The sequence below is a fragment of the Cinclus cinclus genome, chromosome 7, assembly GCF_963662255.1.
Source record: "Cinclus cinclus chromosome 7, bCinCin1.1, whole genome shotgun sequence".
Classification (NCBI taxonomy): Eukaryota; Metazoa; Chordata; class Aves; order Passeriformes; family Cinclidae; genus Cinclus; species Cinclus cinclus.
Window position 1 is genome coordinate 3,877,756 of NC_085052.1, and position 72,089 is coordinate 3,949,844.

Sequence of the window (72,089 nt, forward strand, 5' to 3'; positions counted from 1 at the left end):
AGTTGGATGCTGATTTAATGTCCCACAGATTACAAATAATGCAGGAGACAGCAATTTTAGGACCTCTAATGTAAAAATCAGACGGCATAACATGTTTGAGAAATCATCTTGATTCATTTTTTGTGGACAGAACTGCCACTGATCAGTTACTCACAAGCTGGAAAGCATTAATTTACGGTTTTAGGCAAACAGACAGGGATTTCAGCTGTTGAGGGAATAAGAAAACAGAATTTATACTTCAGGAAACTCAATCTGCTTTAAGAAACACGAACAAAAAAACGACAGGATGTGAGGCTACTTCTAGGCTGTTTCTGGGCTACTTCTGGGCTGTTTCAGCACCAGCATTAGCTCCTTCCTCCTCACACCTTGCATGCCTCATTGAAAGGATTATTAAAGACGATCAAACTGTACACTTTGCATTCAGACTGTACATTTTGCTCTAGCCAAGAGGCAAAATCTTGGTGGTTTGCTGTTAATGCCTTTAATTAATAAGGAATGGTGGTGGCAAGTGGCCCATTCAGCAGGATGAGGATGGGTAAGTGCTGTCCCTGCCTCATCACAAGGACTTCTGGAAAATGCTGGCTGCTCCACTGCTTGTCAGGGAGCATGAAGGAAGATGTGGAAAATAAAAGAAAGAAAGGTGCAAAAAGCCTTGGAGAAGGATCAAATATTTGAGAAGCAGAATTTGCACACATCCTGATGCTCCCCTGAGAGAGAGACCTCTCTGCATGCTTAGAGCATGGTTATTTTTCAGATCCTTGTTTTTGAGGGCAGTTTCCACAGCCCCACTTGGACCTATGCAGACAAAAAATAGAAACGGCGAATTTCTGGATCACTTCCCTTTGGGTGCCTCAAAGATTGTTTTGGATCCTTGATTAGAGCAACAAACAGAGCTGAGAGGTCTGTGTCTCATGCAGGAGCTGAACTCGGGCTGGCCCGGCTGCTGGAATCCTCCTCTTGAAGGGGAAGCCCTGCACCCTCACCCATGAGGACGATGGAGCTGATGTTGCAAAGCCATCTGAAGATGGAGGTCAGCAGTGAATCTGGACAGACAACGTGGATTTTATTACTCTTGTGGCTGCATGTTGCTGCTGCTGAGTTCAGTCCAGGCCTCTGAGTTGTGTGTCAGCTCTCCAGGTCTGGCCTGGGCGCACAGCAGGCGCTGAGAACAGAGGCCACACTCTTTATCCCAGGATTTTTATCATTTTATCAAGGTCCTATTTATTTTCAAGCATCTGTTCAACCTTTCATGCAAGATGAAAACAATAGCTTCAGCTGCTTTCTACCTGAGCACTGGAGGAGTTCAAGCTGATACTCACATCAAAGCTCTCGGCATATTTATCATTCCTGATTCCGTAATAAGCAGCGGCGTCTGACAGATGCACAAAAGCACCACAGTTTCCACTTGGACCTGACAATGGCAGCAATGACTTCAAACTAGGATTAAAGACTCGCTCAGGAAATGCTGAGCATTTTCCTTGCTGAATAATTACCATCTCCTCACAACTTGGATTGCTGGCAGTGCCACGCTGCACCCGGAGCTTTGGGAGCTGCTGCTGCTGCTGCAGAGCCCAGGTTGGTTTTAGTGGGAACAGGAGCACGCCCATAATTCATCTCCAGCACTTTATCAAGTGACACATAATCAGTTTGGTTTAGAATTTTTCAGACGTGATAAAGATGTATTTCCTTGCGGGCCTGCCCCAGTCTTATTCTAAGGAATAAGTCACTTTTTTCATTTACCAGAAAGCAAATCTTGCTCTTCAGTTAAAGCTTATGCTTAAGAGGAAAAAACATACCATAAATAAAGCAAAAAAAAATTCTGAATTCATCTATGGGGGTGCAATTCCTCTGTAGTTTGTCTCAGGAATAACTTGTATCAGTGACAGCCCCAAAAGTAAGGAAGTGAGAATATGGAGCAACCTGACATTATTTAATACATGGAAAAAGCTGTTAGAAGAAAATTACTCAGCTTGCTGAGAGAGACACCTAATCACCCTTACAAGTGTGTCAGACACCATTATTTTTTTTTCTTACCATTTTTGAACCATCACATAAATTTTTAATTGAAAGTACTGCCTTATGCTATGAGAGAAATCAAGAGCATTGGCCATAAAGCTCCAAACACAGCCAGTAACAAGAAAATTCAATGCTTACTCAGAAATTGCAATTCCATTATGGAAGATTTGCATGTAGACAAAGACATTACATGTTCTACTCAGAGTATAGTCACATACTGATTTTAAAAGACAGTTAAAACCACTTTAATTAGCATTAAGTGAGATTTTTTTTGGTGGTTTTAGTAAGCAATAATCTCATTTCTCATGGGTTGTCAGATTTAGGGAGAGATGCTTCATAAAGAAACTGGTTCACTTAAAATATGTTTTTGACTTCATGATGGGAATTGGCTAGAATGAAATACTTGGCAAAATTTAAAATATCTTTATTAGTGAGCAATAATCTCTCCACCAGCATGGAGTAGATGCTTGCTTTGGATTGTAGTTTGCAAGCATCTACAGATCAGTAAAATGATAGAATAAAGTCTCTAAATTGATCCTTTTAAGCCATAATTTCCATTATGGGCTCATGCCTGGCAAAATTTCCCTCAAACTATAGCATATCAGTATTAGCATGCTCAATTATAGATCTTCCTACAACACCACAGCTACTATGAGTCCCCAAGGGCTAAAATGGTTCTTTTTCCAGAAAGCTGTATATTTTTATGTTTAAATAATCCATAAAGACTGTCCCTGTTGAGAAGTTCAAAAAGCCTGTTCTGAATGAAGCCCTGCTTCATTGCAGGGCTTGGGGCTGTAGGATAGAATACAAATCCTGGCAGTAGGTCCCTGTTTCAGCTCTGGGCGACTTTTTTTGGGCTTCACTTTGACTGTCAGGATGTGGCTCTGATTTACCTGTCATTTTATAACATAGCCTTGAGTCCCTTAGTGCAGCTTTAGCAAAGGACTCGAGCCATGCTCAGGGAAAACCAGAGATCCAAGGGTGGTGTGCTGGTGGCAGAGCTGGGACAAGCAGTGGCACCTCCAGCAGAGACCAGCTCACATTGCAGTGAGGATTTAGTGAGTTACTGGTGATGCTCTGCCCTGTGAAAGATGGGATATTAATAAAAACAGTGCCCTGGTTTGGGGCAGGAATGTGACACATGGACAGCACCTGCACGTGGACATCAGTTTCCCCACAGAAATGCTCCTGCGTATGTGCTTAAAATTAAAGCACGTGCATGCAAAAATCATAGAATTACAGGGTGGTTTGGGCTGGAAGGGACCTTAAATTCATATAGTTCCACTCTTGCCATGGGCAGGGACACCTTCCACTCTTCCAGAGTGCTCCAAGCTCTGTTCACCCTGGCTTTGGACACTTCCAGGGATCCAGGGGCAGCCCCAGCTTCTCTGGGCGCCCTGTGCCAGGGCCTTTCCCCACTCACAGGAAGGATTTCTTCCTGATATCCCATCCATCTGTCTTATCTAACACTCTCATCTATCTGTATCCAATTCCCCGGCAGTGGAAGCCATTCCCTGTGTGCTGTCCCTCCATCCCTTGTCCCCAGTCCCTCTCCAGCTCTCCTGGAGCCTCTTTAGGTCCTGGAAGGGGCTCTGAGTTCTCTGCAGAGCCTTCTCTTCTCCAGGTGAACACCTCCAGCTCTCCCAGCCCGGCTCCAGAGCAGAGGGGCTCTGGCTCTGGGAGCATCTTCATGGTCTCCTCTGGACCACTCCAACAGGTCCACACCCTTCTGATGTTGGAAGACAAGAGATAGACACAGCAGAGCAGAAGGGGAGAATCCCCTCCTTTGACCTGACAGTCCCACTGCTCCCGATACAGCCCAGGACATGGAACAAAACTTCAATACATACATTATAAAACTACCGTGGAGCAACCTGTGCCCATGTGCTTACAATTAAGCACAAACTGAAGTTTTTGCTGGCATTAGGCATCCTGAGTTGCTCAAGGTTAGAGAAAAATTGGACCCCAGGATTCCATAGGATCAGCAGCAGTCCCCATTCCCATGGCCACCCTTTGCCTCCAACATGAGGCAACTGGAAGCAGATCTGCTGCATTTGGTAAATATTCTCTTCAGGTTTGGGGTTTTCTTGATAGGCTTAAACAGCAGCAGAAGAGCTCATCCTGATAGATGCTCTTTGTTTTCTTTTCTATAAGTTCTTCCTAACTTGCCTAAATTTGCAATTCTAAACAATTCTCTATCATGCTTCCAAATTCCAACCCGATATTAAATTATTAAGGAGGTATTTTTGAAATATCTTATCTTGACATGTATCTCCTGAGCCAAATGACCTCAGGCACTGTTCCTAATTAATTTCTTAAAGGAAAAAAAAATCAAAAAGAAAATCTGGCAAGAGGTACAGGCAGTGACCCTTCCCAAAGTCCTCCAGACTGTGCTGCTGGGCTGCTCCCTGCTTGGGGCTGGAGAAGAGGGAGAATAGATCTGACATTTCCCCATGGCTTCATCTCTTGCCACCACTCACTGTGCCAGTGGCAGAGCACGGACACTTCACCCTTCTGATGCCAGGAGCAAAGGCAGCACTCCCAAATACCCACTGGGGCAATAACCAAACATGAAATTAAAAGCTCCTTTTTTTAACATTAAAAGCCATTGAAACAAAAGTCTTTTTTTTTTTTTTTTTTAAACAATATATTCTGAGAGAATGAGAGATTAAGTTTGAGGAGTCACTTCCAATCAGAAAGCCACCATTTAATTACAACACACAGGAAATTACAGAGTGAATGGCCGGGACAGTGATAAGAGACTGACACCAGAGGATGACAGGTACTGAAATCCGACCACTTCATCACAAAGCTACTTATCACAGGAGCCTGTCTGGAAGGCTGACAATCTGATTGTACTGTCAACTCAATTCATAATTAATATATTTATCAAATTAATTACTGAAAAAATCTCACTGGTGCTCGTCATAAAACAGTGGCTAAATTCATTGCCTGTTGGCTTCGTTTACTGCTAATAACTGTGCTGTCAGTTTAATGAGGGCAGTGAGTGGGCCCTGTTTTAGCTGCATGACAGACAAATTGCCCTCTTATATAGAATGATACAGAGAATTTAAGAGAAGAAAAGAAATATGTCATTGTTTGGTGACAGCCACAATCGGAGCCTTGTCTCGGAAACTTAGCATCAGCTCAAACATACATGAAAGGGAGGTTGGGAATTCCTTTGTCAGCTAAATAAATACTTTATGAAATCCTGACTGATCCCTTCATCTGAAATGACCTCGCGGCACCGCGTGGAGCTCTCAATAATTCCCTGTTGATTCCAAAGACCTGACAGGAGTTTGTTGTTCGACAGGAGGCAGGAATTCTGGTGCACGCCTGAGCCATGTGAACACAACGTTGATTCCCGGCTGGCTGGGCAAGCAGGAGATCCCAGGAACGGCAGGGATGGAGCTGGGGTCTTGTACAGGCTGGGTGATGCATGGAAGGGGCACAACCCAACACTCATGGACACCACACTGCCAGAAATGAGACAGAGAACCTGTTGTGCTTAATTAACTGCACATGAGCTAATTGAGGTACCCAGCTCCAGTGAACAGCTGAGTTGCTCCATCCCATTGCCAAACAGGACTTTAATGACAACAAAGTGGTCCATGCCTCCTGAAAGATGCTGCTTCCTTGGCTAAGAGGTGTTGGGGATCAGCAGTGAAATTTCCAGTTGTTAAATCAGGATTTAACACTGGTTATAATGGGATTTCACGCACATCACTGCAATTTGTTCAGCTTAGCTGTGCTGCAGTGTAGCAGGGCAAATCCAGCAAGAAATGAATATTTAATCACAAAAGTCAGAAGAAAGTTGGGGACATTTTTCTCTAATGGCTATTAAATCATGCTGTCAGTTCTGCAAGGTCAGAAAACACAGCTTAATCTGGGATGATCCTCTCTACAGGGTGAAAAAAGGCACCACCATTTACTCCCTACATCAAAATCCTGAAATCCCTGAAAAGCATTTTGTTGACCCAGCAGCTTGATAAAAGTTGAGGTTTTTTTTTTTGTTTGTTTGTTTTTTTTTGGTTTAGTTTTGTTTTTTTATTACAGCATATAAGAACTACCGAACTAAAGACCAGATAATTTAGGCAGCATTTAGTTGGGTTTTAAAGGCCTCGTGTTTCTTGTTTAATGGATAAAATGTGGACAAATGGTAACTCAGTATGATTCTACTGCACAGAGGCTAAGTGATAAAGTTAATGCTGTGAAAAATTTCAGGAGCAAGAATTGACATTAAAATCTATTATGTGCTATAGAGAATATCAACAGAAGTGATCACTGGGGGCAAAAGGTTTGAGGATGGTGATACCCTCATACCCAATACTGGGTATTTTCAAATCTGTTCATTTGATACTTGCAAAAGAATTAATATTCTTAAAACTGAAGAGAAGAAGATGAGATGATTGAAGGGTTATTTTGTAAGGGGGAGGGGGGATTTTAATATTATTTCCTAACAGTACCCTAATTCTGTGGGATTGCCCCAAATATAGCAATAAATCAGTGAAAATAGTTGGCAATGAGACCTAAAAAAAATAAACATTCAGCATTGCAAGCATGCTTGCATTGTCTGTGTGCATGGATTGATACGTATATAAATACATTTTGTCCTCAAGTTGTTTTCATGAGTCATCTGCCTATTCTGCAGCACTCTCCTTGCTGTTGCCACCAGCATTTTATGTTTTCTACCTGGCTCCTGCCTGCCTTTGACTCCAGAGATTCCACGGAGGACCCTGCAATGAACACACAACAGCAAAACCGCTCGGTTTGAGCCACACTGTGACAAATATTATAATATAAAACTCAGACCTGCTATTTTTCTTTCATCTGGGCCGTTCCTAGATCCCAGACTGAGATTACCCCTGCTGGCTGCTGGCTGGCCCCCTTCCCACTGCTCTGGTTTTTAATCCCAGCTCTCCATCTCCAGTGTCTCTTCCCCCCACCCTGGACATCACCTTGCCCGGCTGCTTCAATGCTCTCCCTTGTGCAGCAGCAGCAGGGCACAAACACAGCCAGTAATTACACAGATACTCTCTGCTCTGCTTGACAGAAGGAGGATTCCATGCCCCAGCTCCAGGAGATGATGGCACTGATGGCTGGGAGCGTGGGGAGCTCCAGCTCTGGTGGCACGACCCCAGCCCCTTGTCCCTGGCCACATCTGTCACCTCCAGGATGAGCCTCACTTTGTTGTGCCCACAGAATGAAAATTTCTCAGTCCGGGAGCTGATGCTCTGTGTCTTGCAAAATTAATGTTTGCAAAGCTGTGGGAAGTGCTGCCTGATGTGCAGGAATGGACACTTTCCATTTCATTTCTGCCCCTGATTTATCGGGGTAACTGCCCACCCTCTGAATTAATAGAGATAAAAGTGCAATTGTATCAGCACCGGGCAATGCTTGAAAAATAAAAGGAAAAGCTCAGTTTGCAGCATTCATCCCTGAGGGATAAGAGTCTGTCTGCAGCGAATGAACTCGGCTAGAAAGGCTGTCCACAAATAATAAAAATGATCAACTCCTTAGAGTTATCTTATCCAGTCATCTCCTGTGAAACATTTGGATCAGATATCCCTTACCTGAGTTATTTTATTTGGCATATAGCACTTTAGGCAAGATTTTCAGGAGGCAAATAGGAAATGAGAGTTGGAAAACATTAATTAAATGTGAATACAACAGCTTAATGGGTTTTATCTTCAGATGAACTGGAGATGACTCTTTGCCATTCACTTCTTAAAACTGCAAGCACAGATAAAGGAAATGTAGCAAGAAAAGGCTACCAGGGAAAAGATGAAAGATTTGGTAGATTGACAAGACCAAAGTAATTTGATTTGTATTCAGCTTGGGCCATTTCACAAATTTCACATATTGCTGCCGTATGGCTGCATATCAAAGGAAAGTAAAAGGATACTTGGTTTTTGCAACAGGCACTTTTAAAATTAAAATTATTCTGTTGAAATGCTCTTTTAGAAATAGTTTTTACACTTAGTTATATGGAGTCCTCTCTTCATACACAAGGTTTCTTCATGTCCCATTGAAATCATCATCTTTGGATTATACTAATGCTAGTTTGGAGTAATTTATTCTGAAACTTTCCAGATATTGCTAGAAGGCAAAGAGAGCTTTTCTGAAAAGTTCTAATTGGCTAGAAGTAAAGGTCACGTATTTTTTCGGTACAAGATCATTCAAAATACATAGCATTTAATTTTTTTTTTTGCTTATTTCTCGTTATAGTTCAAGCTGTTCCTGCCACTCCCAACCAACTTTTCTAGAACTCAGTGTCCTGGGGTAAATCTTTTACTTGCCAATACTCACAGAAAATATTTCCACTTTATACAAGCAAACACTGATTTTAAGCCATAATGTGTTTTTAAAATGGCAAATAATAATTTTTACCTGGGTGTATGTGTATGCACAAATACTCAATGGTTTTTTGTGGATTTAACTATATTCCTTCCTTTTTCTTTTCATTATTTTCATGGAACAGCTTATAACATTGGTACAGTTATTTCTGCCTGAGGATTACACCTGCAGATCATCTGACACCCAGTGATCCTACCTGTTCAGCTTTTTGCTCTCTAAACTGGCCAAGGCTCAGAAATGCCGTGGATTTTTTTTGTTTTTGTTTCCTTTTAGTTCTTTTTCTTCACATTGTCTGCACAAGAAGAGAACGCAAACAAATGGAAAGGAATATCGGAGCATGTTTGCAGGTTATTTGAAATTTAAAGAAAAAAAAATAATAATAATAAAATCATTTCAGCCATTTCCATGTTTAAGCTGCCGCTTTTATACAGTGAATTAGCATTATTGGCACAAGATGTGTTCCCAGGAGGGCACAGCACATCTCCCCCTCCCCCTGACACCCCAGCCCAGTCCTCCCCAGCTGACACAGGGATGTGCAGTTGGGGACAGTTATCTATAGATGGCAATCTTCTTCTGGGCACAGAGCTGAGGTGGAACCAGCTCTTCTTCCAGAACAAAAATAAAACAAATCCCTATGCACATATTTACAACTACTGAAAAGAAGTTGTTTTGGTTTTGTTTTTTTTTTTTATCCTGGGATCATACTGGATGATTTGAAAAAAAGGCTTCAGGCTTGATTTTGGCCCAGAGGGACTGTTTTACTAGTAACTAATCTTATATAACAACAGGAAATTGTTAATGTCAGCCAAACTGCTCAGTTATAGCACCTTGTCAAAAGTTGGACTGAATTGGGCAAGACACTTTTCCACAGTGTGTGGCCACGTGAATCACAGCAGAGTGTTGGGCCTCACACTAAACACATTTTTAAAATATTGCAGCATTTTTCCTATTTTCTTATTGGTTTTACTGGAGAAAAAAAAAAAGTGGCACCATTCCTCTGGAAGATGTGTGAGGAATTAAAGGCATTCATTCTAATGCACTCAAGTTAAAGCTCTCCGACCGAGGATGGAGGGAAGTTCACAGAACTTGCCCTTCCCAAAAAGAGGAGAGGATTTACACTTGTCTGTGGAGGAGAACACCATGGGTTGGATGCTGAGCATCCCTCACCTTCCCCAGAGACTTGAGAAAAGTCTCTGAACACAGGAACCTCTCTACATAAGAGAATTAAGTGTCTGTTAATAATGAGAGTGGGGTTCACAGTGGAAAACGTGGTTGCCTCTAAATCCCAAGCATCTTTCCACAGATGGCTCTCTGAGAAGTCACAGAGCCAGCCACTCCAGGTGTCCAAAGGCTGGTTTTTCATACTGAAATTAATTTTTTTCAAAGAGCATGGTGCTAATGTGCTTAATAGACACATCATACACACCTCAAAGAGACTTTGATGCATGTTTCAGGTTGTTACGGCCTTCATTTAGCTCCGGACCTGGGCTAATCCTGATGGGTATGAAATAACCAGCACAAACAGGAGCACTAAGTTATTTCTGGAAGTGCTCTTAAATGAACCCCCTTCAGCTGGTGGGGTGGGGATACAAGACACTGATACATGAATTACCCAAAAATTGGGTAACTAAATGCAGAAAATTATCATTGCACATATGAAGTCCTCACACAACTGGAAGAGGTTAAAGCTGATGGTGGTAATATTCTCCAAGAACAACAACAAAAAAGCACCTTTGAAATGACCCCGCAGAGAATTTTAGACTCATTTAACAGAGACTAAGGAGCTGCTGTGCTGTCTGTTTTGAAACAAGCCCCAGAGTAGCCCATTTATTTAGAATTCACGAGCTAACAATTTCAGAGCCCACTTCTGATAACTTGCAAAATCTAAAACTCCTCATTAAATGCCAGATAAATTGACTGGCCTGAGGGCAGGATGGGTGAATGGGATATGTGAGCATGAGTCCAGTTTCCTGTAATTAATGGGATCTGAATAAGCAGAACCAATCCAGCCTGAGCGAGAAGAAAATTACTTCACCTGGCAAAGTTCAAATGAGAAATATGGGAACTTTGAAGTAGCTGAACACAAATCAAGATGTTGAGTTTTTTATAAAAACCTTTATGAGCTCCAAAATCTGATGTAAAATATGTCTCTTTTTTTTTTTTTTTCCTGTGAACTGGCAATTTCATATTAAGAGGATTCTTTCAGGGGCCCCAATTCAGAAGGGTTTTTGAAATGCTTCCTTTTAGTTCCATAAATACTATGACAGTGAAATCGCTGTTCAGCAGATACTTAAACACAAACTCTTGCCCCACTCGATTCAACTAGATGGAAGAATGCATTTCAGTTTAACTCTATTCACTGTGATATTTCATTATCTAGAATGCCAGAGAAATATTCCTCTGCTGTACTCCAACCCAAATGATTCTGTGATTCTGCCATCCCCTGGCATGACCCTCATGGGTCCGAAGCATCTGTGCCAAGCTCCAGGTCCAGGCAGTGGAGTAGAATTGTTCTGAAGTAAAAAAAAAAACGAGCTCATTCAGGAGCTTTCTATTTGTTTTCCAGAATGCATATTCCAGAATTATCTATGATGTATCTACCTTTAATAAAATTCATTCAAATTTGCATTTGCTGGAATGAGCGCATCAGGAATTCATCCTCTGAAAAAGGAAGATGAGTGGCCTTATGTCATAACATACCAAAAAAAGGACAGAGGTGCTTCTTGCAACTGTTTGTTAAAATGCTTTAGTTTTCCCAGTGACCTTAGGAGCAGCAAATGAACCTGAAGTTCAGATAAGAACTTCTACATCACATTCTTCATCTTTAAAGTAACAACTGCAGCAAATTTCTGCTTCCATAGCAGGGAAAGGGGAGATTTTTGAAATATCAAGTCAGGAAAGCTGTTCAAAATATTGTATCACTTACACAGTTGTATGAAACACAAACTTTCTTTACACGGGTGTTTGAAACACAACCTTTTCAGGTTAAAATACCTGGTGCCTATATTTTTTGCATACTGGTCAAATAATTTCATTTCTTGCAGCAGCCTAGTTGTGCTCTTCTTCATACTTAAGCACAGACATAAAGTATAAATGTAGCTCAGAAAAAGTTATGGAGTGGAATAGAGGATTTGAAAGAGTTTTTGTTAAATTTTTTTATTTTAAAAAGCAATGAAATTCATGTGTTGGAGGAGAGCAGAAATATTGTCCGAGGCTTTGCTCAGGGGAAAACCCAAAAGTAACTTCAATACAACTTTAAAGAAATCACATTTTCTCTGAAAAGCACTTTCTCAAGAGACTATGGTCAACTTCAAGGGTGCCTTTATCAGACATTCCAGGGGGAAAAAACAGGAAGAAGAGCTGCCTGCCCCAGGTAACACAATAGGAGCCTGCAGCAGTCACAGGAGTATCGGTTACCATAAACCAAGCTGTGCAACAAGGAGATTAAGATGTGGATTACCCACCACTTACTATGTGTCATAAAGAAAAGAATAGTTTCAGATGCCAGCTTGACTTAATCTGGTACCGGCAGCCTTCCCTTGAAAGGATTAATGGGCACTTTTTTCTACCTAGGCATTTTTAAAGGGTTTGTCATAATAAAGATTGAGGGGAGCAACAAGTAATGACAGAAACTTCAGCATGAACTATTAAAGGATTTGATAACAAATTATCCATTTCTGAGTCCAACCAAATCACCATTAGCTGTATGCCTTGCTTCATTAAGGCAGCATTGTATTCCCATGAAATTTGCTGTGGCGGTGATAGGGGCCTTTCAGTCAGGCTCTGTAAACATTAAATCAGCTCAAAATTGACATTGATTTGTAGTGCAAATCTAAGAGAGATTTGTTTCTTTAACAGGGGCTTGTGATGCCACCACCCCTTCTTTGCATCCCTCTAGTTTCTTCCAGACTTTCCCTTCGACACAATCTTGCTGGAGGTGCAAGGAGCAACTAAACATGGCAAAATTATCTCCTGCTTTCCTTGCTGTGTAGTTTTCCAGTTTGTATTTGTGGTATAATTTGAAGGAATGCCTTTCCTATCCAGAAATTAGAGTGAAAAAATAGATATTCAGTGAAACATAGGAAATGCTCTGGAGAAAGAAGAAGGGTGGATGCTGCAGATGGTATTTTCCAGGAGGGACCGAAGAGCACGAGGACTCTGAGTTTAGGTGAAGGAAAGAGAGGAGACTCTCCCAAGGATAAACTGAAAATGTAAGATACCTTTCAGATCAGTTTGCTATAGAGCTGACATCCAGGGAGGCATCTCCAGATAAAAATCAGAGCCCTAAGAACATTAGGAATACTTATCCTTTGGAAAATGTTGTCCCATCCCCATGTGTCTTCCTTCTTTAGTGGTTTAGTTGCTTTCTCTTCACAGAATTAAAAATTTTCTGTGTTTGTGGCTCCCTCACAATGATTTATTTAACGTGGTCCTGTATTTTTTCTTTTTTCCCCAGAAAAACCAGAATTTAGGAGTGCTGTCTACCCTTCATGTATATCCCTTATGCCTTATGCCAGACAGACCCAAAGGCTCCCTGCCCCACTTAGTGCTGGTGATTTTTAACGTATCTTATTACAGCAGATCAGAAATTCCAGAATTACAATAGTACAATCCATGATGATTTATGGATTCTGTTCTTTTATGTGCCTATAATTTATAGAAATACAGATATGAAAAAATAGAAAATTGTCCAGTTTTTGTTGACCAGCCAAAGGAAGAAATGCCAAGTCAAATGTTGAAGGAAAGCCTTCCTCTGTTTTAAAAACAGTGATAATAACTAAACCCTATAAATCTTAACAAAAAGCTTGGTTTAGATTAATCTTAAATTGTGCAAGACATTTCAATGGATCTATACTGTACTTTCTTTATGCACATGGAACTGATTTACTAATATAACTTTTACAGATTAAATTTTATAGGTTTTCCAGGTTTCAAGTGTGCATCACACATTAGTTTTTTCTCCAAAATAGTATAGAGTATGTTTAAAAAAATATCTTTTAAAATCTTTGTTTTGTAACCCACATGCTGTAAGGAGTGGTTTTGCCTATTAGTTGTGACATCAATATTTGACTGGCAATTTCTTACTTAGTCCATTTACACAGCAACAGCTAGATAAGAATCCAGGCAACATTTAAAGAGCACCAGAAGAGTAATGTATATATGTACATATGTCATGTGTATGTATGTACACACATTTATAAACTCACTACATCATCTGTTCAACAAAACAGATTAACTTCTTGTGTGCTGACGCCTGAGTTTTACCTGATGGGAGCTGATGGAGGTGGAGGCAGCTGGAGCAGCTTTTGCTGCAGCTGGGAGATTGGTATTGCTAAAGCTGGAATGGTTTTTGTACTGTAAGAGATCTTCCACTCATAGCCATGTCTCTGTAAGATTAGAAAATAACACAAATAAATACTAGATTTATTTTTTTTTTTATCATTTAGGAAGCTAGTTGGAACTTCTCCAGACCGTTTACGACCAAAATTAAAACCTTCTATTTGGTCAGTTCATAAATATGCTCTAACACACTCCATTCCGACCTTTGGAAATGCTAATGTTACCTGGAGCACTCGGGGACATCTGAAGGAGATTTGTTTTCATGGGTTGACTAGCAAAAGAGCCGGCCTTGGTTTTTAGCAGTTTTCCCAATACACACATGCAAACCAGCCCAGACCTCATCACATGTCATTTCAAATGTACAGTTTTGTCCTTCCATGCTGAAGGGAACAAGCAAAACAACAAGCTCCTATTCAGAGGTAATTCCGAAGGCAGTGTCTCGCTGGCTGCTCCCTAACAAGCCTTTCATTCATTGCTGCTCCATGCAGCTGAGCTGTTTCTACCTGAGCCAGTGTTACAGACCTTTAATCAAACAAATGTACAAGGAAGCTCAACTACTTAACTGCCCTGCTTGTTCTGTGGGCTGAGATAGTCAAATGCAACAAAAAGAATTTTATTCCGCTCAGGACGAGTGCATTTCCTTGCCGTTGTTCCCAACAAAGGGCAGCAGGTACAAATGGCCCCACTATCTGTGTCAGGGAGAAGTGGAGAGCAATTTGTTTCTATTAAACAGGATGGTTCTATTTTTTATTTTGTTGGCTTGGCCTCTCCGCAGCCTGTGCCAATCATGATCTTTAATCTGAACTGCCCTTGACCATTCCTGCTGTGCTACAGAAGAATTCTCTCTTTTTTCCTTTTTTTTTTTTTTTCTCCCCCCTTCTTCTCGCACAGGTAATTGTGAGAAAGCAAGTGAAAGCCCCGGGGTATTGGATTCAAAACACAATCCCGCCATTCTCAGAACCGTACAAAGAATAAACTTGAATGCGACATTGAGTCCTCCCCGACTGCACCTGCTGGAGATCTCCCTTCCCCTCCAGTTCATGGTGGGGTCACGGCAGCCTCTGCTCTGCTCTGGTGGCAGCAGAGCTCCTCTGTTTTCAGTTCACAGTGAGATTAGATCGACAATGTTTGACCCGTCTAATTTCGTTTTTGTTTGGTGAAGCAAGGCGAGCCGGGCACTCGGTTAAATGCCTACCGAGCTGTTCCCCTGGAGAATGCTGCTGGGCTCTGTCAGGGACCATTGGCCTGGTGGCATTTTAAAAGGCAGCAGATTGGGGTTGCTATAACTTAATGTGACCCCAGAAAATGAGACAAAACTTTTCTGCGTGTTCATACACTTCCCTGGGTGCTCCCTTCTCAGGGGTCCAAGAGGAAAACCCAGCATAACTTGTCCCATGTGCAAGGTCTGAATTGTGTGGTGTTTTGTTTTCTTTTTGTTTTGTTTTGTTTTGTTTTGTTTTGTTTTGTTTTGGAGGCTTCTTCGGTTTTGAAACATGTCCTGGGAGCACAGCTTAGAGTAATTTTGCTCACTCTCTGAATTTCACTGCCTCATTTCCCTCCTTTGACACAAGGAGTTAAAGTTGCCTGATATAAAGTCAGAAGATCACAAACCCAAAAATGGTTCCTGCTGCACCAGCCTTCTTCCATGAAATGATCCTGAACAGCGAGCCATGCCACCCTGCCAGGATTCATCCTGGATAGTCATGGCAGCATCACAAGAATTTCGTATTTCTGTAAGTTTTTGATACACCAATACATGCCTCAGTTTTCCAACATCTGCTTACATCTGGAAAGATCCTTTATTCCTTCTAGTCCAGTTTGGACTTTTCCTGAATATTTTTTCTCTTTCTGATTTTACAGCAGACAAAATGTTGGTTTGGGCCAACACAGAATGGAAAAAACATTTTTTATACTCCTGATATAGCTACCAGGAATTACATGTGCTGATGTCCCTCTAATGAGGAACTTTTGTTCTCTTCCAATCTAAGCCATTCCAGGATTCTCTGATTCCAGTGAAATTCTTTTCTGAATGCAAATCTTGAAAACCCATTAGATACTCACTAATTTGGTGCACAAAATTTGCAGCTGCATCTACTGCTCTTTCTTGACCATGTTGTCTCTGCTTGTGAGATAAAAAACAGAGACTTTTGACAGAAAATACAGTTTCTATGGAGGGGGAAATAAAAGCTGGAGTTGAGAAAGTTTCTTACCCTTAAAAATACTGCAAAAGGAGATGTCCTAGCTTAAATTTTTTAGATAAAAATTCAGGTTAGTTATAATTTTTTCTGAGTATTTTTATCTACCCCTAAGGCAAGAGATAAATGAAGTGTGATAGTACTTTGGAGAGCTTGGGAACTATTTGTAGTGAATAATTTATTCGACAAATTTTGCCCTTATTTCAGTTCATGAATTATCTGTGAACTGACTGGTACTTTTGCGAATTTATTCATAATTCAGAATTATTCCAGAAATGCTTCTATCCAAACACATTTTGCTGCAGAGTTTGCCTATGAGCAGATTATTGATTTAGTTCTTTGTTGTCTGCAATGCATTACTTGGGGGGGTGAGGGGGAATAGTCCTTTGCAAAGGCCCACAAAATCATCCTTAAACTGCATTTCAAAGATTTCAGCAGAGCTAATCATGCTGTTTGCTGACTTCCTGGGGTCTGAATTAATTTCTGTTTGCTTTTGCATTAGCTCTTTATTTGTATGCTTGAACCTGACTTAAACAAACTGGCCTTAGTATCTAATTTGTGACTTTAACCAAAACAAACATTAAATTTGTTAAAGAAAAGCAAGTATTCTGTTCCATAGATAAAACAACCGACAGAGTAGGTGTAATCCTCTGTCTGGCTATGATTTACATATGATTTACATATCTACAAATGTCTCTTATAATCTCTTATTAACATGTAGCAATGTCCATGTATTTGGGCTTGTTTCATGGAGAAAAATGCATTAAAAGGAAAATAGAAAGAAATTCAGTGCAACTACCCTCCTATAACTTCAACTTAGTTTTCTGTGGATCTAATGTCCTGATTTAATTTGATACAATTACAATAAAAGCTGCAATCTAAGGCAAGTAAATGAATTTTGTGTCAAGAGTGAAATACAATCTGTTAAAATTGGTTTGAAAATACAATTTTAGGTCTAGTACAGCAAGTCCTGACATTTCAGATTAATCTGTCCTATAACAAAATTAATGACACTCAAAGTTGTTTAAGAATGGCTGTTAACTATACTTACCCTATTCATCACTGGCTCGATCAGTCTAATCCAAGAAGTCACCAGGCTATTAAGTACAGTACATCAGCTCACTTTAAGGACATTTGGATTGGAATTGTTTGAGGGATCAAATGTCTTCTCATAGAAATAAAAGGTAAATAACCAGAGAAATAAATATCCCTGAAATTACTGATGTGATGCCTCAAGGTCTGTTTGCCACTGTAGCAGACCTCCCTGCTGAAAAATACTGTAAAATTACAAATTAGAGGCACACCTGGATGGATTAATCTGGGGGATCCAAACTTTTAGGACTTCCCATGGGGCAGCAGATCCCAGGAGTGTGGCTCCTGCTGTTTCATGCCTTGGAGCTCCTGCCTCTCCCCGTGTAAAATCCCTGTCACAGTGGGGCTCCCCCTGCTCCTGTCCCACTCCTGTCCCTGCTGGAGCCTGGAGGCAGGACAGGCTCTGCTTTCATCCTGCACATCAGATGGGAGGGCCAGGGTGCTGTCCATTGCTCTCTGCTGTGTTCCTCCTGTTAGCCTCAAGCCTGCAGCTGTAATTGCAATTTGGGGTCCAAACTGGCCATAAAAAGCTTTGCAAGCAATTAAGACAGTGCAGAAAGCAGATGGGTTTGGGCTGATTTGCAGAACTAGAGCTGAGAAGAGACACAGCAGGTATTTATCTCTCTGTCCCACTCTTTATTTTTTCCCAATTTGAAGTAAGATTAAAAAAAAAATATGTATTCTGGTTTTATTTAAAGCAAAGAAGTTTGCTTGAGCCACAATGATTTTGATATGCCTTTATTATAGGTTTGGGGTTTTTTTTTAAAAAAAAGAAAAAACAGAGTGTTTCCATTGAAGATGTAGGGCTTAATAGCCTCCCTTGAACAAATATTTTAGATGTGTGTGAGACCAAGATGAAGTTTTCCCTCTGCTTCATTGAATTTGAACCCCATCCCCTAACAGAGAGAGCTGAACTGGGTGGTTCAGTCCATGCAGAAAGGAACAGCTCCAAAGTTTTGATCAGTGCAGACAGTGCAGATCCACTAGAACATGTCTGTGAAAGGTGGAAGATGTTTCAAAGACTAGAATATAAATTTTCCCTCCACAGGGGACACTAGAGGCAGCACCTCTGCTTTTCCCAGGAGGGCCTTGGGATAAAAAAATTGCATTGTTCTTACTCCACCCATTTAGTGACCTTATTTTAGAAACCAACCTGAACCTGTTAATTGTCCAGATTAATTGTGTAGATTAATTTAAACTGTTTTCTTCAGCAAGTGGGGCGTTCACTTTACCTGAAGGTAACACCCAGTGCTACAATTCTTATTTTTAATCTAAGGAACTGGCTCCTTGTGAAACACATTCCACGTGGTGATGGAAACGCTGCTCACGTTTCATTTGGATTTGTACCTCTTTTGATCAGAATTATTTGGGATTGCATAAATTATGGATTCTCTTTCCCTGCTGTTGGGAACGTGGAAGAAGTTCCCCAGGATGGCTGCAACCAATGGATTTGGCTGTCTCTGAACAGGTATTTTGTGCTGAGCACCTGCCAGGCTCAGACACCATTTTCCTCCCCTCCCTCTGGAGTGAGACCATTCTGGGATTTCCTGCTGCAAACTTTCACAGCTCACAAAACTGAATTGATTCTCCTTTACTTTTGACACCGAAGGTGATCTCCGCTCCTCCCGGATAAAGTGCTACATTTGCTCACCTAATAGCCATACTTTTTGCCCAAATGTTACCATTAAAAACTCGGGTCTGGCCATTAGGCTCTTCCTAGAGTAAGGCAGAAGAAAATTCAGGACTAAACCTGAGCGGTAATTACCTCACTGAATGTTCATCCACTCACACATTTTTCATCCACTTTGAAATTGCATTCCCCTATACATTTCCTGTATTCTAATGCCTCTCCTGCAGCTTTTAGCTGGAATCACCAGAGTAATCGGTGTCCTTTGTTACAGTCCAGGCAAGACTAAATGCAGAGCTAACACCCCACACCAAAGTGATATGAATCACATCACCACAAAAAGCCTGACATCTGGGTTTTACCACACACACATGAAAAATTGCTTTTGATGCTTCTTTTTCTCCGTTATTTTTATTTAAAAAAAAAGAAAAGAAAAAGAGAGAGAGAGAAAACAAAAAAAAAAATAAAGAGAGAGAAGAAAAAGATGAGGGTATGACCATTGCACAGAAATTTTCTTTTAAAATCTAGAGGGACGAAATGCCAACCTGGAACCTGCCTGGGTCTGACACACAGAAGCAAATGCAAGCTTTCAAAGGGCAAGTGTGAATTTTGATGCTATGGAAAATGTGGAGGAATTATAACACCTCTTTTCTAAGCGGAGAGGGTAACTGCTTTTAGAAGAGCACGTGGGTATCCAGCTGGAATGTTTTCCTTCTGTTTTAATAAGAAATACAGAATAGAAATATGCATCTTTTATTCAGGCACAAAAAGAAGCATGGGTGTTGCATGCTCAAATCCATTCTGTGCCATGCCAGGATGTAAGGAAGGAGCAGGAGAGGCCAAAGCTGCACCACTGAAGGATTTTCTGGCAGGAATTTGTCTTTACAAGCAAAAAGTGTGAAAATTGCCTCTTTTGCTGAGGAGTGTACTGATTTCTGCTCCCTGTAGAACAAGCAGGAGCTTGGGACTGATGTTTCCCTGATATTCATGTTCCTTTATAAGCTTGAGTTCACTTCTGGACCTAAACACCTTTTATAAACACAAACCAGCCCATAACAAATTGAGTATTTGTTTCCACTTCAGATAATCTATCCATCAACAGTTTTAGGACAACAGCAGTGGCGATTTAGCTGGTAGAAAATAAATAAAACCCATTTATTAGCAGCTGAATTTTTCATGGCTATGTTGGTATTAAATATTAACTGTATGGAGTGATTCTGTATCAGCTTCTGAAAGAGCATGGAAATTGGTTTCCAAGAGAATTATTCTTAGTTACACACACTACTAAGACACAGAGGGTTCCGGACCTTTTATTACAATTTTAAAGTGAAGATGCATGGAGATAAATTTACCTGAAAGGCAAGCATGCACCAAAGGAGAGGGCAAACAATAATATTTATTGGCGTAGCAAAATCCTCTTTTCTGTTTGGCCTGTATCAAATTCAATAGACATTTACAGTTTGGGGGTCTTAAAAATATTATTTATAATTCTAAAGGGAGTAAACATGTTTAACAGTCAAGGTAATTCCTATTGCTTTTCTCCCACATAACCTTAGTGACTTCATATACCAAGCAACATTCAGCATCAAGATTAGGACCCAGCTTCCAGGGGAGCTTCTCAAACCTCTCTAAACTGCTGATCTACTGAAAATGTGGCAGTGAGTTATGCAAAAGTTGAGGGCTCTGTCACATTTAGCAAAACATTCCAATCCAAAAGAAACCCAGAAATCACAAAGCCCCTGCAATCAACCTTTGGTGCCAGTCATCATCAGGGCATCTCTGGGCCAAAGGAGCACTCCATTCCTTGCAGAAATGTGAATAATTTGGTCACTGTTCTATGTTCTCCTGCAAGTTCCCACTGAGATTTTTCTTTAGACAGTGCATGAACCTTGTGAGCTGCAAATCAAACATGAGAACAGCTTGGCTGGCAACACGCAGTGATCTCAGGACAGCTAGGGCCAGGCCCGTGCCCTCAGATCAAACCAGATATGATTTCTCTGCTGTCACTTCTGCTGCTGTTTTCCTCCCAGTGTAAATCCCACCTGCCTGCTTGCTCATCCTTTTACAGTCCTCAGCCAGATTTGCACTTTTATCTGTCAACACAAGAGACAAATAGAGCTGCTGATTTAAGTTTTGGTCACTCGCTCTGCTTTAATGCTTCCACAACAATTTCCATTAGGTGAATGCATTCCCCAAAGAACAAAGAGAGTAGAAATGTGTTGCTGGATCAGTGCATCAAAACTGGATGTGACTTTTTATTTCCCAGTGGATGACATCGGTGCCTGTGAGTACGACAGGCAAGTGCCTCGGTGGCATGCACAGGAACTTATTGATGCTGAGGAGCTCTGCCAGCAAACACCACCTTAGGAAGAAGCCTTGGGACTTAATTCATGATCCATCACTCTGGATTCCTGCCAGTCTGATGCACCCATGCAAGCGTGCCAGTGCCAGCGAGCAGCAAATCACCCTTCAGCACAAGGCAGGCTTGGCTGCTGAGTGTTGTGCCATGACATGAAATTCCATCTTGCTCTATCCTTAAAGTCAGATTTATGGTTTTAGCTGTCCGTGGCAAATGTTGAGATTTGGGGCTCTCTCTGGACGGGAGCCGGGCTGAATTCTTTAAGTGGTAAAAGTGGACAAGCAGAAAATATCTTGTCTGGCCGTAACTTGGATACAGCTGCAGTCCTGGATTTCCTGCTGCGTCTCAGGTGAGGAGATAATGGAAAGACAGCTAAAATCCATTCCACTGAAATCTTAAATGGTTCCAATGACACTTTTAAAAATGGCATATGCTAATTTAAACAGCTGTGAGGATGGTCAAAAAAAGCTGACCCCAATATCAGAAGAAATGGGAGCTCAATGGAAATCCATCTTCAGGAAAGCTCACAGAAATGTAGTGAACATTGAAAACATTGGAAATGCTGCTTTGTGATCACCTTGGTGACAGGGACCTTCTCACAGTAATTGAAATCAGATATCGATTTGAAAACACAAAATCACATATACACACAACAGAAAACCCCAAAATTCACTCGAGGAATCATAGTTACAGTGCCTGAGCCCAGATTTTATAATATTGATGTAAGCCACATAGGAATGGCACTGTTAGCTATTGCTAACACTTAAGAACAATACAATTTAAGCCAGGCTTAAAACAGCCTCGTTTGAACAGTGTTCTTATTCCAGTGTCAGGTTTAACAGGCAATGACTTTGATGTGTCATTTTTCTTACGCCACAGAGGCGTTGTGTTCCTTGAGGAGGAAACAAAGGCCTTTGCTTTTCCAAGTTATCCACATCAAAAATATCGAAACTTCATAAAACATCTGGTTCTCTCTGTTTCGCGGAATTCGTATTTGGTCACTGACTGAACTCTTATGGTCCAATTAATTAAATTAATGGCTATCTCATAAATTTAAAAATATATACCCCGTGTCCTTAAACCTCTGAATCCCAGCTGGGAACCTGAAAGGCGTGAAATACAAAGTAATCATCTCACATCAACAGAAACTGATCTTAAAGCTGTAATTACATGATAAATGTCTTTATGACACATGGCCACTATTTGGTCATGCCCTAGAGACAAATGCTAAGAGCCAAGAGGATGGGGAGGGGGAGGAAAAGTACCTGGCAGCCAATCCCTTCATCCAGTTTGCAATTTCATTGGCTTTCTTTCAATGACCTGAGACTTCCAAGAGCATGATAGATATTTCCTAAATATTTTACATGCAGGTAATTACAGTAGTATATGGATTTGCTAGTCAGCTTAGAGGAGACCAATTAATTGCTGCAAATCATGGTGTAAGAGACGAGCTTGCAGCAGAAGAAGGGTCACATCTTAATAAAATAGGCAGAGCTGCCTGCATTTGAATAAAGTCTGTCTCATGCCAGTTTGCCACAGACTGGGCACCTCTACAGTGTTTGCTTAGGCAAAATCTTTGTACATTTGATTGTTTACCTGAGTTGGAGCCATTGACTTAGGCTTTCCAATTCTGCAGTTTGCTGCTGGCCAAGCACCAGAGCAGAACAATTTTTCATCATGTTTTATTTCAGAACAACAGCCTTTATTTCGTTATCTTTTCCCAGCATTTCAACACCACATGACTCAATTTTGAGTTTAATTTTTTATCTGATCTGCTCTGGAGATTTTCTCTCCCAAGGTACTAAATGGACATACCCTTATGAAAACCCCAACCAAGGCAGTTTGGGGCCACATCCCCTTTCCTAAATAGTGCAGAACTCCCCACAAAAGCCAGTGTTTTACTTCCCAAAAAGTACAAAAAGAAAAAGAAAAAAAGACTCACTCAAAAAGACTCAAATTACTGGTGTTTTACCTACAGAGGAAGTAACATCTCTAGTTTTAATAACTGATGAGGATATGGGCAGCTGAAATTCCCAAGGCTTGCAAATGCCTTTCATCCCAAAAAGTGGGTTGGAAATCTCTTTCAAAGTATATTTTTATATCTCCCAAGCCCACAGAAAACACATAAATGTATTTATTTTTTCCTGTCAGGTTGAAAGCATAGGGGCACATTTTCAAAGATACCCGAGTTACAGAGGAGCTAAAGTAAAAAGTGCAGAATTAAAATGATCCTGTTAGAGAATCAGCACTGCACTCACATGCCTTTCTGCTTCTATTAATTTCTGCATCATAGGCACAAGCTAATTTTGATTGGAAAACAAGGGAACATTGAGACTTTTCCCTTCTTTATCATCCCAATAAATCTAGCTGAACTGCATCAAAAAGCAATTCTGAGTTAGCTGTACCAAATCATATCAATGCCATATTTTTGTAGCTTCATCTAACTCATTTTCAAATATGCCTTGAAAATTGTTTTTGGTGCAGTTGTTTCTCTGAAGCCATTGGATCTTACTTAGTGCCAGTAATCGATGGTGCTTCTCAAGGTTAATGACAAAGATAACTTCTGGTTTTTGACGTTCACATGACTTCTCCTATTGACTCCAGAGGGAGTCTGTCTCAGGACTGAAGCTGGCATTCAGAAGGGAAAAACAAAGAACCAGGTTAATCATTAATCAGCACAGAAATGTAATTATTTTGATGTGAAATGCTGTTCCATATAAAACTCCGTCAGGAGATCACAGCTCCTACATTTCTTGGATTCTAGCTCTTTTTTAACTTGTCTCGCTTAAAAGTAAATCTACTTCTTGTTTAAAAGAAATGTATGCTCGTGCAGCTTTTAAAGCAATGGTTTTAAAACAGGTTTGAAAAACAATTGGCTTTTGCAACATGCTTATTCACACAGAGCAGACAATAAAAAAAGGAGGGCTCACATTTTATAGTTTTACAGTGGGACAAATACAGATATAAAAAGGCATGCAAAGTATCCTGGATAACCAGCCTGGTTTTCAATGATCCCTTGGACATTTGCACTCTATCACAGAAGAAAAGCAAGGACACAACAATTGTCACAAGCTCTGGCTGTCCTGTGCATGTGGGAGCACATCTTGCCTCTGGTGGGAGCATCCCCAGTGCAAAATGTGCTTGGGGGAGTTATTGCCCAAACTGTCCTTACAAAAGTTTAAAGCATGAGTTAAAAATGAAAGGAAGAAGTTTTGGATGGTATTTTAGGAAGTAATTCCTCCCTGGGAGGGTGGGCAGGCCCTGGAACAGGGTGCCCAGAGCAGCTGTGGCTGCCCCTGGATCCCTGGAAGTGTCCAAGGCCAGGCTGGACAGGGCTTGGAACAGCCTGGGACAGTGGGAGGTGTCCCTGCCATGGCAGGATGAGCTTTAGGGTCCCTTCCAGCCCAAACCATTCTGTGATTCCATGACGACAGAGAGTTTAACAGACCTCATAAAACGAAAACTTATTCAATGTAAAATGCATTCACACACATTTTTTTTAGTTTCTGAAAGGAACCTCATGACATTGAGGATGGCAACACAAAGGTTTTTTGCAGAGCCAAAGATCAGGTAGGGCACTGGAGATAATGCAAAACAGCTTCAGGTAGTGAGACAACACTACCTGAATGCATTAAATGTCTCTTCACATAAGCTCTCGCTTAATTTTAAGCCTGGGAGGAGTTTTGCGTGCTCAAGGTTAAAATAAGTGACAAATAGCTTTGCAGAATAGCAGCTGGAATTCAGGAAAGAAACCAAGTGTGACAGTAGGATCTATAATGCAGTTATAAAAAAATAGAGGTGCAACAAAATGCAAATTTGAGGTGTACAACAAACAGAGCACCCAAACCGTTCATCTCAGCTTCGTGTTCTTTGTGGAGAGATGAGGATGTGGAGAGGAATCAGCTTTTATATAACCTTAATCTCAAAGAGCCTTCCTAATATTAAATGCATAAATTAGGATGGGGTTTTTTCACTAACGGATTCTGGGAAGGCTGCAGTTTTAATGCAAATGAGTCCCAAAGAGACAAAGAGAAAATAAATATTTGTTTTTCATTCAGTGATCCTGTTAGGTGTTATCTGCTGTGACCCTTCCCTAGCCTTACCATCAGATAGCCATGCAAACAGGGCCATTAGAAATGAGCAGCTTTTCTTTGGAATTAAATATAGATTTGCCTGAAAATTTCCTTATCTCTTTGCATTTACATATCTAACAATACCTGTGTATTATTGCTGGGCTCACCAGTAAAATTCAAAGAGGTCATTAATGAAAGCTTGTTCTCACAGAAAAGGATTTTAGTGAATTGTTTTGTGAAGAAAATTCTGCTGGTTTAGTACACACCGTAATTGCTTCCTTTGGCCATCTGCTAAGCAGGGGGGAGCCTGGAGTTCACAAAGGTACTTTTTTATTTACCAACTATTGGAAGCACTAAAGGAAAGTGTTCACATCTTGTCTGTATTGTCTGTGGCTTCCTCAGAGGTGAAGATGAAATATATGCTTATCTACCTTTTACTGGCACTACCTTAAGTACTGAACCTCCTTCTCTCCTGTCCCTGCTGATGTTTTGTGTGACCACAGATCTCTGTACCTGCTCTGCTGCACAGCCCCTTTGCCCTGTCCCTGCTGAACAGCTGCGAAATTACAAACTCTCCTTCTGACTTCCTGCCCATCCTCTCAGGTGGCAGAGAATTTGGGGTGTATGGAGGATGGGGAGTGTGTCCTAGAAGCAAAGAGGAAATTGGATGCCACCTCCAAGTAACGTGCAAACCTTTATTTAGTTTTCAACACTTATGGATGTTTAATTACCAATGTGTTCGAGATCAGGTGTGAAGTCCCATTAATAGAGCTTTTGTCTGGGAGTGTGTGCATGAATGTGAGCTAAAGGTGTTCTTGTGATTGTGAATACTAATGAACAGTAAGTAGGTGGTGAAAACCTTTCAAGGGATGTTGCAAGCAGTCTAAATGCCTGAAATGCAGAACTTGGGGTTAAAAGAAACAAATATTCGAAAAATAGTGACTACAAAGTGGTTGAGTATCAGCTAGTAATTTTCTGTGGGGCACTTTAACAGTCTATAGGACAGTTTTTAGTCAGCTGTGAACAAGATTCCAGCGAGCTGGATATTTAGACACGTAATGGTTGAAAGACACATAATGGTTGAAAAGTGAGCTAATGGAGGGACTAGAAAGACCTGACAAGCATGTACAGAAATTGCTTAAGATCCAGTTTTAAGCTGGGTTATAAACTAATTAGCTGACACCCATTAAAGTTCCCATATATTCCCTTTAGGCTCAAGGAGAATACAGCTTCCCAGACAGCCCACTGTGTCCTTCGACAGGTGAAGTGGCCGAATCCCAGCCCTCTCACACCAGGTGAGAAAGCCCTGGAGATTTCCCCCTGCAGCCTCCTGCCAAAGGCTCCTCTGCTCCCGGGGGCTCTGCCATCCTGGCTGCATTTCTCCACTGGGAGCCTGAGAGCATTAAAGGAAAGATTGCCATTTCTTTTAGTGGCTTTTTGGAGGGCCCACAGAAACGACAAAACGTTTTCAAACCGCTGCCAACTTTGAGAAGTGTCCTTTGTGACACAAGGCGAGCGCTTCCGAAATGCTGCGGACTATTCTAGGATCTGACCTTTCGCTGCAAGGAGAAATCTGCCTGCTGCAGCAAAGGCAGAAGCATCTCTTTTGTTGAGCACTAGGCAGGCTGCCTGTGTGCCTGTCACCTTGCAGGCTCCGGGCTTTCACAGGGAAAGCACCCCTCGGGCTTTAGATCCACCTCCTTGGGATGGTAAGGAAGGAGAGCCTGCTCCTGTCCCTATGGAAGCAGGGAAAGAAACTCCTCGACTGCATTGGGAACGCATTCAAGTAATGAATCAGGTGGTTTTGGTGCAAATTTGCAATTCAAAGGCTGCCATTAGAAAAGTAGCATTTGAAACTGTGTTGCTGTGTTATGCCTCATGTAGATCAGTATCAAATTAAATTTCCCTATTGTACCTCTTATGTTGTTAATACAAAGCAGGGAGTGTTGTTTGCCTCATCTCCATCCTTCTAACTGCAACATCCTTTTCAGTTTAAACTATACAGAAGTGAATCATTATTGAGGCCTTCTGTTTACCATCTTTAGAAGATTTAATTTATCCCAATAAACATTGTGAAGCAGACCTTTTGCATTTGCAATGACATATAATTTACTTGGAACAAATGCTTTGGGTTCAGTATAAAGACCATTCATCAGGCAAATCTGAAGCAGAGGCAGCTTAGAAAAAGAATCCTTTGTCTAATTGTTTTCCATCACAAACAACATGTGGGAAGGAGATTTAGGCAATATTTTCAAACATTATAAGCTACATAATTATTGTCCTCAGCAAACCTGGTGATAGTTTTTGCAATCACAATTGCACTTTATCTGTCTAATCACCTATTCACTGTGACCAATTACAGACTTGGCATTGATGAGGAGGCGTTTAATAATATTAAATACAAAACCCGAGATTTGAATAATGTTGAGTTTATGACACAAACTAACAAAAGCCAGGAAATTCAAAGGCGAGGTTTACGCTCCATCCTTAATTCATGGCATTCTGCCGAGGCATAAGAGCACATATGAGCACTGCAGAGCCCTCCTCTACACAAAGATCATTGCAGTGCTGAGTTACAAAGGAATAATAAAGTCTTGAGATTAATGTTTAATGTTTAAGTCTTTTGCGGATTTACCACGTAGCTGCAATAATCTTCTTGTTGTGTGTTATGCTTGCAGAGCTTTTTTTACTCTGTGAACTTTTTGTGGGAAAGAAAATAAAGCATGGTGTTTTCCACATTCATTTAATACCACTGTCCTGACACAAAAGAAAAGGTCAATAAAACTGGGGATTCCCCCTTATTTTGCCCCCAGTTGCTTCTACCAATGCAAGCTTCTATCTGCAAAAGCGCAGTCCTCTGTCAGAGAAAGGAATGAAGCTGATACACAGAAATTAGAGGCCATCAATTAGAGGAATTTTGAGGCTGCTCAGTATCTAACCAGGCTGAAGTTAATTTCTGGGTACCTTGAGCAAATAAATTGAAGGAGAGGGTACAGTAGCACCTCCACTACATCCTCTGGCCACAGATTCAACCCAGTTTGCCTGCACCTGGAAACAGGTCACACAATTTCCCTCAGTCTTTACTGACCATACCATGTGAAAATAATGTAGAAAATATATTTTTATCTCTGCTATTCTCAAAAAAGGTGCATCTTATTCCTAGCTCACAGTGTACAGAGACTGCCCTTGTTCTAAGTTTTCAGTTCCATTTTAGGAAATACAATGGATCTCAGAGAGCTATTTTGTGAAATCAAGGATTCAAGCCTATTGTGATCCTGACAAGGGTCTTTTACTAATTTTATACCATTTATTTGTAAACTAAAATGTCATCCTGAAAGGCAGCAGGATCTGCACATTGCCATAGTTTTAAAGCCAGATCCTGCCTCGGTAAAATGGCCCCAAAGAAGCTGTTATGGACTATCATGTAAATCCTTCTTGGTTTGTGGATTATTGACCCACTGGACTCTAATGGGAGTTCTTTGGAGATGTTCAATCTATTGTATCCATCCAGCTGCATCTCATGTGCCTCTTATTTGCCCTTTGCAGCTTTAGGGCTATTACGTGAGTCCAGCGGCTGACAATAAATGCAAATAATTCTTATAAATTATCAGATGCATAAATAGGAGTGTTAACCCCTTGTCTGCTTTTAGACCTGCATTTTTGTGATTTTTTTTTTTTTATTCTCTGGCCATGATCGTGATCGTTTTTGACAGACACTTTGGTAGAACGTTATTGATTTTTGTGAGCCTCCAGCTCCCGTGAAATGGGAGGGAGTTCCTGGAAGGAAGGAGGTGAATGAAGCCACAAAGAAGCCAGTCCTTGTCTACCTCCTGCAGCTCTTCTGGGGATGGCAGCAAAGGGGAATCATGTTGTGTTCCTTGGCATTACAAAAGTGGATCAGTTATTTCAGAAACAGAGGTAGATGGGCCAGCAGAGAGGCAGAGAGAAGAAATTCTGGTGATAAAGTTACTGGTGCACACCAAAGGAGTTGGGGACTACTGAGCCCCCAGAGAAGCAGCCAACCTTGTCCTGCCCCCTGGGTGTCCCCAGCTCCAGTGCTCAGAGGAGATGAGCCACCTATTCCTGTTTTGGTCCTAAAGCACAGGAAAAGGGGGGAATCAAAAAAGAAAGAAAAAAAAAAACAAAAAAAGAAAGAAAAAAAGAAAAAAAGGTGATTGGTTGATGTTTGGGCCATGAAATCATTGGAAGCTGCATAAAGCAAAAAACTTCCCAAGCAGCTTCTCAACCATCAAGGGGACAGAGGATGGAGACACTTCTGGGTTCATGGTGGGAAGTGATCATTTTTATACCCAGAAAGGAAATTTAATTACATTTCTAAATATAATTGTTGGGAATTGTTCTAGCTAATGTATTTTTTTTCTTCAGGCTTATTTAGATGCAGCCTGAATTCTAGATGTCCACAGATCTGGAATGTCACAAATATGCATATATTGGAATGGTTCACATTTATGCCAATATATGTTAAAGAAGCCTTTATTTTCTTCTGAATATTACTCTCATTTTAAAGACAGACCGAAAAAAACCCCAGAGAAATCACAGATGACTTCTCATTCATGAGGCATGATTTACCATGGCTGTAATTCTTGACCTACAATTTCTGCAGGACATTTTAGAGCTATCAAACAACAGAATAAAAGCAGTCCTGCACTTCTGGGGAATCAGTAGCAAGAGGGGTTTCCTCTAGAAATAAAGATCAAAACACAAATCACCTCTCTGCATAAGAAATACAATTAAATTAACAATTATAATCTTAAAAAAAATACAATCAAACATTTAATTTGCATAGAAACAGGCAATGCTATTCATTTTGAGACAAGAAAATCAAAAGTCATAGCTAGCAGCCACTCTTCTAAACCAGATTTTGAGCACAACCCCCCCAGGGCTGTTTCTACCAATTTTCCAATAAATCATGTAATGACTTTTAGAAAAGACAGATATTTAATTCTTGAATTAGAACTATAGGACCATAACCAAAGACTGACAGCTCTCTTATTCTGCCACACTCCCATACAAACCCTTTCAGCCAACTGGCTGTGAAATAATGCAATAATTAGGCAATTAGGTATTTGGGAGAATGTAGAATGAAGCACTGAGCGCTGACCTATATTACATAGATCAAAGTACACTGGAGGAATTGCCAAATATATCTTGTTTACAAGCCCTTCTCATATTTTTTTTTCAGCATTTCAAAATTAAGACTTAAGGACCATGCCTCCAGAGCTACACATATATTTGCAGTTGACGTTAGAGATGAAGGAGAAAAATCACATTTTTTTGTGCATAGAAAGCAGCAGTTGTTTAATTGCTGGTTCTTTTCTTGCACATATTGATTTAGACCTATAACATATATTGTGTAGCAATGTGATAAACATTGTAAACCAAATGCTCCCAAATAACTTTTCCATAACTATTAATGGTGCTACTTGGAAGAGTAAGGGAAAAATTAAAATTAATTATAGATGAAATCAGCAAGTCCTGGCAGAGGGGATTCCCCAGTCAGTAGAGGGGAGTTTTCACTCTTAATGGTGAAAATGTAAGTATTACATGAGGCTGCTCAGGTGGGTTTGGCCCTCCAAGTGAAAAGTGTCCCTGCTCATGGCAGGCTGGAAGGAAAAGATCTTTAAGGTCTCTTCTAACCCAAACATTTCTGGGAAAGCCTACTCTTAAATCGGAATAAAATACTCTGAAATAAGGCTGCCAGAACTTTCAGGGAGAAGGAACAGTTTAACAGGTAAATTAACAAAAATTCATGTATTTCAGCTCTGAGAGAGCTGAGGACTCACTCTGTCGACCAAAAGCTCACCCATATCCCAGGGAAAGGTTCTTTAGGGGAATTCAGATGTGTGTTTGATGGCAGAGTGATGCTTCTGGAGCATCTGCTGGACCACGCAATGGATGGCTCACATGTGTGTGGCCATACCTGTGTTTTGGAGCAGGTGGAGGATGAGTCTGGGCACATTTCCACGGATTCTGTATCAACACCAAGCCAGCTCTTTGCAGGAAACCACAGGCACAGGATCTGAACAAGTTCAGGAAATCTCCAGAGAGCGGTGATGCAAGATGTCAAAGGAAGAAAGAAAAACGCTGCAAATCTTGCTTTCTTGACTTCTACAGTGGCTGGCATTTATGTATTTAACTCTGGCCCTGAGTGGAAGGAGGAGAACTGGTACATTTTTCAGTTAGCTGGTGAGAAGTTCCAGCTTGTCCCCTTTGCTGGCATCATTCTTCTCCTCAGGGACAGAGGGCTAATTAGAAGGTGTCAGACAGAGCTTGCTCTTTAGTGACAGCTCCCTCAAACGACTGAAACTGTGGAGAAAGTCCTTCTTAGTACGTAAAAGTTACGGCATAAAATTTTTATGTCTTGCACAGCTGGAATCTGTGAACGTGGAAGTTCCCTCTGAGCAAGACATATAGTGAGATACGAAGTCTCTTTAATGCATAATTTGTGAGTGAAGCCAATTTTCTACTTTAAGTTGCATATTGTCTCTTTGGGGTTTTAAAAGAATATTCTGGCTCTGAAAGGAAGGAATGTGATTATCTGTGTGCAACCCTGTGGAAGACAAAGAGACAGGCTGGAAGGAGCAGATGCACTTCAAATATAACTATTTAAAATATAAACCTGGCATCAGGAATTACTCACAGCCCTTTCCACTGCCTTCCTCCACCCCTAAATAAAAATACAGTTACATTTGCACTTAAGTAATGTCCTCTTGCTTGAAGGTGGTGCTGCTGGAGCCTCTATGGTGCTACAGCAGATAAGAAAATTCATCCCCTCTTGCAGAGGTCAGTTTATAGGCTTGCATTAGTTACAGACAACTGGGATGCAAATAACAATATTCAGTATCATTTGTTTACATTTGTATCATAAAATTCTTTTTTATAATATTCAACAAGTAGCTGAAAGTAGCTGTGGCACTCACATGGCCCATTGCAATTTAAGAATTTCTTTTAGAAAAATCACATTCTACCATTTGTCCTTCAAGACTTTTAAAATCACCATGCTCAAATGTTTAAACTGCTAAGAATATACATATATATGTGTCTACATATTTTTAGAGGTTAGGATTTGTATGAATATATTACAAATATATTTTATTTATTATATAAATCTCAACTCTAAGCCGACCCATCCGTAGTCTTCCCCTTGATCCCAAGATTCTAAAGCCAAGAGGAGCTTGGTGGGATTTGAATTAGGGTTTAAAAGTTTCTTGAGAAGAGGAAGACTATGAGGTGTGAACAGCTTTGCAGGAAAACCAAAACATTTACAAATGAAGCTTTGCTTCTTTCATGCTCATCTGAGCTGCATCACCCTTCCCTGGGCATTTGGCTCATCTGGATGTCAAAGGACTTGAAAGCTTCTCATCTTTTTGCATTATGGATGTGAGTTTTAAAAAGTTTAATCCTCCAGGTAACCCATCTGAAGATAATGCATAGATCAGTTTGAACTGTTTTTCTCGCTTAAGTTCACATTACAGCACAAAATGAGTGAAAACCAGATGCAAATATATTCACTTATAAAAGTCTTCTCTTTGCTGACCTACTAGAATAAAGCCATGGCCCTACAACACTGTGCTGTCACCAGATGTGTTGGTTAAGAGTAAATTCCAGTTATTGGTGAAACATGCACAGAGTCTTCTTGTTTTGATATCTGGTCAAGGACCTTTTTAAACAAACTGAATAGCAGAGAAATTCTCATTATCCCTCTTTGCTTGCTTGTTTCTGGGGGCAGACAGAATGGAAAACTCCAGGTATGCTGTATGGGGAGAAGTTTCCATGGAGTTTTATCTTACAGGTAAGGATTTGGGATTTATGCCCAAATGTGAACGTAGTGCAAACTTAAGAAGGTGCATTAAAAAGTTAACTCTCTATATCTCTGTAGCCTCTATAGACAGAGGTTTAGCTACCAAAAAATGCTTTCATTTTTAATTAGTATCAGGATCACCATAAAATTGAATAAATCAAGTGAATAAGTCAGGAGAGCGTTTGCCCAGTTTAGGCTAAACCTGCCATAAAAGCCCTTTTCCAGTGTAGTGCAAACAGCAAAATTATTGATTAACTTGTATTGCTCCATAAGAAGAGCAAATTATTGCTGATTAAAGCCATGCAGGTGATAAAGGAACTTAACCAACAAAAGCTGGCAGCTTTAGGTTAGAAAACAGCTGTGTCCCTAATTATGCAGCCTGATTTATACTCTATTAAATCAGTATATAAGTAACCCATTTCTCTGAAAGCATTTAGACCTCTTATATTCCACCAAACATGGCAATTTTATTTGAAATAAATGTATCCAGCTCTTTTGGGAACATATGGTATATTTCTCTCTTATTAATAATTCAGTTCAAATGAGCAAAAATTAGTTGGTGCAGTTACAGCTGATTTTGTCCTGAAAAGATCTGCATTAATTTTAGACGTTTTGTAAATTGGGCTATTAAATAAAAGCATTATATGTGAATTACCCTTTAAATTTTAAGCAAGTTGGTAGTTTAATGGTATTTTCTAGTCAGATTCATTTTCAATCTCTAAAAAATTATGGTCATTATGGTAAGACAAATTTTTGAAACCTACTACTTCCATCCAATTACATATAGTGCTAATAAGTAAACTAGAAAACTTTTATGCCTCATTCTCTCTATCTTTTCTGGCAGGTGGCAATTTCTGTCTTTGCTTTCTCTTGTGTAAATAAGGAGCTGACCTCCAGCTTCCTCACAGATAAGGTCCACTTCCAAATTACTGTGATTAAGTTCTGTGATTAAGTTCTGCCAGTTGCTGTTCCCACACATCATTCCTGGTCCCTGGCTGTGAGTTTCTGGGCTGGCAGAGATATGCGTCAGGGATTTAGGAGGAATGCAGGTTCATCTTTTGCAGGAGGGACATTTTAGTGTGCTGCTGTGTGAGTTTGAGATGATCTCCAGCTCTCTGTGATGCATTCTCCTCTCCGTGCCAGTGCATAACTTCTATCAGCATTAATGGGAGTTCTGCTCATGAATCAGGACCGAGTGACCCCGTCCTGTGCTCCCAGTTCTGCTTCCACTGCCATGGCCAAACTGGTTTGAAGGTGCACAGGCAGAGTGGGATATGATGTGATGCAATGATATTCCCAGCTAACCACTTGCTGAGCAGAAAGTCTTTACCTTTTCAAAGGACATCAGAACCACTAACACATGTAGAGGGTACAAATTAACCCAGCAGTGTGAAGCTTGAGTTGATTTCTTGGCAGCTTTTGTTAGTGGAGCCTTTTGTTCCCCTCAGAAGGTCTGTGTGACATGCTGCCACAAATAAGTTCATTGCTAAACATTCTTTTATTCCTGTTTTGCATGTGAGTCTAGGACTAGGAAACAACTCTTTGATTTTATTAACAAATTTGGGCCCTGGAGCCCATGGCATCTTCCAGCATACTGTGGAGTATCAAAGAGCAGCCCTTTCTTTCCTGTTGCCTTGTGTTTATTTGTGTAGTTTGGGTTAGTTTTCCTACCAATTGCCCCCCAATTAGCAGCTGCATATGCATATCAAAGAGAAAAGCCACTTAGATCTCCACATGTAGGACACCTCAGAATGTTATAGCATCAATCATTCTAATTTTAATAACTGCTTTGCTCACATATCTTCATCCACGTCTGCACCATTTTTGTTATATTATCTACCATTTTAGAAAGCTATCTAGCTTACTTACAGAGTTAAATTCAAATAGTCTAAAGGTTAATGTGAAACACTGGCAAGCCATTATGAGCACCGCAGTATATTTTCAAGGCATTCATCTGCTGGAATTACTGAGACCCAATGCTCAGTGTAAGTCCCCACCTCTGTACCCACAAAATTTACCAAAAAATTCCCTTCTCCTGCTTGACTGTGATGTCCTCTGTCTCACTGGCACTGGGGCTGTGAGATACGAGGGTCACCAGTCTCAAACACTAATCTCTGGGATTCTCTGCTTCATATAAACCCAGCTTAAATCAGATTCACCTCTTGCTTGACCTCCAAGGTTATGCTGGTGGTGGTACCTCGAAGCTCTCCTTTAGGTACAGACCTCAGGATTATGAGTTCAGGCATTCACAGGTGGCTTTGGCTGGGCTCCCCTGGGTCCTGCAGCCCTCTGACACCCTGCTCCAGGTGTCCTTCCAGCACCAGAGGACAATCCTGGAAGGGGCTGCTCAGGAACACGCGTTGTTTTCAGTGGGTGAAGTGGCAATGAGGGAGGTAAAGAAGGAAAATTGTCCAGTCTGTGACAGGTACATCCACGTCTCCTGTTTCAGAGCATGGCCCCACCTGGGTCCCATCCAGCAGCCTGCCCCATAAAACCTGGAATATCAGTAAGGGAGAGCCAGTGGAGAGACTGAGTCTGATGTCCTGTGTGGTTTCTGCTGTTTTCTCTAAAATTGCTCTCACTGAGAGAGCCCTACTTTTACAGAATTCTGAATATGACAATAAAAATTGTCTTTGTTGGATGTTTCCGTTCATTAAGCAGCTGACTAAAAAAAAAGTTGCAGAAGTTCTTTGAGTACAATGAAGAAAATCCTCGTCTTGGGCAAGAACAACAGCTCTGCCTGTACCGCCAAGTTCATAGATCAAGGGGAATAATTTCAAGCTCCAATTTAGGAGTTATATTTTTTCTTGAAAAAAAAATAAAGCAGCAAGATTTCCATAAAATGCAGGGAGAACATACATATTTATCTTATTCTGGAAAACTTACAACCCTTGAATGGAAGAAAGACATCTGGCATGCAATTCCACCCAAACCAGCTGCACTGGGTGTTGAAATCCACTGACGGGTACTTTTCCTTTTTTTCCTTAAACTGAGGAGGCAGTATTTTTCCATTATGCACTAGAAGCTCCTTTGCAGTGCTCCAGATTTATTTTCCAGTCCCTCCTCACAGTGCAAGGCAAAGGCAAATGGACAGATAACATCAGCCTGTGCTGTTTTATTCTCTCTCAGGTCACAGCCAATGCCAGTGGTTGTGCAGGTCCCACCGTTTGTTGTTTTTCTCCAAGAGGACTTTCTGCTCTATATGACTTTTATCAGGATACTTATATGAGCCCCTGTAATGTCTGTGGGTGAAAGGGAAGAACACATCACCTTATCTCCTCCACACCTTAGCTGTCCTTCTCCTGCCACTGCTTCCCCTGCCTCTACAGCCCACTCAGACAGAAATCCTCAGGTTAATAATGGCAAGTGCTGATAAGATGAAAAAGGCAATAAAGTGTGTTCAAAGGGGCACTCTTTGATCTTTCAGCAATATTCCACTTCCACTGATCCTCGGCACTGTCAATACTTTAATGACACAAACAACCTGGCCCAGAGGGTGCAAAGCTGGTAGAGCTCCATCACTTTAGCTCTCAGCCTGACCATGGCAAACAAAACCCAAATAAATGTGCTGCTTTCACCTCTTCTGAGTTTGTTGAGAAATAGATCAAGATCCACGCTCTTTTCAGCAAAGTGGATTATTTGGTTCAAGTCAAATATCCTCAGTGTCTTCCTAGCCCTTCAGTAGGAAAACTGTGTTTAAACTGTATTTTTGTTTGTCTTGTATTCTAACCTCTATTGCGTTGGGGAAAAAAACAATTTAATAATGAAACATATCATTGCAAATATTTAATACTATATAGCAGTAATAATATTTAATATTATATTTAATAATGTATTCCTTCAGATAAGGAATATTTGGAAGATATCTAAGGAAGATATATAAGGAAGATAAGTAGGTTACGTTGGCGGGGCACGTGTAGCTGGGCAATTCCTCCCTTTGTTAGGCTGTTTGTCCAAGATCTTTCCAGTGCTGGGGGGTGTGGGATGAGTCTGACCCCACAGAAGGAGAGGCTGCACCTGGCTGCATTGGTGGCTGGCCCCAGGTCACTGCCAGGCCACCCAGGTACCTGGTGGGGGAACACCTCACCTGCACCTCCATCCCCATCCACACCACCACTGGTGAGAACTTCTCACAAGACCTTCCACTTTCCCTTCGTTGGGTCTCACTTTCCAAGGGAAGAATTTCGTCTTGTAACTTCACATTTTCCATTGTGAGAATGTGTCAGGTCTGGCTAGAATCTGATTGCCTCATTCTTAATTATCCTACATCCACCCTTTCCTCTGCCAGCTTCTCTCAGAAGAGCAAACCCTGCTGAAGTGGGTGAGCAGCAGGAGAGCAAGATTTTCCTGAGAAAAAGAGATTTTTTCTTCTGAAATAAAGATATCAGACACTCGCTTTTATAGGAGTTAGATTACTAAAACCATTAAATCATTAAGACTTTGAAATAATAAATCCTCATAAATGTTAAGATATGCATGAGAAGAACCTTCCTGATATTCCCCATCATGCCCTGAAATTAGCTATATTATTCCCTTATAAGTTACTTTTTTCCATAGTCTTTCTACCGCTTACATTGCAAGACCTCACATTTATTTTATCTGAGTCACTGTCCCATCAATGGGAGTTCATTGTGGAAATAGAAATAAATCTGTAACCACTCCAAGCCTGTCTCTAGCAAAGAAAATTCCATTTTTACAGTCATGGCATCACCATAACTTGTGCCAAGTTTTAGTGTAATAATTTAGAAAATAAAAGATGTATTAGTATATTTTCAAATAGAATAAATATTTTTAAATGTAAAATATTGCTCATGGTACCTAACTGCTGGCTATGTCCCCAGTGTTTTTCGCCTACCAAAAAATTGCACTAAATATCTCTTAAGCTAATTAACAATGAGAAAGATGAAATACTTTTTAGGAAGATTTAAAAGGAAGTGAGAAGAACATCAGTAAACAATTAAACTGCAGTTTTACTATGACGCAGAATTTAGCAATGAGGATTCATATTTGTCTCCAACATGCAATAGATCTGAAATAAACCCCATTCCATGTCAGGAAAAAAGCAAAGCCTGAACTGACAGTGCAGCAGAGAATTTATTTTTTGCCTTTTCTCCTTAGCTGAAGTTATTATCACAACTGCTAGAGAATTTGTGAGATTGGGAGATAAGAATCATTATGATCCATTGGGGACTCGTCAATCACAGCAAACTGCTACCAGAATCGAAATTGCATCTGCATTTGAATTAGCAACATTACTCGCCAATTTAGTTCAGAGTGAACATTTTTCCATTGAAGATGGAATTAAATTAGAAAATGAGTGAGTCTTTAATTTCCAGATTATAAATCACTGAAAATAATTCAACTCCTGTACCTTAAGGCCAATTACATTATCCTAAGCGACATTTTATCTCACAACCTTCCAAGTGATTTCGTGATGGGGAACCATCACACAAATCAGTTTTGCTCTGGTAGCAAGAAATATATCTACCCACAGAGTTACACATAAAATACCAGGAACAGTTTTAATGCTGGAGCTTATTTTACATGAAATTTGATCGTCTGTTTGATAGCATATTTCCCTGTATTAATGAACTGATGCATACACCAGAAGTGGTCAGCTTAGGTGTCCAAATTAGATAGAGGATGTTAAAAGTTAGTAGTATATTTAATTTTTGCTGCTACAATGTCTCAAATAACCTTAAAAATAGTGCACAGTTGTACTTTGAGTACAAATAACAAAGATTTAAAGAGTCACAAGGATAAAAAAGCACTTCATTTTTTTCTTAAGAGCCCAAAGTTATCAACACCAAGAGAATTTAAGGAAAATGAGAATTATTTAATTGTGGCAAAAATAGACAGCTTGTTCATTGTTCTTGCAGGAGAAATAAATTGTTCCTAAGAGCTATATTTTTATCTATTTCTTTTCCTTGACAAAAGCAGAAGGCACGACAACAGCCTGCCACTTTCACTGTCCTGTTGGTGCCTGGTTTCCATTAAAAAGGATGCAGCATTAAATCAGACCCTGAATGAAATTGGGCACCTCTGCATGTGAGCTTGCCGAGCCCACGCCCACTGTGAGCTCCCACTCCCCACTTTTCCAGCTCAGCCCTGTCAAGCCCAACAAATCAATTTTCAAAGGGTGAAGATCCTGGTCTCTTATCTTTGGGACATCCAAAATTTCCTAATTGGGGTCATGGTATCTTCCCACTGCTACTCAGCAGCTTGAGGGTGGTGAACCCAAACTCAAGCTCAGGTTATTTTCTTGACCCATCCCAGGGTTCTTTTCTGCTCCCAAACCAGGAGGATTTCACCTGGTTTAACCAGGTACTATTCAGGGCTGCTCACAGTGAACAGGATTGTGAACGAGCAATTGCTCTTTCTGTCCCCTGCTAGAGCACAAGTTGGCAATTGCATTGATTCCTAGACAGAAATCTACTGGCAGGTGGTGCCCCTTCAAGGGACAGATTCATTCTGGCTGCTGAACACCTTAGAGTCCCAGAAAAAAATGTCTTGTATACCCACAGAGGCAACAGCTGCTTTTGTGTATTGTGCTGGCCAAAGGAAAACACAGTCAGGATACTGCTCAGAGAAATGTCCTTCCCTTTTCTCTGAAGGCCCTGATGAGAAAACTTAATTTTCTCACTACTCTTTGATCTTGTTCCTCCTTGATCTCCTGAAAGACTTTTGCAACTTGTCCATGGCTGCATTTTTCCATGCTGGTCACTGGCCATTCTCCTCTTTCATTTGCTCTTCCTTCTTCATTCTCTTCAATGGACTGTTTCACCTCTTCCTTCCATACCTGGTCATTTTCTTCTTCCTATCCTTTTCTGTATTCACATTTTCCCAAGATTAAATAATAGTCTGTGAACAGTCATGAATAAAAAATACGATACTCATTTTTAGATAAGTAAAATATACTTTATGGAGACCTAAATTAAATATAAAAAACTGCAAATTCACTTTTTTGTAATTAGCCATCGGAGTGAAATTTAGCTTATTCTCATTGCTGATTACTAACTCCTAATTAGTTTTATTCATTCCATCTAATTGCTCACTTCATTGAGTTGTTGCATTTTATTAACCTCTGTTCCAGATATATGAATCTGTCCTTAAACTTCTTAAAATATAACATCATTATGTGTATGCCCTACCATAAAATGGTCTAAAATGTACCACAAAATAAAAAAAAATGTATGTTTTCCTTATCTTTTATAATATAATTTTTCTTGCTGGATGCTACCTGGTCACTCTTTTGACCAGTCAAGGACACCTATTGAAAATTTGTATTTTCAAATCACCATTGTGCAATGCAGAAATGCTGCTCTGTTTTTCCTGTAGATTACTTTTATGATCCATTTTTCTATGTTCTGGAGCAAACGGCAACAAACTCTAAACATGGGCCCCTATTTAGGACCTCTGAAGTAGCCTTTTAATTAGTAAAGTTGGATATTTAGCCAGCTAGACTTAGTCTGTGAAAGGTGATAAATTGCAGGTGACAGACTGCACTGTCTATTTGATCTTGGTTAGGCAGCATCGGTATCAGACTTCATGATATTAAATGGATAAATATCCTGCATTTCTCATTTTTCAACTTGTGTCAGCTATCCCCAGGTCGCTATTGATGTGCCAACTATTCAAACCAGAGTCCATCTGCAAACTCCTCCTTACACCCTGCCGTCCAGAGGACCCAGAGCTGTGCATGAGGCACCAGCCAGGCTTTATGTACAAAATGGGAACGTTCCCCTGGCTGCAGACCACAAAACCCTCCTGCACAGCTGCAGGGTGCACTGGTAGGACACACAGAGCCTCATTCCTTATCCATCCTCTGAGCTTAAGCTCCTTCCCCTGGTCGGGCTCCACATCCATGATGTTTGTCCTGCAGTCAAGCTCCTGTGCAAGGCGCTTCCCACGGGGCAAGGGTGGAAAGGGATTTCCTGAGCATCCTGCCTGAAAGCCCTGGCTCAGACACACCCAAAACAACTCAAACTCCTGCTTGCATCAACATCAACATTTGCGTTTAAGTTCTCATAAGTGGCTCTGTGGGTGAATAAAAACCTCTCCTTTACCCAGGGAGACACAGACTGGTGTCTTCCCAGCAATGGGATCTTTTCACATCTCTGGGAGTGAACATGTCACCACCATCACCACTTGGGATCTGGGGTGGTGGGAATTTTGGGGTTTTGCATTATCTCCTACCTCTCCCCTTTGAGTCTGGAGTCTCCCATGACCATTTCAAGCCTGTCCTGATGCACCGAGAAGAGGACACCTGCAATTTGGACCCCAGAGTCCCCTGAAAAGCCAAGTCCATCCATGTGATGGATTAAATTTTACCTCGTAAATGAAGATATAGTCCCTTGGACAGATAATTTTCTGACAAAATGAATAGAACCATCTTTCTGTTATATTTAGCCTCTAATCCCCTATAAATGCATTTTTGACCAATCTTTTCCTTTTGTCATGGTCTACAGATTGTGCTCAGAATTTAGCAATGCTACAGTAATTGAAAACTGAATAAAATTTCCCATCTGGATTTATATGAGTTTGGTCCTGCAATACCTTTCTATTATTCTATTCATTTAACATCTTCAAGGTAGCAAAAATAACAATAAATATGAAATTGTTGCATTTAATTGAACATATAACAAAAAGTTGCTGTTTCTCAAGGCATTTTGTACCCTTGGCTTCCAGCACATTTAATTATGTATGAACTCTTCAAAAAACCCCTCTCAAATAATGTGAGTCATCTTCTAGGAGAGAAGATTTAAAGATGATAAATGTTATTTAGAGTCACTATGATATGATTCATATTGTGATGCGATTGGGAGCAATATTAAAACCCACCAAGGCTATTATACCTAAATTTTTGTTTCAATTCATGCAATATTGCTGCTGCTTAATATGATTTCTATTTACTTCTTTCCATTGTTAGTGTTTTATTGAGGTTGTGTTGGCTTTATCAGGCTAATCTCTGCTGCAAATGGAGGTCAGCAGAGCCAAAGCACTGGCAAAAAAAACAAAAAAACAAAAAAACCCTGTCTCTGTTATATTCTACCTGGTATGAATTTACTCAAAAATCCTCCCTCTAATATAAACTCTTTCTTTGCCATTCTTCGATTATAATATTTCTACCTGCACAAGCCCTGACAGCTTGATATTTAAAAGCTATATAAACTCTCATAATCTAATTTTATATCCTTCTTTTATAAAGAGGGGCTGTGCCTCATTTAAAGTAACAGTGAATGTATTCATCAAAAGATTTAAAATGGAGCAATCTTGGCCATCAATAAAAGCTTGGATTTCAGGTGTTTTAAATTATAACTTAAAAACATGCAGGGCTACTCTTAATGACAGTGACAATGAGACATTAATTTGTGTTCTTCTGGTGTCGAGGGTGAGGCGAGTAATTCTGTCATGCCCTTGCTAGAATACAATTTGGCAAAACAGGATATTGTAGATGCTTTATAAATCTTATGTCTCTATTTCTCCTTGTACTGGTCTGGGGAATAATGAAAAAGAGTGACACATAAATTTACCTACCAAATGGGGTGTGCTCTCTCTGCTGAATATCCATACATAACTCCCATTAACATTAGTATAAAATATACATGCAGAGCAGGAGGAAGGATAGACTACCAGATTTCCAGAGGTCTGGAATAGGAGCTGAACTATATTGCCTTTAGTAGCTGCCAATTCATCCCACATCACAGGGATTCTTCTATTTTTTTCCAGTTTGAGTTAAGCATTCAATATAAAATATTTGCCTAAAAATAAGTGCAACCAAACTGAAAATAAACTGGACTTCAGAGATGGTCTGAAATCTTTTTTTCCTATAAGGTGTTAAGTTTACTTAGTTCCAGTTGCGGTTTAGAAACAAAGAAATGAAATAGAGACCAAAAAAACACAACCCCTCAAAGATATTTTTTGTAGTAAGTTTCTAAATATGTTATTGGAGAGGTGATTGAAATCTGACAAAAACCACAACGTTTTATAATAATGTCCTGAAGCAAAAGTATGGCACCAATAACTAAACAATACTTTATCACCTTTGCCACTCTCAACAGCTCCCATTAATACCGAGATCATAGTGTTAGGCCTTCTATTCCCCAGCTGACCATGTTAGTGACAGCCAGGGCTTAGGCAATGACATTGAAAAATATTTGCAGTGACACAGCCACAAATCACGGCGGGACGAGTTTAAAACTCAATATTCACTAAACTTGCATCTGCTCTTTTCTTGTTAGAGCATCTATGGCACATTTGTTATAGGCTGGATTCCTCAAAGAATCCAAACATTGATGGAAAGTGATAAAAAATATTGGTTGAGAAAACTCGATGGGCAGAGGGGCCTTTGTCAAGTCATTTATTCGTGAGGTTATTGTCTGAGATGGAATCACCTGGGACACCTGAGGGAGATATGTCCTAAGATCAGTGGGTTTTTACATAAAATGCACCCAGTCAAGGAGCACAAGTACCTTTAAGTCAAATTCTTTGAACAGTCTCATCATACACATATTGATTTTTATTTTCATCTCTCCCAGGGAACCCGAGGAGACATTTGGCTACTTAATGATTGCCACAGGACATTGTCTGTTCCATGTGGTTCAGATCCCCTCCAAATGAGCTTTTTCCAGGATATGGGGACTGGCAGATGGCCCAGATGCACATCCATTCCCATATTTCATCTTCAAACATCCTGCTTCTTCCTGAAAGCATGACGGACACATTCTCCCTGTTTCTTTATTTTCACAGACATGTGTCACTAAGTCCCTGAAGCAGGACACAGAAGCTCCTGAGCACAGCACTGGACATCTGCACACCTTTAAACCAGTAGATCTGTTTAAATTAAATACAAGGTGGTGGCCTGCAGTTGGTGGTGACCTTCTGGCATTCCTCCCTGCAGAAGGCTGTGAAGAAGGAGAGGACCAGCAGGGTCAGGGAGGCAGGAGGCAAAAAACAACATCATGAAAAAACACCAAGTTGCCTGCACTGTGCCTTGTGATATTCCTGAGCCAGGGGGTATAAAACAGGGAAATAGGAGAGCCCTGAGCTGCAGGAGCTGTCCCAGGCTCCACACTCTGCCATGAGGAGCATCTCCTACTGCTGCCATCTGAATTCCAGGCAAAATGGAGCCCTGGTAGGAGTCTTTGAAGTCATCAAGTGGAAAAAGTTGTTTCTAAGCTCTGCTGTTGCCAAACTCTGTATTAAAATCCCATAATTCGTTTTCTTCTGACCTACATCCTACAAGAGTAGATGACTTTCCTGACTGGGAATGTGTTCAGAAATGGCAAAATTTTGGATGCATTGAAGAGGCAGCTCAAGGAGGAGAATGATTAAATCTTAATAGCAAGTTTTGCTGCATATTGAATGACACATTCTTACATTATATATTGATATATAACCCGCTGGTCCTCTGCCACGCTGACTAAAAGTTCATTTCCAACAAGGAATAGTTTCTAGATAATGCAGTAGGTGAAGGACAGAGCCATAAAACTCTGGCTTTTTCAGTTGTACCAAAATCTTTCGGAAGTTCATTTTGGTTTGAGTGCTGATATTAAGCAGAAGCAGCAATAAAGGTGTGCAATGCCAATGCTGTCCCTGCTTCCCTGAGGCAGGAGGCACAGCCCAATAGACCGAAATTTGGAGGAACCACAGCAAGTCAGGCACTTATCTGAGGATTAATCAAACTTCTTCGTCCAGAACTTTCTTGCTGCTTAATGTGCCTTACTTCTGTTTGGATTCCTAGTGTGCTACTGGTGTGTTAGTGGATTTTGCATTCACCAGTCCTCATTACTGTAGTCATATGTAGTTTTTTACAATACTCGTAACAAGTTCAAAAATCCAAATGTTGCTGTTTCCTTACTTTATTCCCAAACCTGTAAAGCCACTTCAAAAACACACTTTAACGAAGAAAGGATTTTGTTCCCTTTTTGTGCCAAAAGAACCCTTGTAAGTTCCACAACCCCCAGTAAGTTGCAGCAGCTTGCTAGGCATTTATATATCTATATATAAAGTTAATTCTGTGCTTCTCAATCCCTACACCAAGATCAAGTGCAGTGTCATTTCCCAACTGGAAACTACAGCTTGCCTTGCCTGCAGGGTGATCCAGACATCTAATTGGCATTTCCACCAATTTTATAAATGCCTCCAGACCTTCCAAGCCTTTGCAAAATTTCTGTAGGAATTACCTGAAAAGTTCAGCCTCCTGTTAGCTTTGCAATGAAACAGCCCAAATATTTTCAGTTGCCTGTTTGGAAGAGCAAATCTTCAGATTTTCTCAGCTAGGTAATAAAGCATTTGTTCCTTTGGCTTTCATCTAAAATCAAGACAAAATATACATTTTCAGAGATGATATGAAATGAAATTGAAATGAGTGAGTACTTTTGGGAAAGAAGACCTTTAGTGCTTGAAATGCTTTGTTACAACTGAATAAACTAAATATGCTTAATATGAAAGGTAATGATGCGACTGATTGAATAGTTTGACATTACTGCACATGAAATATCATTAACAGGTTCATGGTGCTTTTATATCAGTACCAAATCTCAGAATAAAATAAATGGAAATACGAAACTACAATGATTTGTCACTGGAGCCTTTCAGAGTCATTTAAGAAAATATTTTCAGTGAAAGACTACTCAGCATGAGCTGGTGCAGCACAAGAAATCGCAGCCTCGTGTAAATTTGTGATCAAGCCCAGTTAAACAATTTAGGATGTCTGCAGCTCCTCTGTACCTGTGAGAGGACATGTCCCTATCAGCTCAGGCACCTTTGACTTCACTGGACATCACCCATTCATACCTGCAGTGGCTACTGCTGCCACATTTCAACACAGGAGTTCTTAATACAACTCAAGCAAGGGATGGCTGTGAGCCCTCTGAGACTCCTTTTCTGCAGGGTCAGCCCCCCCTCAGCTGCTCCTGGTGCTCCAGACCCTTCCCCAGCTCTGCTGCCCTTCTTTGGATCTCATGACCAAGCAGTCCATGCATAGTCACCGTGAGGACTGATCAACAGGATAAAGACAGATAGGTTGAGATAGGTTGGTTCTGACTTTCACCTCACACAGATGGCAAAGGAAGAACTTCAGTTTTCACCAGGGGACACAAATGCTCAAACCATGTCCATCAGCACAGTGCCTGCATGACACCACACAACAGTGAAAGTCAGCAAGCTGTCAGTCCATTTAATTCCATTTTCTCTCAGGAAATCTCCTTCTGACAGCTCTGTGTCAGACTGTGAGCACTCACATGCCCTAGATCTAACTTCCAGGTGCTGTTACACCTCACCCTCCACAGGGATTTGGTCTCAAAGTGGAACCAAACACAGAAACATGCTATAAAATATTGTTAGTTATCCAAGTCGATCGCCTCCATATTCTGTTTAAAATTGTTGGCCAGGTGCAGATGCTGCCTTCCACAGCTTCACTATCACGGTTTTCTTGCCACCTTCAAACTTAGGCTATTAGTAAATTGCTACTGAAACACAATGATTTTCTGATTGAGGAAACTACTGATAAAATCTGAGACTGGTAAGAAGACAGAGAGTATGTAGATAACACTCCCAGATTCTTGTGTTTTAATTTAGGGAGTTAATTTGATTGGATCTCATTATAACTGAAGAATATTCTCATTCACCCACACAATTTTCAAGTGGTCACTCTTTGAAGCGTTAGAGGCTTTCAGTTGCTCTTTACAGAAATTAAAATCAAAAATAAAAAGGAAAACACAATAACCCATAAATGTAAATAATTGTACTATTCAGCAATGTAAGGCTGGGGAAAAGTATACCCTGGTTATATCTATCATTTATAAAATTTCAATATGTAGGACTTACTGCCTTCTCTATTTGTACTTTTTTTTTGTTTGTTTTCAAGGATGAAAAGAACAAGAATTAGGACCAACATCTTAAAATACCAATAGTCTACACGTTCTTAAACTTTTTTGCAAGTGTCTAGATGGAAGGGTAGATTTTTTTCACACTTTAAAGTAACGTTACAAATTTACATGAAAACAAAAAGGGGTAGAGAAAAAGCTATGAATGTTCATAATAGTGTATTTAGTACAGATAGACATTGTCAAGTGTATTTGACAGCCAAGGCTTCTCTTTGGTAGGAAGTTGAATAACATTGAGCATAAAGTTACTGCTGAGCCATAATATGTCTATGAAAGCATCAGTATTTGAAGGGACAAAAACATCATCCATTTTTTTAATTTCAATCTCTCTCCCCAGGTGGCAGATTTAAAAAAAAAAAAAATCATTTTCATGGCTTCCAATCAAAGGGTTTGGTTTCAAAATGGCATATTTCTTAATTGAAGCTATAGTGTGACAGAGGTGTAAAATAAAAAGCTAAATTGATTTGATGGCCCTTATTTGGTTTTTATTGTTTGTCTTACTGAAAACCTGAGGACCAAAGACTTTGTCTTTTCTTCTTCCAAAGCAAAATATCTGTTTTTCCCAGCTATTTTCATGCATAAGTTATTTTGAGACAACTTAAAAGTACTTCTCTTTGCTCAATCATGAGAAGTTGCAGATTTTGTTTAATTAAAACTCAGAAGCCCTAATGTCATTCCACCGGGGAAAAAAATGTAACAAGTTGTCACACGTGCACAGGATTAATGTGGAAAAGTGGTTGACTCTGTATTTTTTTTACTATTGTTACATCTTTTCTCCAGTTTCTTTGGCAATTCTTAAAACTTTATAAGCTGCATTTATGATAAGCTGTTCCTGATATGCTCCAATAAGTGTGCTTTAGACACATTGTTAACATAAGGCCAAATCTGTAATACAGCATGGACAATTAAGTGCACAATTTTTGTATAAATGCAAAATCCCTCACTGTGAATTATTTAATTAATGCTCTACAGTTCATTTAATAGCGCTCTTTCAAAGGCCATTTCACTCACAGAAAACTAATTTCATTCTTGGGGTTGATTTAATTAGATTGTATGATATATGGTATTGCTAATTCAGTGGCTCTCTTTGCAGTGTCTAGCCCGTTGCTCCTATTGTCGGCAATCTGTCAGCCCCATTTTTAACAGTATTGAAAAATTCAAGCTTTATTATTGCTCGCTCACTCTTTCTCTCCCATCAGGAGGAAAGTAATGAGCTTTTCTTCTTATGAGAGCAAGCAGAGAGTGTGGTGCCCTTAGCGCTTCAGGCAGCGAGCAGTATTAACAGCCTGATTCATGAGTTAAGTTTCTAACTGCCCGTGGCTATTAGCACTCAGTCCTTTGGCTGTCATTTAGTTAAAAAGACTCTTCGGTTAATTCACTCTTTTAATGAGACTGTGCTATTCAACTAATGTATTTTACTGTATGAAAGGTCACACCAGGAAGCAAAACAGATTGGAGGGAATGTAGCGGGAAGCCTGGCTGTCAAGAAACAGTTCAAGCCTCGCAGGCATTTCGCCGCCGCAGCGCCCGTAATAGGCCGCGGAACTGATGGGCCAGCGCTCACCTCAACAGTTGAGCACCATAAATCACGGCTAAATAGAAAGCAGATTAATCAGAGGCACAGACAAAAAGAGCACGTGTTTCATTACCCATATAATCACTAACATGATTGCCAGACAAGCCAGGGGAACCGCGCGCGGGGCTGACAAAACGCGGCGCGGTGGCGGGCGAGGCACACTCCAACGGAGCTGTGGCCACTAAATCTTCTCAATTAAGGAGCTGCTCCCCGAGACCTTCTTGTCCAAGGGCTGCGATCTGGGAGGGTGGCGTGGGGGGAGTGGGAGAAAGGCAGGAATATAAAGGGTTGCGTTTGAGTGAGCAGGGTCAGAGGAGGCGGTGCAGGATTTCCCACCATAGCTCAGTTTCCACCACGTTCTCTGTGTCACCAGGGCTGGGAGAAGCACGTGGGAGATGGCATGACCTTCTCCTCTTCCTCCCATTTTTATATAAACCCAAACCTAGTCTGCTCCCCACATTTTCTGCTCCCCACCCCTTTAGCTGTGTGGCGCGTGCCAGATCCCAACGGATGAGGTAACACCTCGTTTTAATTTATTCCGAGTTTCTCCAATGTCATTTCCCCACTGAACTCCCCCTCCTCGCTCGCACCCTTTACGTCATCAGGAATCGTGTGCAAGCCACGTGTCCACATCCCACGGCTTCTCCCAGCTGGGCTCCAGTAGGAAGGTATGCTTGGAAATCTGGTTTGCATCAGCATCTCTGCTTGGGACATCCAATTGAAAATGTTCTTCTGAACAACGCTCGTTAATTTACAGGAGGAGAAAATGAGAAGAACCTCTGTTTTTAATGGCTTTGCATCTGTCGGCCAAGGCATTAAGCATCTGAATTATTGGGAGGGTATGTGTGTGTTTTGCTCATTTTTAATTAGTGTCGTTGGGGGGAAAGCTCCAGCACTTTAGGGGCAAAAGTATATTATTTTTTCAGAAACTGTAATTCCCTCAAACTATGGTAAACAAATCATTCTGATTTAAATTTCCCAGGCAACTTCCAAACAGGGAAACCGTATGCTTAATTACTAAACATCTGTTGCAAAGAATACCCCTCGATTTGCAGCACTAATATCACTGTATGAATTTTAAAATCTGTCAGCAAGGGATCACGAAAGCTTTGGGAGCAAAGAGCTGCTCACTTTAACCCCTGAACCAGATAATCTAACAGTAATCCATTCAAAACTAATCAAACATTTACAGAAACGCACCAGCACTGAGGAAAACAATTCATCATCTTCATATGCTCATTACACTTCCAACATCTCAATCTACCTATGTAAATGAGACCAGGGATCTGACATCAGGTCCATGTACAGAAATTATAAACAAATATTCATCCATTATGCTGCTGAAATTTAACAGCTGGAGCACTAACAGTAGCTGAACTCCAAGCCCTGAGTATCAATTATTTATGAACCTAAAACTGACAAGACTGTCTAGGTGAATTAGCTGCATATGTCAAGCTTTGTTATAAATCCCAGCCTACTGTAAAACTCATTTTCATAGAATGTATGTACAAGGCTGACAATATATCAACAGCACAGCATTAATAATTTAGAAGAATGGTACCATAAGGGAGCACCTAGAAACTCTGCTCTGCAATATAGTTGATATTACAAATAAAAAAGTCAAATAAAATGAATATCCCATAAACAGAGAATCAAATAAAGCATTTTTCTATGATTTTATATTCAATTTTCAAAAAACTTAACCAGTTGATACTTGCATTTTTAAGAACCATAAGCATCACCTGAAGTTATTCAATTTTTTTTTTTTGCCATTGCTAAAAATGCCTTTGAATTTCTAGGCCTGTTGTTGTAGGTTGCATTGGATTTATTTTACTCTTACAGAGTGAGAACTAAAAGTGAGCTGAGGGTAAGAGAAGGAAGGAAAGGACTGCTTGCAGCAAGCACTATGCCCCATCATCCCAGGTGGCTCCAAGCCCCATCCAACCTGGCCTTGGACACTTCCAAGGATCCAAGGGTAACCACAGCTTCCCTGGGCAGCCTCTGCCAGGGCCTCACCACCTTCACTGGGCAGAATTGCTAATATCCAAAAATCTGCCCTCTGTCAGTTTAAAGCCATTCCCATTTTTCCTGGCATGTCATAGGGAAAACTAAAGGACAAGGTCTAAACCAGAATGTCAACAGTGAGATCTGAAAAAAGGAGATATCAAAGTTTTGCCCCATGTCTCTGAAATTCAAGACAGGTCTGGATCTTGCTGTTGTCTCCCATCTCCACTGAAGAACAACCACTCACTGCTTTGATGGAGCAACAGACACTCAAAATCACTCAAAATCTGAATTTTGTTCAGAAGCTGCTGGATTATTCCTGTGTACAATTCAACCTGTGCCCATGAAGACCAGGCTGCAGCTTTTTGCTGTTCAGAGAGGATGTCCACAAGAAAATGAATACATGCACATACGAGAATCTGTGCCTATCAGATAAACAGGATTTTATCTTATTCACAGAAGTATCCCAGTTTTTGATCAACTCTGAACGTCAGCTGTCCTTGTCTCCACAACATAACTTTAAGATTATTAAGAAAAATGGAAGGGGAAGGGGAAAAATGGAGGGAAGAAAGGGAGAATCAGTCCTGGTCTTGAGTGCAGATAGACACCAAAACTGAGGCATGGTTAAACAGAATATCTAATACTAAACTTATGTCCCACAAAAATTGTTGCTACACTTAAACTCAACATTAGTTTTGGATACCCTTTATCTGGGATTCACACTGACAGCATACAAAGAACCCATGAAGACTTCTTCTAAGGCAGAAAATATATCCTAAGCCTCTCAAAACTAAAGAGCACTGCATTTCTAGAGGTATTTTATCAGTACAAAAGGCAAAAGCACACATGCATTTTGAAAGAAACAGTAAAGGTTCACAAGAGCTTGACAAAGAATTTAATAGGGCATTTTTGAATTAGGAGAAAGAATTCAGAGAAGGAAACATGTCCTTGGGGATATACACTTATACAACAAAGCAGAAAAAAGTAGATGAGTTTATGAGTGAGGTATGGGATATGCTACAATGCCATGTCCTCACCTGCAGCATGCTGCCACTTCTGATGCAGGAAGCACTTGAAAGAGGCTGGGAAAATTTAATAAATGTATGGTATTAGATAAAGGGAAAAACAGAGGTAAACCTGATGCCTGGGGTACATCAGGGATTCATGAAAGGAAAGTTCATTCAGGAAGGTGCTGGTGGTGGGATCAGGGAGGACTTATGGGCCATGCAGTGAATCCTTCTGTAGTTCAGAATGAGGGTTTGTACAGCCACTCCTCTGTAATTCTTCAGACTGTTAGGACTTTCCACTTCTCATTGCTTTAGTATTACCTACATGGGTTGATTCCTTTGGCTTTCCTAAAGCGTCTGCTTTAGACTTTAATGACAGCAGCAACAATGACAATAATAATAATTTCACAGAGTCTAGAATTTACTCTCAAGCAGAAAGACCATGACAAGGCCTTTGCATCACTCATGTCACGTTGAAGTAAAATAGGACTTCATTTGGATTTAAATGACACAGAAATCTCCTGCTGGCTCTCTAGATAGGAATGGACTCCACCTTGAATGCCCCTTAATGTCAAGGTGCTGCCTCAAGCACATGAAAACGTGTCTTCTGGTGAAATCCCTGAGAATTTTCCACAGACTTCAAATGGAAGAACAAATGGCAGAATAAACATTGTGCTGTCTGCTCAAAACAATGAGCAAAACATTATGGAATTTCCACAGAAGAGTTACCGAGGTTTAATTTTTTAGCCTAATTAACTGACTTGGTGTCTGATGACATCCCTCAGACTACAGGGGGCTCTTCTTGCAGACTGATACTTTTATTAATACTTCCAGTGTCTTGCTCCCATGTGTGACACCTATGGAATCCTCTCCATTACCTCTGTAGTTAACATTCCAAATCCTGCTTGGATGCCTTCCCTTTCCCAAAAGCCATTCCTTTCCAAGCTTGTTTTGCAGTGGAGCTACAGGCTGGCACTCCTGTTCTTGCTGCTCCACAGCACACCACAGCAGGGGTAGAGTTACCTGAGCTTCCCCAGCCCTTGGCAGAGCTCCCTGTGCTCCACACCTGCCACAGGCACTGCTCGGGGGCACGGTGCCCAGCAGGATCCCTTTGGGATCTCCCTGCCTTCCACGGCAACCTGGGAGCCAGGTCCCTTCCTCTCTAAAGCTGGGTTCAAGTTTCCTTTTCTAACTCCATCCGCCACCGGGGCTATTCAGAGTCATGACTGCATCTTGAAATTACCTCACAACTGCTCTAGTTGTTTATTGTGAAATGCTACAGCAATTGTGCAAATCTGTTTACTTGGTTAAGAAAACATTTAGCAAAATCCGTACCTGCCTCCTCAGAGTCCTCTGCAGCTGTGTCCCAAAATCATCTGAACCATCCCACACCAGTGAACCAGAGAGATGAATAAATCCACATGGCCAATTTTCCAAGCCTTGTGAAATAAAGTTACCATTTTCTATTGCACAATAATCTCTATTTACTGAAAGGAAAAGTGGTGCAGTCACCCTTATTTGAAGACGGTTTTTGTTGATTTAGGGTAGAAAGGTACATGAACAACCAGACTCCAAATACAACTCCTTTGGGCTTTTGCAAGTGTGGGTTAAGCTTAAAAGATACAGGTCAGCAACAAACAAAGAGTGATTTGAGTATTTGTGTGAGTTTGAGCTAACATTTCATGTGAGACCCGTTTTATGAGGGCTACAAGGTGCATTTCCAAGGTGTCAGTTCAACAGCTGTATGTTTTCCTTTAATTTCTGAAAGGGTTTTCAACACAATAGTTCTATGATTTCTTAAAATTTTTTAGTTAGAACTCAGCCTAGAGCTGGGAGTCTCATAACTGTAACTCAGAAACTGGATTTGGAGCTGAAAAATAATTCAAGGCGAAATTTTTTTTTTTTTGAATTGGCTATACTTGGTGATAACTCTTGACTTTTTCTTCTGTGCTGCTGCAATAAGCTATATTCTGGGGACCTGCTTTTGTGACTAAAAAGATATGTCTCTTGTTGGGAAGAAAATTGCCTCTCTGACATAAATCTTTGGAATAGAAGTCTACAGAAAAGTGGTAAATACATAAAATGAAGAAAAAGATCAAATACCCCAAACAAAACAAGCACAGGAGAAGATGAGGAAAGATTTGCATTGTATCAACCAGAAAGATTATACAATGATAACAGACCTTATTTCTGGATGCCATTTTGGGTTTTAGCTACACTTTGTAATGCATAGCTCCCAATTTTTTTGCCATCAGAAAGCTTCCAGGTTAATGCCTCTCCACAATGTGAACAGAGCAAAGAAAGAATTTTAAAAAAAATCTGAAAACACTGAGTTTTTTCTCTTCCTCTTCTAATTCCTGTCTATATTTAAGGAATCCTACATAAATACCTGTGGATTAAAGTGATCTAATTATAAGACTAGAGGTGCTCCAAATGCCAGATGTAGACTGTAGTGCAATGTAACATCATTTAACGAGCCAGGTAAATTGTAACACCCACAAAGTGTAAAAGAAGCCACTGGCAAGAGGTTCTAGGACTTGCTTTGCAGCATTACCTAACCACCAGCAGCAAATATTGCAGGATTCTCCTTTTCCCTCTCCTGAGGCACCGAGGTACCAACAACAGATACCTCAGTTAGGTAATTTCTGCCCAAATTTTTCTGCCCAAAGTTTAACTGGTGTGACTGACAGCCCAAAAGCACTTTAATTTCTGACCTACCCAAAACACTCAACGCAGTGAATCTCATCCTACCTGCCTGCTATGCTTAAAATGCCTCAGGGTGTATTTTGCTTATAATAAAGCACATTAGACCTTCTTAGCTAAGAAACAGAGCTGCCAATCTTGGCAACACTGCTGATTGTGCACGGCCCATGCACACTTCATACATGGTCAATTAAATTTACAAACCATTGCAAAATTACCCACAGCCAGCAACAAAAACGAGCTTGGCAACATCTGGATGGCTGAATTTGATGCCTGATAAATCCATCCTTTCTGCTTTCTTTCCAGCTCGTTCAGAGGGTGCAATGCATATTTCAGAAGAGAGAAGTTCACTTATCACATTTTATGTGCTTGAAAATTGGAAGGTCCTTGCAGCTGTAGTGATGCTGATATATATATATATTTTTTTTTTTAATAATGATGGCATTGCAGATGGTGCTTAAAAAAAGCAAAGCTTCTGCATTACTCTCATTACTGGTCTTTGTTGGGAATTAAAAAAGAGAAATACTAGACTGGTTCAAGTAAACAAAACAAAACAAAAAATTCACAAAAGGCCTCAAACAAACAAATTAAAAAGAAAATAATTAAAACAACAAAAAAACCCCAGACCCACAGAAAATGAGGGCTATATTTGTGCTTGGCTGTTAAATCAAGCCATGAATTTTAAAGATATTTATGATCTACTGAATCTGTGATTTTTTCCCCTGTCTTGCCACTTAATAAAGAACGGAAAGAGAAAAGGGAAAAGTTAAGAGTGTGCTGAGAACTGCTCCTTCATTCTGGTTTAGTTTTCAGATCCAACACAAGCCATTGCTCTAAATGTGTATAAAGATTTCCGACAGCCTTGGCCTTGGGCTATGATAACTTTTGGGTATCATCTGTTGATTTCATTATTGGAAACTTTTCCTGCAAGTTATTTTAATTCAATTTTATTTAATTATTTTAATTCACTGAAACTTATCTCAGGAAGCAAGAGAGGAATGAAATGGACTGGTAAATATTTAAAAGGTTTTGGAGGATGGGCTTTGAAGAGAGCAGCTGTGCCTGCTCCATTCCTGGAAATGTCCAAGGCCAGGCTGGACAGGGCTTGGAGTAACCTGGGACAGTGGAAGGTGTCCCTGCCCATAGCAGTGGTTGGGACTGGATGAGCCTTCAAACCCAAACAATTCTGTGATTCTATCATTTTACTTCTACAACACTTTTTTAACTCAGAACAGAAAGAAAACCTGTGGCAACCATTCCTCACTGTGGCCAGGATGAGCAAACACCCCCTCTGTTCCCACAGAGCAGAGCAGAACATCTAATGGCAGAGGAGCAGACTGAGTCACTGCAGTTGAATTTAATGGTGGCATTTCCAAATGGAAAGGCTGCAGGGTAAGGAATTAAGAAATATTCTTCTGGAAAAAAGGTTTTGTGTGTTTGTCTGCCTAAATATGTGTAAACATCAGTGTATTCTCTAATGTAATGCAAGTGAGCAGCAGGAAAACCTTCTAATGGTGTGTAATGCCTATTAATGTGGGCAAAAGCAAGAAATGTGAATTATAAAGTAGATCCTGTCTGCACAAAGAGCTGAAGAGATCCTTTGCTGGTATTTTTCCAGTTATTGAACCATCAGGTGTGACTGTATAACACGAAATATGGAAGTCCAACAAATGTCATACTAAGTACTTTTCAAAGATGTAATTGATCATCAAATTCCAATAACAGTTTAGGTACTTAGTTGATATTGAGATTAATATACAGCTTGCTGCAGCAAGAACCTCTTCAGTTTCTGACCTTGGCTGGTAGTAAAATCCAATCGATATTTAGACCAAGCAAGACTTCCAGAGAGGATACACTGAAGACATCAGTTTTGTAAAAAAATACTGTCATCAGCTAGAAAATCTAATCCTCTGTGAGGAATATGGTGGAACAGAATGGAGTAGCAAGCCAAAAAAAGAGTGAACATTCTCCTGAACACAAGCTGGGTTTACTCAAGCTCTGGTTTTCCTCCTCTGGCTTTATGATTTTCTACTCCCACTTCCTTCCCATGGAGAAAACAGTCAGCTCCTGTGTAAAGGCAAGAGTTTGCTTTGCAGATCTGGTTAGAGGACACTGAATCAGCAATTTGATGTTACATCTGTCCAGTCAAGACTAAACAGTGCATCTTAAATTTCAAGTTGCTGGGTGCACCCTACAGACAAACATTTCATGGGCCAGGAATTATTCGTGGGAATACTCTGTGGGAAAAATAAGAGATTCACAAATTTTCTACTACTTCTTACCCAAATTCCTCCATAACAAGCCTGCTGACAGTGTAATATAAAAGCAATGAAGTAATACTTATTTTTTAATTGGAATAGTGTTTTTTTCATACATCTTATGCCTTTTCTTTTCCTTCTATATATTTCAGCTATATCTACATAAAAATATAAAATATATTGCTAAAATATATTTATGCTGAGTTTTATTTAATTCGTCCTTTCAATGTCTTTGGGATCCTAGAACTAATTATCCCAAGCACATGCCAGGCTGGGGGAAGATTAAATTTCCAAAAGGATTCAATCTAATCTGATCTTTTGCAGATTTTATGCCAGTTGTTATACCTGGTATGCAAAACCATCTCTGCAAAATACCTGTGATATCCTTCTCCAAGAACATGATGGAGGTCACATGGAAAAAAATACTATCCTAAATGCTTTCTTCAACAAGATTGTTTTCCACCCATAGGATACAGAAAGCTGCTTTTAAAAAATTACTTTTTATTTCATATATGCATATATACATATCTATTAGGGTTTGTTTGACTGTAGGGTTCCCATGAATATAATGATTTATTAAGTCTTGTCCAATGTCTTGACAGAAAAATCAATCCTCAAGGAGCCGTTTGGAATTTTGAAAGCCATTTATAAAATCATAATAATTTTATCAGACCTAGTCCTTTCCCCACCCTTACCTTGCCTGTACCGTAGCTGTTAAAGTCACCTGCAAGGTGTTTTGGGGTTTTTTTGTCTATAATTCTCTGATACATCTGGGATTTGGTGCTGGATGTGCAGCTTCACCATTTACCCACCAAGAGAGGCTACGGTAACATCCCCTCCCCAACCCCAACAGAGCAGAACCTTATAAAGGCAAGGAATCCTCAAATGAAGCTCTTCAGTTCTGAAACTGGCTTTTCAATATGATGTTCTGCCAAAAGCTGGAATGCCAGCACTGAGAAAATCCCAGTTTCTCCAGGCTGCCTGAAGGAAGGGGAAGAAGGGTGGACATTTCAGGAGACAAACAGAATCACCAACAGAGATAAACAGAGTCTTGTGAGAGCAGCTCGTTCTGCTCTCCTGCAATGGCTTGGCTCAGGTTTGTAGGAGAAGCCCAACTCATTTTTTTCATTCCCTCATTTAGGGATTATCAGTGGATGAGGTTTATTTTCACATCCAGCTGCAAGGAATTTGAGGAGCTGCTCCTGTGAAAGGCTGTGTGTGCTGCATTCCCATAAGGAAGATACTGGAAAGGGACTTCTGCCAGTCCTGTCCTCCACTGCCCTCACAAACCTCACTGTGGCACCTCACCTCCCTGTTGGCCAAGGTGGTATCAAGAAAAAAGGAGGGAAACGTGAAAAGAGCTCAGAGAAAACTGTAATTTTGTTTTTCTTTGGACTCGTGAATCTAAAGGCAACTTTGAATAAGAACTATTTTATATGTAGAGATTTTTATAAATAATTACCTAGAGCATCTGGCCAGGAAAAAATGGATGAAACACCACCCCTTGCACACCTTTCCTTAATGGAATTGCAGGTTTCCTTGCCCTGCTGGGCAGTGAAAGGTCTGACCCATATTCGACACACACTGGAGTAAAAATGAGTCAAAATAAGTGCAGCAAACACAGCTGCTAAATCACCACCTTTTCCCATCCCATTCCCCTCAGCAGAGAGCATCAATTATGGGTAAGTACAAGATTAGTTGAAGAAGAGCAGCAGAGGGATGGAGGCTGGGGCTGTTCTGTGCTTTGGAGGACACAGGGATTGTGCTCAGCACACATCTGCAAGGCTCCCCCTCTTAAATCAAACCCTGCTCCACTGCACCATCTTAATTGTTCCAGGTGTTGTAGTCAGTAAACATTTGCTCGGGATTTTATGTGTGTACTGTACATGAAGATTTGTTTTCTATTTGAAATACTTGAATTTCCTTCTGTCTTGGTAACTGGAAGAAAAATTAACTCTGATAAATCTACGTGGGATCACGAGTTGTTTGTTAACCTTTCCTGGTAGAATTGTATTTTTCCATATGATTTGATTTTGTGATAGTCTCACACCAGTGATAGCTCCCTGTCAGCAAATGAAACCAAAAAGGAGCACAAAGAGTGAAGGGCTACACAGACACTGCAAGATTCTGGCTGAAAAAAAAAAAGAAAGAAAAAAAAAAAAGAGGGAGAGGTGTTGGATGGCAAATGGTAGGAATACTATCAAATTTAAGAATCCTTTACATAGATCATTCCTGAGTTAAGCTTTTTTACATTGCCATACAGATTTGAAATAAAATGGAGTTTAACAGCAAGGACAGTACCTGTAATTCCTCTGCAGAACATGCTCAGAAATTTAATCTCTATTCTGCCATAGAGCTTGTGTTCAATCAGAATTTTTAGTTTTATTTTTATTGATTGTTTAACAAATAGAACAGCAATAGCCAATTCACTCAGATGGTCAACTATGTCCAGCATATCCGCTGTGGTTTTTCTGAAATGTTCTTTCTTTTAATCAGTTCATCTCTTCCCTCCACAAAGAGCCAGGAAAAGGGGAGACATCATCAGCTCACTCCCAGAAAATCTTTTGTCACATTCAAAGATTCGAAGAAGATACAAGCAAAAGACAATTGAGACCTATCCAAAACTGGGCTGAATTTTGGAATTTTGCAGACACATGCTTGTGTGCATTCCAGTGCCAGGTCCCCCAGTGAGCCACGTCCCCAGGTGCCACATCTGCTTGGTTTTTGAACACTTCCAGGGATGGTGGCTCCACCCCTTCCCTGGGCAGCCTGTTCCAGTGCTTGACAACACTTCCAGTGAAAAATATTCCTCATTTCATCTAAACCTCCCACGGTGCAGCTTGAGGCCATTTCCTCTTGTCCTGTCCCTGCTCCCTGGGAGCAGAGCCTGACCCCCACCTGGCTGCACCCTCCTGTTGGGGAGTCAGAGATGCCAAGAAGGTGCCCACCATTTGTCACACACATTGCATGGCAGGCACCAGCCCCCAGCGTGAGGAGGAAGGACAAATCCCCCTGGAGCTTTGGGGTAAAAACCCAGCAGAATTCCTCCTTGCTGGCCGTGCAACACCACACTGGTGGCAGCTTTCAGTCCGTTCCTGCTCCAGAGGGGGATGGCATCTTCTGAGTCCCTCACAGCCCTCCAGGCACAGATGTTTGGGGTTCTACAGCCCCAGCCCTCTCCAGCTGGGAAGTCCCACTGGACCAAGAGTGCCCTCCGTGCCTGAGGCACCTCCCAACCCCTCCAGTGTGGTTTTGCATCAGGCCAGCATCGCCTGGAACAGGAGCCATAAACCCCCCAGCAGCTCAGTGACTGTGATGACTCCTCCGGAGCTTTTTATAGGTGATCAGCTCCTGTAAAGGTCTGCTGGTAATTTGTGGAGAGGGTACATTACTGTTATCCTTGAGGAATTCCTGCTTCCTTTTTATACACCTTTTTTCTCTTGGGGGGACTGGGAAATGAGCAGGAGGTGTTAGTCTGGAGCCTCTCGCTGAGCAGAGGCTGCATTTATTCCTCTGCAGACACTGAGAGAGCTGCAGCCTGCTGATTCAAGGCTGGATGTCTCCCTCCACCCCTCTGCGGTTCAGAGGGTGGCAAAGGGGCAGGAAAGTGAATTGAAATTTCCTGGAAATGGTATAAAAGGAAGGGACGAGATTCTAAATAGCATAAACCAGCAAAGAGCTTTAATGGTCAGGTATCATCACAAACCCCTCTGAACCGAGCAGGAGAGAAAATGTAGAAGGTTACTTGGTTTGTGAACTGCCCACATCAGCGAAATGCTCCTGGGTGACACCTGGGAGGAAGACTGGGTGAAGCAAGTGATTTCTCCATATAAAGCAAGCTGCAGTGCTAGATTTAGGACAGTTCTTCCCACGAAACTCAGCCCAAATGAAAATCGACAAAGATTGAGTAATTTGCCCAGTAATGATAAAGCTCAAGTAAGTGTCCCCAGTGCAGTTTTTCTGGGCTGTGGCTGACACGACAGCCGCACCACTGCTTTTCCAGCAAATGCTTCCCACTGCAGACAGCACTGCTACCAACAAAACAATCTTCCAGAGATCATAAAATGTTAAGGAGTTCATTTGTTTAAAGCATTATGAAATAGTTCCCTTGCAGATCTCGCTCTTTAATTTCCTGCACCGGAGCTGAGGTGTGGGACACCGATACTGATAGATCAGATTAACACCTCTGACGCTCAGGCTTTTCCAGCTGCACAACACATCATCACTGGTTCAATATGAGCTCTGGGGTCTGGATCTGTTGCTCCAGGGGACTTGAACAAACTAACAAAAAGCAAAAATTCACCAGCAATTCCTTCCAACAGGGAAACTAAGCCTCCTGGGTTGCTAATTTGTCTTTTGGGGGGGGGCAGGGGGGAATCAAAGGAGATGACTTTTTCTTCTTTATCTTCTCGATAAATCCACTTTCTTCAAGGCAAGGTTTCCTGCAAATCATGTAAGTGCAGCAAAAATGTGTGAATATGGTGGTTCAAAATAACCACTAGTTGGAGACTGCCTTGCAGTGAGTGATTTGACAACCAAGGTCTAAGGCCCAGTAAAAGCAGTTTGTGTCATTACCAAGCAAAGAATTTTTGATACATTATTTTATATGCTACACATGGAGTGGAGCTATTTAAATAGGCTTTTATTTAGGGTGAAACAGCAGAGAGACATGAGGAGTGGGGACAAAAAATTGGCGTGGCAGATATTCCCCATATCACGACAGTACTCAGATCTGGGATGCCTAAAGGGGCTCCAGGAGAGGGACAAGGGATGGAGGGACAGGACACAGGGAATGGCTCCCACTGCCAGAGGGCAGGGATGGATAAACGGGATATTGGGAAGGAATTGTTCCCTGGGAGGGTGGGCAGGCCCCGGCACAGGGTGGAATTCCCAGAGCAGCTGTGGATCCCCTGGATCCCTGGCAGTGCCCAAGGCCAGGTTGGACACTGGGGTTGGAGCAGCCTGGTCTGGCTGGAGATGTCCCTGCTCATTTCAGGGAGGTGGACTAGATGAGTTCTAAAAGTCCCTTCCAACCAAAATTATTCTGTAATTTTAAGATTTTATGCCTTAAAGACGCTTTTTTGGTAAATGCAATGTCATTTCTTTAGATCCCTTCCCAACACACACTGGTGGTGGAGCAGCAATTCCCTGCCTTGCCAAAGCCTTGTGCTTCCTGAGAATTTCTGCTGCATCCTCTTTGTGTTCACACCAGCCCTAAAAACAGTGGCTTCGGCCACTTTGCTGCATAAATGTTGAATTTTTTGAAATGTGATTGATGTGAAAACATTCCTGTTTTGCTTGAAAGACCTCGATTAAACAGGCCTGGGGACTCCAGGCACTGTCTGGGATGAGCAGAGGGAGCTGAGTGGGACAGACCTATCTAAAGCTGTCAGGGGAAGAGTAAGGGATGTTGTCCAGAATCAAGGGGAGGAAATTCCTGAGAAGAGCTTGTCAAATGGCAACTGCATTTATTCAGTGAACTGGAACTAAGACTTTTTGTAAAGGGTTTCAGTTAATCTTGTGCGAAAAGCTCTGCGTTTCAATATAAATGACTTCTGGAACATGTTAGAAGTGCTTTACACCAGTGCAATTCCATGAGAGCAGCCCTGATGGCCTGGGAACACCCACAGCCCAGAACCAGAGCTGCACCTACAGAAACCCAGCAAGAGGAGGAAAAGGATCCTTAAAGCACCAAATGCCCTGCCTTCATCCCAATCCTTTCAAAATCATAGAGCAGAAGATTGCCCGTGGGTAGAGTCAAAAAAATGTTCCCTCCCTGCCAGAATAGCAACTTCCATTTCCATTAAAATAGCAGCAAATAAAAGTGGGAAATATACAAGAAATGTCTCTCACCATCAATATGTTGATACTGTTCCATCAACTGGTGTTTTTTTGTTAAAACTACTGCTGTTCTCTCAATATTATTTTCTCTACAAACCCTTCATAAAGGAACCACATGTACAGAGAGATTTGATGTGGGGACTTTCTTTGCTTTACTTCATTTTTATGAAGCTGCAGCAGCTTCATTCTCAGAAAATCAAGTTAATTGGTGGTTCCAAGTCAAGTTTTGTACCAAAAGTAAGTCCACTGCATGGTCCAAAGAAGTGCCCTTCCAGCTGGGCTGTCCCTCCTCAGCATCAATACCTTTTTTTTTTCATCATAACCTTTTGGAGAGTCCATGCACAAGAAAAGACTTTGGTCCAACACACACTGAAAAATTTTAGGAGCTGATTTCCCCTTTTTCTCCCAGAAAGAGGAATGCCAGTCATGACTACCAGCTACTCCATGTTATTTTTACAGGACAGCAATTAGTCTCTGTAATGGAAAAGAAAAATGCCATTAATTCAACCAGTATATTACATATTAATTACCAAAATTATTGAAATAAACTTTTTAAATAATATCAAGGAAGTAATTTAAAAAGTTGCTCTGTACATAACACTTTCAGATCCAGAATGAGAAATGTATGTGACTACTAGGGGCCAAAACATGGCACATTTAATTTAAACCCTGGCAGCAAGGGGCAGGTTCCATTGCAGCTGTAATAAATTACATACAAGTGCTACAGAACAATAACAAAAACTGTGAGCCATCCATTTCAGTACCATTTACAAGAAATCAATATCAATACTTAATGCAATACTGGTGAAAAATGAGCAAAGATACAGAAAGCATAATAAACCAGTAATGAAAGACCTTGCAGTGTTTCACTTTGGAAGAAAAAACTAACTGTCTATATTTTCATGTAGAGGGATATTTCACTGAGGCAATGTGCTGGAGGTATGAGTGTTTTGCAGATCTAAGTTTAAAATAACCTCTTTATTAAATTTTTAAAAAAAGTTCCTTAAACTGTGGATTACTAGCTTAGTAAAGCTCATACATATGGAAGGACGTATTTCATCTTCCCATGGTCCTGAGCATTTCTCATGGGATTGCCTCAGATCAAACATCATTCCTTTACACACCTCTCTGAAGGCACAGGCCACTTCTCACAAACGTAGATGTTCCCTTTTGGAGGTGCTGGGTTTAAACATTCTGCCACCAGCGAACTAAGCAGGATATTTCATCAGGTAGCCCCATTTCCTCCTCTGGTTTCAGTCTCCTCTGAGAAAAATGTGTTATAATACCTTTCAGAAAGGATCTATAGCCAGGTGGAACGTGGGACAAAATAATCCTGAAAATAACAAGTGTGAAGTCCGAACGTGAGTGAATTGCCATTTGTCACCACAGGTACCATCCTCATCCACACAATCACCCTCAGCCCTTTGCTCTCCATCAAGATAAAAGGCCTTTCAGGAAAGGTTCAGCCCTCCCAGATTTTCCTTCAGCTCTCCTGGGTTTTCCTTCAGCTCTCCAAATGCCTCAGAGGACAGCGAGAATTAAAAAATTAGGAGAGTTATTGTAACTCTAGGTGAATTCTAATACTGAATATAAATGCTGCGTACCTTAAAAAAATAGCAAGAAAAACAGTAAGAACTTAATTGCACTGAATCTACAGAAAGGTAGATTGTGGATAAATAGACAGATTAAAAACTCCTTTTGCCATCACTTTTTTAATCATGCCATTCTTCCTTAGTATTCCCCCTGGTGTTACTCCATTGTCTGCCACAGCAGACTACCAAAAAGCAAAGGACATTAAACATTTTTGGGGCCATCAAACTTCTCCTTTACTGTGATCAAAACAAAATTAACAATTTACTTCCAAAAAGCCTTTCAGAACAGATGGATTTCAAAAGCATCCTGCAATAGAACATTCAGTCTCTAGCACCTGATAACAAAATGTGCTGGTATTAACTATAAGAAACACATTTTCACAATTTAGTGCCCCAAACCAAAGTCCTGTTACACCACTGACCCATCCAGTAGAGAGTTCCACTAATTATATGTGGAGGGGGGAAAAAACTTACTAATATAACAAAAATTAATGATATCCAGGCAATAATGTCTCAACAATAAATAGCTTGGCCCAGCTGCTGTGTTTATACTTGTGCAAATATAAAATGTTTTTCACTGGAATATATCAAGGATTTGCTTGTGAACATTTTCAAAACTTGAAGCTTGATTTGCCAACTTCTCCCTCATGAACACAACCACAATAATCTTGGATTGTGGCCGAGTTCATCCTTCATTCACACTAAAACAAACAGGAATTATTAAGACATTTTAGGCAAAGAATATGATTTCACATGGGATTTTCACCACCAGTGAAAGTACAGAAATTCAATGGATCCAGCAGAAATATTTAAAAGCACTCAGACACCTTGAAGCCTTTCACATAAAAAAGGGAAGATGAGAAACTTAATGGGTTTAGTGAAATAACAAGGAGGTGCAATTGTGGAAATGAAAGTTTAGAGATCTGGTGACGTGTTCTGGTAGAAACTTCTGGAGCTCTGGAGTTCTGCTCAGTCAAAGGGGGTGCCTTGGGTGGTTTTCTAGGAGTGCACACAGCCAAGACCATCAATAAATGCACTCCATAATGCTCTTGCTGGGCTGGGTTTGGGCAGAGCTGAGGGTGTCTGGCAGCTCTTCCAGCTGCCCCCCAGCATCAGATGCTGAGGGGAGGGTGGCAATGCTGAGCTGGATGCTCGGGCCACCTCTCTGGGCTGTTCCTCAGCTCAGGCAATCAGCTGAGCTGCTCCTGGCTGTTCTGATATGAATAAAAATAATCCCACACATGGCCTGGCAGTGAGAGCTCGATCCCAAAACTGCATGTGAGGATTTGCCATCTACTGCACGGTGCACAGGATTTCATTTTCTTACCTGGGTAGGATTTTGTATTTTTCCACATAAGTGTGATTTCATTTAGCTTATTTCTGTTTTGGTTTGTTGTTTGGTTGGGTTTTTTTTGTTGTTGTTGTTGTTTTTTTTGTTTGTTTGTTTGTTTGTTTGATTTTTTTTCATTAGGAAGTGTGAACTTGTCTTCCAACACTACAGATTAGGTGGAAAGGAAGAATAAATCAAGTGTCAGTATATGAAAAGGGCAAGTGAGCTGCCCTTTTGGACTCAGACAACCTTTTGGGGTTTGTTCATATAGTTCCACAGTACCAGTTTAAAAGTGGCACCTGGTTCAATGAGATGGAGAATGAGGTCACTCAGAGGGGGACTTTTTGTACTTGTTCATCCATCACAGCACAGTGCTGTGCCCAGTGTTTCTATGTAATAGCAAATGGGAATGGAGAGCAGAAGGGCTGTGGGGTGCTTTTGATGCCACCCAGGTGGTTCAAAATATCAAATTTTGCCCCAAGGACCAAGACTCCAAAGAGAGGGAACCTCAGGATCAGCCCCTACTTTTACCAGCTCTGCTAGTATCAGCTCTACGTATTCTTTCCCCAAAATTTCCAGGATAAAGGTTACAAGAAATCCATTTATCAGCACAAAATAAGAATACCATCTCCTAGAGAAGATTTTTTTTCTCAACATTAGAGGCCTGTGTTGAGCAGCACGTCCCTTGAGCAGTTACCACAGAAGGATTGTGGCACTGACAGATGGCATCCAGCACTCCTCAGATGATAGCAGGGCTCTGTCCAGAACACTTACAGCCGTGTAAAAGTCAGTGGGAGTCTGGATTATGTGCAAAATTAACAATCATTGGGGAATGCAAATATTCTCAACGTTCCTTCCACTAATCAGCTTTTAAACATACCCCCTCTCTGGGAGGAAATCAATTTTTTGAAAGCAATACAAGGGATTCCTATTACATGTTATGATCTAAGTCTAACTGATTAATCCCTTAAGTAAAATTCCTTTCTTTAAATTAATTCAATGCTTTCTGCTGCTATTCAGTGGTTTGCCTGAGGACATCACATTTATTTGCTCACTACTACCTGCCTAGGCACACCCACTCAGTGCTATAATGCCCTTATTAGTTAAATGCATGAAATCTTGTTATAACTGTATTGCAGCAAACATGCTGTCTCACCCTTTAGATCTGGTTTTCACCACTGAGTCCAAGACTAGAATTTAAATATGACTCCAGGTGAGCATCACCAGTAAGAGCTGAATCCCTCTGAAGTTAACGAGTCTTGGTATTAAGTTCAAGAGTCTGCGAATTTAAACCTTAATGAAATTACTTTTTTTTCCCCCCTTGAATCGTCTTGTGATTCTCGACTTCTACTGCAAAGGAGAGGCTTTGGGGAAAGGAGAAGTTCCATACCCAGTAGATGGTGCTGTAATCAAATCCTAAAACCTGTTACACCAGAGCCACTCTGCTACAGTGTCACGGCAAATTTCTGCAATTAATAAAGCAAGCGTGTTTATTTTAGACACGTGTCGTCGTGTTTAAAACACACTTATTAATCTGGAGCAGTAACTGTCTAGGCAGGCTGCTGAAACAGTCCCAAGAAATGTGTGGTGTGAGTTTTACATATCTTGCAGAAAAGGGGTTGGGGTTTTTTCCTCGGGCTCTGTGGTCCAGGACTGTGAGATCATTTGGCTCCAGCACAGGGAGGACACGTCTCTCATTTTGGGGAAGCAAAGTAAAATCCCTCCATCTGCATTATCTTGTGACTTCCAGCCCGGGGTCAGATTTCACAGAGGCAGAAATGTGATCAGTTGATAAGACAGGAAAGGAATATCATTTCCCAAGTGAATAAATCGTAAGCATTTTGTTCTTAAAAAAAAAAAAAAAAAAACTTTGGATTTCTTTCAAACTCTTTGACTGTGTTGCTACAGTCCTCCACCACCTGCACTTGCATATCTGATCCTCAAATTCCCCTATTTTGTAACTGGAACTGAATACAATGGCTGTGTCCTGAAATCAGCCTTTACTTTTCTCCTCTACAATCTTCATTAAAGCCCGCTGCTGTTGATAACCTTTGATCTCCTCTCCATTTCTGCTTAACTTTTGAATGGTCTACACCTATCTGATATTGCCAGTTCTCCCAGGGAGGGAAGGCATCCTCTTTGTAGGAGAGAATAATCTCTCACAAGGAGCTGGAGAAAATTCAGCACTGGGGGGACAGGTCCCTTGATGACACAGACAGTGACACTGCAGAGAGCCAGGGACCAGAGGGGACTGGCAGAAAACCACGGTGGCACTTGCTGGGCCTGTTTGAGAATTTAGTTCAATGTATAGATTTTTTTCAGTTTGACCTGAAAGTCAATTTGGACTGATGTCCTTTCTGATGGCAGCAGCACCTGTGCACAACTTTCCTGGGCAAGACCTTGATTTTAGACAATATTCCAAACAGAAGCAGATTTTCGTATGATGAAATTCCTTACAGGCTCTTCCTATCCATTGCCACTGTGAACCATCTGGAAGCCATGGTTGGGAAAAGCTGCAGAAGGACTGAGCATCCCTGGGACCAGCTCTGGAATTCTGCACCCCACGGAAGTCAGAGCACTTCTAAACAGAGCCCTCACTCACTCCAGAGGCAAGTTTGATAAAACACTTGGCTCAACCATATGCTCATGGATGTTACGTGCCTTCTTATGTGGACAACTGAAGCCTAAGAAAATTAAATCAAAACAACAACAAAAAAATTCGTATAAATCATGTTTCCTGTAGTTTTCACTTATGCAGAGTTTTGCAGCAGAGATTCCTTGGGCTCCAGAATTTCATTTAACACACAGCATGGTTTTTAAATAAGAAATTCAGCAGGAGGAATTTATATACTTCTTAGAGCATGGAAGTCCCTTCACACAATTATTAATGTGACAATATCCACCCACTCAGGGCCACATTCCAGCCTTGAGTACACATGTGTGTGTGCACTGAAGTTAGCAAAAGCTGCACAAATATATCCAAGGAAAGACTTTCCCCCATCATACATTTTTCAGAAAATGTAATTATTATGTATGATAATTTTAGCTAATGAATACATTTGTATGACTCATTCATTATGTATCAGTCATTTATAAGGTGTTCACAGCATGTTTTATTAATTATTATTAAAACCTTGGATTTGTTTTAATTCATATTTCATCAGGGTTACCTCTTTGACATGCCACAGACTTTCTTTTGAACTAATCTCAGGCTAATTTCTGCAAATTCTAATTCTAAATAGTAATTTCTGCTTCTGTGAGGCTCCAGTCTCGTTTATATAGAAAACAAGAGCAGGATTTCCAAATATTTCAATGGTCTCGAGATCAGGTCAGCTGTACACAAAAGAACATCACTAGGTCATTGGATTATATCAGGTGTATAAATTATTTGTAACATAAAAAGTGGGGGTGAAAGTGCCCTCAAGAATCACTGAGTTTTTCCCTCTCCATGTCCATGGGAATGACCCAAGCTGCTCCCTGGGCTGGGACGTGCAGCCATCACTTCTGTTCTGTACCTGTCCAAGCCCTGGAGGAGGAGGAGGATCCTTTCCCAGAGCTGTGACTATTATCGGGTCCCTGCCTTCTTTCATTGTTCTACACAAGGATCTGCTTCACCTCCCTGGTTTCTGTCATCTTTTTCTGCTCGTTATTTTCATGCAGCATTCTGCTGTTGTAATGAATGTAAACACTGTTCCCCTTAAGATTTGCATTTTGCATTTTCCCTTGGGAGATTTTATGGAATGCAGCCATGCAAAAAAAACCCAGAAACAAAAATAAAAACAAAAACAAAAACAAACAAACAAACAAACAAACAAAATCCCCCCACCTCAATACCTACTTTGGTAAACACTCTGTTTCTTTACAAATACAGCCTTGAATATACACAAATACAAATACATGGATACAGCCTTATTCCTTTCTATCACAAATTTTGGACCAGACCAAGACACAAAGTTAAGAAATAAGGAAAAAAGAAATCCCAAGTCTTTGGCACCAGGAACCTCTGTCTTTGACCATAAGCAGCATGAACAGTTTTCATCTAGATCAGCAATATAAAATTATATACTGGGGGGAAAAAGTAGACATGACTTTCAAGGGGCTGAAGCAAAGCTTTGGGAGTGCAACACTAAGCCTGGGGACTTAACCAAGAGTTAAACCTCAGAAAGGGCAGGAATTAGACAGAAATCTAGAGGAGAAAAATATTTTTAATTTCCAGAGACTTAAAAAAAACGCCACTACTGAGCTACTGCAAAAAAGGAGACACACAGATACAGAATTTGGCCATCTGCAAAGCAGACTGCAAGAACAGGCTGCCCTTTCAGCCATTTCCCCTAAAAAGAAAGGATAAAGGATGCTGGACTGGTAGAAGTCCCAGAGCTGGAAAAGAACACAAGAAGAAACATAGATAATTTTTTTTTTTTCCCTGATTTACTTGATTTCTTCCAGACATGCCATTTCAGGGCTCACAGGTCCTGGCCCAGAGAGGGACCTTTGAAAATGGAGAGGTTTCCATCCATTCCAGTAGAATTTCAGATAAATTCTTAAGACCCACTTTCCATTTCAGTGCATGGTGCTGCCCGTGCAGAATCTCAGCTGTAATGGGGAGAAGCTTCAGACAGTTGTCACCATCCACAAAAAAAATTGCAAAATATACCCTGCAAAAAAACCACTTCATTATTAAAGATATTTTCCTTCTTCATTTTTTTACAATTAAGGAACTTAAAAAAGCCAAACTGATTTTGGAGGCAAAATGAGCAAGTGCATTTGCTCACCACATTTATGTGCTGAAAATGCAACTCAAGCTGAATTTTTACAGGTAAATTACAAATTTTGGAGAGAAAAGAGATTTTCTGCTTGGAGCCCTAATACAGTTTTCTTAAGAGTGGCCCAATAGTATTGCTGTGCCTTCAACCCATTATTCCTGAGGTGCAGAAATGCCTGGTTCCAAATGTAGCAAAATGAAAAATTACAGAGCCTGTCTAACAAATCAAAAATAAATGAAGTAACAACATAAAGGTAAATTTACTGTTATTTATAATTTACCATTTTTACCTTGTTTTCAATTGTCTCTTAGTCCTCTTCATTCGAGGAGCCCATTACATTTTATTATGCTAAGCCCTATCTTCTGTCACATAAATTACAGTTAAAGATCTTAATATTAAAGCCTCTTAGCTCCCAGACCATATTTCAGGCTTTGTTCAAACCAGACATTAATGCTGAAATTGAACACAGATCACTTTGTCATCATTACCTATGATCTCAAAAGTATAATACAATCTTTGGTATATATGGCACAAAAATGCTTCTTTGTATAACACTGAATTATGGAGATGTATTGATATTCTTAATATTTTGACAAAACAATAAAACTAAATATGTTAGCTCTTCAGCAGATACCAGCATACCAGCCCAGCTATTATAATAATAGTTACTGAGGTAAAGGTTTATTTATTCCAGGTAAAATAAGGAATTAATCATGTAGTTATTTTAATCCTAATTTTTCCCTGGTATAATTTAGCCTTCCTGCCGGCTGCTACAGGAACTGTCTTGCCAATGTTCATCATCATCTGCTTGGGTTCACAATATCCACCTTTGTTGCAGGAACAATATTCTCTTTTCAGTGGTCATGACTCCAGCAAGGAGAAACACGGGTGCAGACTGTCTTTCATCTTATTGTGTGCCTTTTTTTGCTTCTGCCCTAGAATTACCCTAAAAGAGGGGTCCATGAGCCTGGACAGGGCTCTGAGCTCTGCACAGGGATGGAAGAGAGAGCACAGCAGCAATCCACTCCTAGTTTGTGCCTGAAACCTCTGCTGTTGTCATTATTATTATTATTATTATTATTATTATTATTATTATAATTGCTATTAAATTATAGTAATAGTAACAATTTCATACAAGCAGAGCCTCAAGTTTGGTGCTTACCCACCATTCTCAGACCTTTACAGACACTTCCACCCTGGCCCAAATTCTGTTTCTAGTTGTTATCATCTCCTTCAGGAGAAACCCAAATGAATCTGCATGAGGCTGAGGACAAAATATTGCATTTTGCAAGAGTTAGTTCTATTCCCATGTAGTCATGTATCTTCTGCAGGGTGTTTTTACAAGGCTTCCTCTGCATATCTCCTTCATTCAATGAAAAGCCTTGGATGATTTCTTCATGCCCTGGAAAATTAAAACTCCCCTGCTCTTTGTAGCACCCTGGACAGGATCTCCCCCTATCCTGTCACTGCAGCAGTGGGGGAGGCAGCCCCCAAAAATCTCCTCCCAAGAGCAAATTTCATCTCTGCTTTTTCTTCATCTTTTGGACTGCCCACAACCTGCTCCATTTATCCAGTTACTCCTGATTAATCACTTGGAGAGGGCAGAGAAACCACCAGGTATTTTTTACCTGCAGCCTGCTTAGGCTTGAGACAGAAGAGATGCTTCTCATCAATGACTGCTCTTGCCAGCTCACAAATTATACAAAAAGAAAAGATCTGTGTAAAAAAGGTCAGGCTGATATGTCTCAGCACAAAGGCACAGAAAAGTTGAATTCACAGCCATCCAAATACAAGGAAACTCCCCCAAAAACTGCTCTGTGCAGGTGCTCTTTGGTACATACAGACTAGCTGATGAATATTTCTCCAATGGAACACATCCTGCAATGCTTCAAAATATCTCTGTCCACTTGTATTAGAGTTTGGGGTATTGCAACGTCTTTCATTATAAAGAGAGGGTTATTTTTTTAATATATACCTTTTCATTACATTTAGGAGTAAGGTCATGAGTTCTTCTCATGATGGAGGTATAAATATTACATTGTATGGCTGAAATAGTCTGCCTCCGTTCCTGGAGAATACCCTTGGGTAAAATAGTGTGTCAGGGCAGCTGATTGCCTGCTCATTTCAGTTTGCTTACTTTTTACAAATAAATTACCAGACAAATGAATAAAAAGAGAGCGTTAACTTCAGACAATCAGATTCATAATGCAGCCCCATTATGGCTTCAGAGCCTTTAAGCCTAAAT